The sequence below is a fragment of the Phalacrocorax aristotelis genome, chromosome 2 (genome assembly GCF_949628215.1).
Source record: "Phalacrocorax aristotelis chromosome 2, bGulAri2.1, whole genome shotgun sequence".
NCBI classification, from domain to species: Eukaryota; Metazoa; Chordata; class Aves; order Suliformes; family Phalacrocoracidae; genus Phalacrocorax; species Phalacrocorax aristotelis.
Genome location: NC_134277.1, coordinates 34,433,340 through 34,505,428, shown reverse-complemented (window position 1 = coordinate 34,505,428; position 72,089 = coordinate 34,433,340). Strand labels below are relative to the sequence as shown.

The 72,089-nt window shown below is 39.5% G+C and overlaps 1 protein-coding gene across 4 annotated transcripts; it reads left to right on the top strand.

The window, feature by feature from the left end:
* Positions 1–35,190: 35,190 nt before the first annotated feature.
* TMEM196 (transmembrane protein 196) lies at positions 35,191–54,190 on the top strand. 4 transcript variants are annotated; one of them, XM_075082984.1, is made up of 5 exons: positions 35,191–35,707; positions 46,908–46,964; positions 48,816–49,070; positions 50,939–51,012; positions 53,338–54,190. In XM_075082984.1, the coding sequence occupies exons 1-5, from the start codon at positions 35,561–35,563 to the stop codon at positions 53,342–53,344; spliced, it is 540 nt and encodes a 179-aa protein (XP_074939085.1). In that variant the 5' UTR covers positions 35,191–35,560; the 3' UTR covers positions 53,345–54,190. The 4 variants fall into 4 exon arrangements, with proteins under 4 accessions (XP_074939085.1, XP_074939084.1, XP_074939086.1 ...); XM_075082983.1 differs by having other exon boundaries at positions 35,191–35,725; XM_075082985.1 differs by lacking the exon at positions 50,939–51,012 and having other exon boundaries at positions 35,191–35,725.
* Positions 54,191–72,089: the final 17,899 nt, after the last annotated feature.

Sequence of the window (72,089 nt, the reverse complement as noted above, 5' to 3'; positions counted from 1 at the left end):
AGCTCTGCAGCTCTCACTCTCTGACTGGGACTGCTACTCCTCCTGTCTGCTTAATGGGGAACACGATTACTTCAGATCTGAAAGGGTACTTGTGCAAATAGGCACAAGCCCAAATAGTGATCCACAAAGCACAGACTAGCTTTTCAAGGGACGAGAGGAGTATCTCAATCATGAAGAGAGTGAAAGGCATTTGTATAGGACTGGAAACAGAATAAGGATTTAATATAAAGCATTTATTTTTGGGTTCTGAAAGTAACATTTTTAGAGAAGAAAGATTCCTGGCTGGAGCCTATAGTGGAAAGGAGGGTTGGAAATATTAGAGTTAGGAGTTTGAACAGAGAGAGCCTCATGATCCATGCTTCATAATGATTTGAGAAAAGTTAGCTGACCTAAATTTATGGCAGGATTAGAAGGAACACACTGAGTTTTGGTCAGTGCTCTGCAGTTAAATATAAGATTGGGGCTGGGGTTAATATGAAGGTTAAGGTTTCAGTTTCAAAACAGGCTTGAGAACTAGAGTTAATAAAGGAGCTAACTTTAAGCAGGTTTACCAGTCTAGAGTCAGAGCTAATTCCTTAGAGAACTAGGGGAAAATGCGGAATTTTAGCCAGCAATGCCATATTCTTTAAGGTGCAAGTTAGGGTTAGGTAGGTGCTTGGAAATAAAGGGAGTTAGGAGTTGTGGGCAATACTGAGATCAGGAGGGCTGTGGTAACCCGACTTTGTGTGTGGTTCTGCTGGGGCTTAAACAACCATATTGAACTTCGGTCCCTAGCAGAATGGTGCCTTAGAATTTCAACTTATGCTAAATTTAGGGTATATAAACTCAGGAAATTACAGACTCTCTGAGGAGGACCTTGGAAATATGTTACGTTATGTTACATTTTCTACTGGAGAAGTCTCCTGTTTTAGACTGCAAAGCTTCATGTACTCTCAAGATGCTATATGAACAATACATAACCCTAAAGAGGCAAACTTAGAGATTAGAATTAAGCTTTGGAAGTCAACAGAGGGCTCACCCACTGTATTTCCTGAGGTTCGACATCTTGTTTTTAGGACTGGTCCTGTTAGGAGCTAATAGAGCTGACAGTAGTGACAGTCTATTGCTGTCAAGCAGAATTTCAGAGAGGACAAATATGAAGTTAATTCTTAGTACGACTAGGTATTTCAACTTATTTTTAGCCTTGGCTCTGTTAGAGTCTATAAAAATATAGTGACTATCTACTTCTTGCAACCCAATGTTAAGTAAATTATTAGGATTATAGTTTGAAATAAGTTCCTACATACAGGGAAAGCTGAACAGTAGTCAGCTTGTGATTTGAAAAATATTGCTAACTTAGTTCTACTGCTGTTTGCATCAAATGCCTGATGAGTACATTGAGTTTTATCTTAACATCAAGCATAGGTCATAGCCTTAGAAAGTGCAAGGAAAAAAGTTCTGGTGTTCGACTAAAGTAACAGCTCAATTTTCAACTAGGGGAACAAACTGAGATTAAATTATTTATTTCATAGCTGTACCACATCCGTAGCCATACCCAAATCAATTCCTAAACCTAAATGAACCATGGGGTCTCTTGCTTCTGATGAATTATAATTTATGAGATTATTCCTTATGGATTAAGTCTCACATTAATCACTTATTAACTGGATCTCTATTGACTACAAAAAGAAGGTTAGGCATCTTGCTCACAAGCAGTAACATATACTTAAATGCCTAAATTCAGGTACTTTAATCTCAAACAGAGTCCCATCCCAAATAATTGATATGGACTATCCACTTACTCTTTCAAAAGCAGTGGTTCCAAGATGACAGGCAGGTAAAAAACCTGATGTTTTCACAGAATCCCAGAATCCCAGGTTGGAAGGGACCTCAGGGATCATCTAGTCCAACCTTTCTAGCAAGAGCACAGTCTAGACAAGATGGCCCAGCACCCTGTCCAGACGACTCTTGAAGGTGTCCAACGTGGCCGAGTCAACCACTTTCCTGGGGAGATTATTCCAATGGGTGACTGTTCTCAATGTGAAAAATTTCCCTCTCGTGTCCAATCGGAATCTCCCCGAGAGCAACTTGTGTCCATTCCCCCTTGTCCTCTCCATGTGACTCCGTGCAAAAAGGGAGTCTCCATCTTCTTTGTAACTACCCCTTAAGTACTGGCACATGGTGATGAGATCCCCTCTGAGCCTCCTTTTCTCAAGACTGAACAAACCCCGTTCTCCCAGCCTATCCTTGTATGGCAGCTTCCCAGTCCTCCTTTGATCATCTTGGTGGACCTTCTCTGCACCCCTTCCAGCCTGTCCACATCCTTTTTGTATAGCGGGGGCCAGAACTGTACACAGTACTCCAGGTGTGGCCTGACAAGCGCTGAGTAGAGTGGGATGATGACTTCATCTCTGCTGGCGATGCCCTTTTTGATGCAACCCAGCATCCTGTTGGCCACAGCAGCACACTGTTCGCTCATGTTGAGCTTCCTGTCCACCAGGACCCCCAGGTCCCTTTCCACAGAGCTGCTCTCCAGCCAGGTGGACCCCAATCTGTGCTGCGCTCCCAGATTTTAAAGAATTGGTTTCTTACTGCCACGTAAGGCAAAAATAATAAAAACCTAAGAATGATTTTGTAACAAACTCTACAGAATAATTTATTAGTACATTAATGACTCCGTCTTGACATTTAACACTATTAGTTGTTAAAGAATGAATGTTTCTGGATAGGTTTTCTAATTTCTCAGGAATAGATGGCTGGGCTATGGTATAATCTCACACTGAATCTTATAAAATTGTTCAGCAATTGTGGTCATAGGTTTGCAGCCCTGAACTCACTTTTTGAATGGTAGTAAATGTTCCATAAAATTTGCAAAATTCCCAGCCTTGTAATTATGAACCTTTCAGCACAGAAATAAAACAAAAGGTAGCATTTACAGATAACCTCACTTTATCACTGAAATGTGCAGGGAAAGTTCCAGTTCTAAAAGCTTTCATTTTATCTTTAAATTCAAATAATCCTTTAAATTATGTGTCCAGGAAAGGTAGTTTGCAAACTGTCAAAGACAGAATAACATCATCATAGATACAATAAAACATAATCAGGTACTGAGAGGATGCTGTTCCTGAAAATATTAATACTTTCTAAAGAAGAGCCTTTGCATAATTTCAAGCTTGGTAGAAGTAGTGTAAAACTAGTTTGCCCTCATATTGACCGGAGTGCAATCATGAAAGCTTTCTAGGTGTATCTTTGGTTCATCATTTGTCAGCGTAAAATAACATACCCTTCCCTGAGCTTTGTTTGGGTGGAAGATATTCCTGTGCTATGATATTGCTATCAATGTTACAACTAAGCACCAGGTGCAGTTTTAAGCACGCAGCTCTACCTTTAAACATGCAGTCAAGATTGAGACATGCTTTCATGGCTCAGTCTTTCCACCTGAATAGTTAGACTACTTAGATGAGCTTTCATACAAACTAAAAAATGAAATCCTTATTGCTACAAAAGGCTTCCCTAATACATAACACACTTCGATTTGAAATACTAGTTACAGAAGGGCTGATTCCACTCAAAACACAGATTACCAGCAGCCTAAATGAGATAAAGTGTGACAACCACATACAACGTCTTGGTTTGGTCCTGGGTCACTGCCCCAGATGCCTACCACACCTGATGTCAGTAAGACGCAAGCTAGGAACAACATAGTTCAAAATGAAGCTGAAGCAAGTGCTCTCTCTTTGTGGGTAGTAGCTACCGTGACCCCTATCTTCTCAACAGCTCTGTCCAGCACATGGACGTGGGCAGGTAACATATATATAGAATGTATAAACACTCATTTTCCCAGGAGTACAAAAATAGTTCCAGGAACACTGAAGCTAGCACCAAATGTCTGGCTTCCAATCTTCATACATCACACCATCATCTCTGCATAGAAAAGCTGCAATGTTGTGAAAATACAAACATGTGGTAATTTTTTACATGCACCAAGACTTCCAAAATCTATAGGGGCCAACTCTAAGGCAATACTTTGAACTATTTAGGGAGAGCGTGCTAGCCTGATGAGAAAACATCGTCAGAGATCTGACAAAACAAACCCTGAAAGATTAAGTCATTGTGGTTTATGAATTGCTCTAAATTGCATCAAACCGTGACAAAGGCACTGCAGTCACTTACTATGCAAACGGAAAATGAAAACAAGTTCAAGACAACACTGATAAAAAGGGCTGTGTAATTAATCAAACCTCCTAAACCCAGTTGTGCTTAATTCTATCAACCTGTAAACTGCAAAACTGCTGGCTTGCCATATTTGAAGAGAAATAACATAGCCTTTAATTTTCATTTTTCTTCCACTGTTAGCTCATGTATTAAATGAGGATTAGGACGAAAATTAATATGTTTCATAGCACTACTGGCTGTGTGCTCTTCTCTAGTTCATCTGTTCATGCCTGCATATAAAAGAGAGCAAAACAACAGACAAATAGGTATTAACAAGACTCTTCAAATGTTCGTAAAGAGAACTTACGTGCATGGTAACTTGATGACTATTGCTTCTAAAAAGCAAGTGAATTCTGTGTTTACAGAAGTGAAAGGCATTCTTTGAAATGCTGACTTTGAACTCAGATCCAGAGAAAGTAAGTAACCTGTGAGATTCTGTAGGCCTATTTGTCCTAAGACACCTGGTCTCTAATCTTTTATTTCTGACCTTACCTTGTGTAGAAGTCATGATCCATGCCAGGTTGTCTTCTTTTGTAAGTTGCATGCACAGGAACTGGAACACTACCAGCATCTTGCAAGTCTAAAATTTGAAATAAAGTTCACAGAAGAGAGTGCAAAACTGTACCCAAAGTTGTGACATGCAGATCACCACGCAGGTTCAGAGTTATTGACCATGAAGTTTTCTGATATTTTGGCATAAATGAGTGAATTTTTCTGAGGGATTTTGCTGTAAGTGCGTACATTTCTAGGACCAGAACCCCATTCCTGTTGCTCTCTGAAATCTGTATCACCTGCTTTCAGCCAATTTACTTACATTTCTCTCTTTTTCTGAGGCAGGTCAATAGGCTTCATGAATTGCATTGCCATTACAGAATACTAGCAAAAATTTGTAGGAGAGGTTTGTTTTGACATGTGGAAAGAGCTCTTCATTATGTATTCATCATTAATCATCATCTCTCCTTGTGTGAAATTTCTCACTAAGCTCAAAGGAAGTATACATTCAAAATACATCTGTTACACTGACTTAATTTTTCTACCTTGTGTAGTAAAGTTCAACTGCCCAGGATATGTAGTCTGCTTTCAAATTTTAACAAATGCTTTCTATATTTGCTTCTTTCTTTTTCTCCAGCTTTATGGACTTTTGTCACTTTTCTGCTACAACTGGAAAATTGAAGAAATCATGAAGTTCCTGGGTTTTTTTCAGAAATAAGTCAAACCACTCACGAAAGCTATGAGGCAAAAATACACTTAAATTTGCATCCTGGCTTCACAAGTGCAACTAGTAAAACTGATACAAACCCAAAACCACAGGTATTCAAAGACTTCATTGGAACTGAGTGTCTCATGCTTGTCTTCAATTTTTTTTTCTGGATCATTGTAGATGGAGTAATTCACAATGATAGAGTTTCTGTCAGAGCTGTAACCACTTTGCAAATGCTTATAGTTATGCTGGGCTCATTGCAATGAAATGTCAAACAAATCTCAGTGATAGTTCTCACAATGGAGAAATGCCTCTCACCCAAGCTTCTAGGCAAATATTCTTTCAGTCTTCCCTGAATCTTCATTGTTTAAAAGCCTGTGTCATTTTGAAGCTTGCTTTGCAATGTGTCAATTTGTTTTAAAGAGTTTATTCTTTGAGTTCTGCATTGAGTGAAAATTTGCTTGCATCTGTGGAAACGTAAAACCAAAGTAACCAACATTTTTTTCACAGATTTCACTGAACTTAATTGGAAAATGATGTCATTTGCTTAATTGGAAATGGTAATGTAAAATTTACAAAGGCAATCCAAAGGAATTAAGCACAAAATCACCACATTAAAATGCTAGCTTGTAGGTGTATCGTAAGCTGCCCTACTACCATGGAAATGAATGTAGAAGTCCTAAATATAAAGATAGCTACCTTTCTACCTTATGCAATTCAGTATTTAAATAAATTCTGTTAGCCAAAATAAATTATTGCGTAAGCCATTTTAGATTAAAACGGAGGGAAAATTTGAATTGAACAGCACACATTTAGCAGGTCAACATTTAGCTCTGTGTAGGTCCATAAATATCACGCCACAAACAGCTTGTTTAATATTTATAATATCTTCCATTGTCTTCTCTTCTTTTATCCTTTCATATCCTCTCCATCACTTAGCACAGTGATATATGTTCGACAGAAATTCTTTTCCATCACATGCTTCTCACGTGACTCTTTTTCCAGATTTAAATTTGCAAATTGCTTCACCACCCCTCAATTCCCTTCAATTTGCTTGAATCAAGCATTTATGAGAAAAAATGAAATACAGAAGGGAAAAGGACTTTCAAAATTTTCAATGTCTGATGCCAGCTTGTGCTGCTTCAGGAGAAGTGTTTCTTTTGAATGGCTAACAGGGATTCTGGTGGAACTGCAGATTAACTTTTGATGCATGACATCGTTTTTATATTTTATATTTCTTGTTTTTCTCTTCTACTCTCATACATTTTTTATGAAAAGGTTGATAGAACACCTTGAAAGCTAGTTCTTTTTCCACTTCTCTGAAATCCCAGCCATATGCCTCAGTAACTTGTAGTATTTAAATCACAACACCAGGCTAATATTAAACCCCATACTGCATAATTCATAATGTCCTGGGTACATGAAGCAAAGGGTTTTATGGCAATAATAGAGGTGTTAATAGAAAGGTTTTGTCTGCCATCCTTTTATGCATCTAGAGAACGAAATTCCACTGGAGTTCATTAGTGAACCGTTAATGTAAATGCTTACACAGAGTAACAGAAGAAAAATCTGCTTCTCATCGAACAGAAAGACTAACAGCATCCTAGATAGGAAAGCCAAGTATGCAATTATTTACCACCCCAATATGTACACTTGTGAAGAAAATAACAATATAGAATTGCTCTTTTTGTGCTATGCTGAAGACCTGGATTACTCACAAATCCTTGCCTAGCAGAACATCCTTCTCTAGAGGCCCATATCTGCTGGCTGCAGACAGCAAGCTGGCTGCTCCAAAATTCTGGTAGTCTCAAATAAAAGCATTTCAGGAAACTGTACACTTTAGTGTTAACTAAGTAGAGCCAGGCAGATATCTCAGGATGAAGGTATTAGGTGAAGAAAAATGGGCACATATACATGGCATTGCATACCAAACAACAGAAGCTTTTGGCAATTGTCTAACTACAATGCTAGCCAGACCCAAAAGCACAGTAGCAAGAGGATATTAGCTCTAGACTATAATTTAATGCAGAAGCTCAGTAATTTTTCACGAATTAGAAGCTAGATTAGATATTTGTTTACATCATTACAGGAGAATTGCATTTATTTCAAGGATACTTTTTTTGGTGTAAGGAAGAATGAAGTCTGGCCAAAGCTGAAGACTACTTTCCTTTTATGGTGCAAAGCACTGTGAAATCAAATATTTCCATGGTAGTCTGAAAACTAAAGTTCCCCATAAGTCCAAAATAATTAATGAGAGGATACTGTAGTTAGACAATGAGGAGCCTGGAGTAGGGAAACCAGATTACTGTAATCCACATGGCTGATTCTAATGTAGGTCTAAAAGATGTATTGATATTTAAGATATTTAAGAAGAAATATAATGAATTATTCTCCCTAAAGCTCTGGTTATCCATAAATCCTCCTCTCTATGGCTATTTGTCCCATGAAGAGGGATTGTCAGATGGAACTTGTGATGACAGAGGACAGCAGATGTTAATTTAATAACATTTTATATTTACTGTGCATAGGAAACACACTTACTGGCAATTCAGTGCAGTTGTTCTTAAGATTTCTGTCCAAAAATCAGGACATCGTGATGGCAATTGTTCTTGTTTTCTGCAGGATTTTATTTCTGACTCCCTAGTAAATGCTGGGGACTGGGTTTTCATTCTGCTTTAGGAGTGGACAAGAAAGTAGGATTTAACTTTTGTCTTAAAATTATTCCCTGCTTTCCTGAGTAGAAGCCAAAATGATCAGGCTTTTTTGAACTGCTTGCCATATTGATTCAATTATTACTTCCTGGGCCATGCTGTGGACTGAACAATGGAGCTACACAGCTTTGATTTTCACCAGCTAAGCTGGCTGAATATTTTGGGTGATTTTAGCACTGTGATGAACAAGCCCCCAAGTAAATTGAAGTGTTGTTCTAAGTTTCCTAGGAATGTTCTTCTGCCCAGAACTATTGCAGTAAGTTGTGCAAAAGCTTTGTCTTTTCTTATGCCATCTGGGGATTCCCAAATGCTGACTAAACTGGCAGCTGCCTACATACAGCAGGTGTAAAATCTTTCTATACCACTCTAGAAGGAAAAGGGAATTTAACTGGAACCAAGAATTTTATGGCTTTTATTTGTTTGTTCTTGCAAATATTGACTGGATGGTTCAGCTCAGGTCACGCTTTGGAAAAACAAACCAAACTTCCTGGGTTGTATTCAGGCCACATTTGTACTTCAGATATTTTGAATCAGTGTTCTTCTCTCCCTTGGGCCAGATTATCTGACCACTTTCCAACAAAACAGCCAATCTGGGCTGGCCCTGTTGATATAAAGATTAGACCAGAAAAGTTGTTTGTTTTATTTCCTTTGGATGGGTACAACTGGCTAAACTATATTTATACCTGATAAAGATGGGAAGAAGAAGGGAGTTCTAATACACCGTGTTAGGGTATTAAGAAAACATTCTATAGTTGAGCAGCCCTAGGCTGTCCTAGGTTATGTTCAGGCCAACTTTAAGCATCAAACTAAGCTACGTGCAAAATAGCACATACACACTTCACCTTCAATGATCGTTCATTTCTTTTGCAACAAGTGAATTTAGGCTGAGGAGAGAATCTGGCTCAGTGTACTGTACATTATAGGAGTCAACCATGGGATGAATTCTGCCCAGCAGTAGCTGCAGCACTTCAAGCCCTTTATCTTTCATGTCTTCAATGTCTGACTTTTATACTGAATTGCTGCAGTGTCGGTGGGTTGAATTTCCTCACTCTGATAGAACTGATTTTGCAGTCAAATGCTTTGCCCTCATTTCATTACTTTTAAATATGAGACACTCTATTGCTCTTAATTTGTGGGCAGTAATCAGCTTCTAAACAGCCCTACCACACTATAAAAATCTGCTGAGGAATTGGCATCTGGGTCAAGTGTTAATGAAGATGTAGAATGAGCAGATGAGGATTCTGGCAGTAACCATGCTGACCTGTCCCTGACCAGCTTGTTCCTCTTATCCTTCCCTATCTTTTTATATACTTAGTAAACTCATTATTCCACTTTTGCCATATTTTAACTCTCTTTTTCTCTCCCCTTCACCCCTCCTATTTTATTTTATAGTTGGAACATCTGTTTTCATGTTTTCTGTCTTTTCAGATTGTCTTCTGTGGCTTCAGTGTAATGGCAAACAGGTTCCGGGTAAGAGGAAAACCCCTAAACCTGGAACTTACGCAGCTGTGCACTGCATTTAGGAAAGAGTGACTTTGACATTGGTAGTTCAGGCGAACTGAAGCTTTATAAGTAGTATGTGAATCTTTATAACTGTAGCCTTAAAGTTACACTTTGAAATATTCATTGCAATGGATTACTCTCCTCCATATGAAATTCTCTGGAGTAGCCCTTCACATTTTCAAGTTGTACTTAAATTATACTACTTTGAAATTAGTAATACTTTTATTTCCCCATGGTAAGAGTTTCCAGATATTCAATAACCTTAAGAGGAAATGAATATAGGAAAATTACATAAGCATATGCCCTTAAGAGCTTAAAATAACTGGGATGATTAGAATGTAAATAAAGGCTACATAAGAAACCTGAAAAGAATAGCATTTATTGATAAGGGTTTTCTACGTAATTTAATTTAATTTAATCTTATCCAGAGATTTCTTTAACAGTTAACAGAATTAAAAGACTAAGCCATTCATCATGAGCTTTGTGTTTACTTTTCTTCTGGTGCGATATATGTGTGTGATATATCCCATCTATATACATATATGTATACACCATATATATATGCATGGTAATAAGGTAAATAAAAGCCTGATACTATATTGTCTTCATAGTTCCCTCCTAGTCTGTACCATGACTTTCTGAGCTAGAAAAGCAATGAGCTTTGACTCTCCTGCCATGTGTACACGTTAGCAGTCACTGAACAACAGCTAAACTAAAACCTCTGAAATCAGAAAATTGGGCCTCTTAAATGTGAATATTCTGAGGAACTTCAAGAAACCTTCCAACTACAATGTTTACATTTGTGTCACTTTTTTGCGAATGTTCTGATAAATGAATCCAGTTTCAGGAAAATTTACCAGAACAGTGACTTCTAAGAGAGAATTACAAAATATTTTTAAAAAGGGAAGTTTATCCTTCATAACTGTAAATATTAATGCCTGACTAAGATGAATATACTCATCCAGGAATGGGGCAGAATCATACTGTGTGATCTATGTGCTGAATGATCTCAGATTTGACTATTCCATGGTGAATATTTGTATACTTATATAAAATACTGACTTGGGTCTCTCTAAAATTCTAAGCAAATCATTTCTAATGCAGTTTGAGGAACTCATGCAGTATGCTTGAGTTTGCCAGTTTTATTACTAAGGTTTGCTTCCTGCATGGCAGAACTTGCCTTAAGAAAAAACACATCAGGACAGACGTGGGAACTTTGTGCTGATAGGCGAGAATCTGGAATAAGAAATATTTACTTACTGATATTCTCATGAATACATAGTGAAAGCTGTCCTAGAATCATAGGGCAATACAAGTAAGAAGAGATTTCAGAAGTTTTCTTGCCCATCCTCCTGCTCAGACCTGGGCCAGCTCAGAAATCAGATCATGTTGTTCCAGGTATTGAAAACTTACAGGAGTATAAACAGCACGATCTCTCTTGGCACTCTGTTCCACTGCTCAACTGTCTTCATGACCAATCTTTTTTTTGTATGTGTTATATCCAGTCTGAATAGCTCTCTGAAGTCTCTCATCTTATGCCCATTGCCTCTCAGCCTCCCACTATGAACAACTGTACATACAACTGTGAAGAACCTAACTCTGTCTTCTCAATAACTTCCCCATAGGTCCTGTCAGACTGCTGCTAGGCCCCCTGGAGCCATCTCTTTTCCAAGTTGTACAACCCCAGTTCTGTCAGCCTTTCCTCACAGGGCAAATTCTGCAGCCTGCAAGCATCTTGGTGGCCCTCCACTGAGCTCACTCCAATTTATTGACATCTTCCTTGTAGTGAGGATCCCAACAGCGCATGCAATATCTAGATGTGGTCTAATGAGTGCCAGGTAAAGGGGAATAATCACTTCCCTCCATCCCTGACTCTGCTCCTGTTACAGCCCCAGGTGCTGCTGACCTCCTTTGCTGCCAAGGGAACACTTCTGGCTCACGTTCACTGTCTACTAATATCCCTAGAGTTGCTTTGCAGCCTGGCAGTCCACAGCCAGGGGTTGATCCAACCCGGTGCAGGACTTTGGCTTTTGTCCTTATTGAATTTCATTATATTCATGTCAGTCCATTCCTCCAGCCCCTCTAGAGGATGGTAGTCCTGCCCTCCAGCATGCCAACTGGGTCTCATCTGCAAACTTGATGAGCAAGCAGCACTTCGTCACCTTCTCCAGGCCACTAATAAGGACGTTAAACAGGACTAGTTCCAGTACAGATGGCTGCAATACTTCACTTGTTACCAGCCCCCAGGTAGTGTATGGCTCATTAACCACTGGTCTTTGAGCCCAGCTGTCCAACCAGTTTTTCACCCACTGAGTTTTCACTCATCTGTACTGAAGTGTCCCAACTTGGATACAAGAATATTGTATCCAAGAGACAATATACTTTTACTGAGAGACAGTAAAAGCTGAGGTAAGAGACATCCACTGCTCTTCCTTCATTCGCAAATCCAGTCATATCTACTCAAAGAATTACATTTTACTTCAGTCTGTAACGTGCCTTATTAAAGACCAGAGCAGAATCAACCTTATACACCTAAATTAGAAATAAATCTGTTGAAATGTTGTTGGGCATCAGTGACAAATAAAAATGCAGGTCCTTATTTGGTGTAAATTGGTACTTGTGCCAGCTGAAGCATGAGTCGAAATATTTAGCATTCCATTTTTAGCTATAGACATTAATAGGATATTGGTTGCATCTTCCTCTCTTTATCTATTAGTCTGTTTCAATTAGATTCATACAGGTTTAACATATCTGCACATTTAGTTCTTAAGCTCTCAGTGAATTAGACATTATGTTATATTAATCTCTGTTGTAACTGAATGGAGATAAATATCACAAAGTGGTATGATTTCACAGACAATAGTAGAGTTGTACTAACTGTGAATTTGATTCATGTTTCTCCCTCCCTTCATTTTACTATGTCAGATATAATTCCCTGTCAGTATTTTTGTGTGCTACACATAAAAGACTTACTCTGCACAAATATATGTATGTGTACATACAGAGGAAGGACACCTCTCCAGAGTCAAGCTATATTATAAAACTCCACCTGGAGTTCAGCCTTGTCTCAGATGAAGCTACTACATATACAAGACTGCACAAAAATGTACATTATAGCTTTGGGTTGTGACCTTTGGAGAGGTGATAGCAGCAATGCTTTCTGAAGTGTGCTTTTCTCTAGTTCAGTCTTGCTGCATTTAAATATTATTTTATTAGATAGTATTTTACTGGGAGACTTGCTCTCCTGTTCAGGGTTTTGCATTCATCAGTAAATTTTGCTACCAGGAATTCTCCGGTTAGAGACTGCAACCTCCTTTTCTCCCACTCTCTTAAAATAAGGAGCCTTCCATTGTTTTATTTTTCTTCCCCAAAGTGTAAAGTCCTGTGTTGTGTAGTTTTGTTGACAGATTTACTGAGCTGGAGGATATCCTTGGTAATCAAAGTAATGCTGCAAGTTTTTCACTTTAACAATTATTTTGTAGTTTTGGAAAACAGCACAGCTCATACTGTACACCCAGTATCCCTCACCCAGGTTATCTATTGATTCTTTTGGGGTACCAGACAAAATAAAAATGAAGATTATGTTGACTGCTGTAGGCTGAACATTTATTTTCCTTTATTCATCTGGAAATGGAGAAATTTCCTAAGTTTTTTTCTTCTTAAATATATTCCTCCTTCTCTTTGGGAGATTATGCTACTAACAAATATTTTCTTCCCACTTTTTAAACATGATTAGGATTTCTCAAGACAAGGACTTTAAAAACTGAGGTTGGTATGTAGCACAGCATGGTCAGTAAGGCCTTGTCCACACCATACACAGAATATTCTTGGCCAGGATGTGTGTGAGAGATTGGAGTTGAGGGAATTCCCATCAGTCAGCATTTTATTCTCTTTTCATCAGCAACAAAATGTGTTGACTTTAAAAGATCATTCAAAATCCATCTTTTTGCAAGTCTGTTGTAGTGGGTGGAATTGCTCATCTGGATTTATGTGGCAGGATGCTAGGAAAGCAAGTTCAAATATTTTCTTAAGGATTGGATTTTAAGAGGAATTTAATATTAATTTCTGGGAGCTGATATAACTGTCAGAGTTATTCATTCTGTATAGACAGTGATTAATTTGCCGTGCTACTTGGGCTTACAATAGATGACCATTATTTTGGCCTCCAATTTATTATGACCTCAGTGAGGATTTGTGGCAGACCTCACAGTAGATTCTCATTGTATTTTGCTTAAGCCATGCCTCTGCTTTACATAATCACTCTCAGGATGATAATAAATACCCTGGTGACCCACAGAGAGAGAAGGAGCTAGTGGGTAGGTTCTAATGAAGTAGCTTTATTTCTCCACCATTCAAGGGAGCTATCTGCTTCAGAATAATCAAAGGCTTACAGAATACATTTTGTTAGCTTGCTGTGAACCACCACAGAGAAATGATTGTTTCTCAGGCCAGCCTACAATAACCAAACCCTTTGGCTTGTCTCCAGTACAATCTAGAAAGATTTCTTCCTCAGGCAAGAAGACTTCCCAATGTGATTTACAGCCCAATCTGGCTATCCAGACAGATATTTGCTCTCCTGAAAAAGTTCTTTGTTCTTCTCCTTTGTTCAACCAAACCTCTTTTTTGCAGGGGGAACTTTTGTAGGAGTACTGTTAGACTCAGTCTAAAACTCTTTTTGGCTTCCTCAGCCAGGGATGCCAAATCAGTGAGCATTGATCAAACAGCCCTCCTGCCAAGGCCAACGGAATCACAGTGAGCCTCTGAAAGAAGAGCTCCTGAAAAATCACATATCCCGATAGCCATCTGAGTGCTCTGGACAATAGCAGCAGGTACTGTAGACAGCTATCAATGTTTATTATTTGCATTCTGATGGCATCCAAAATGCACCCTGCTGTGTCCATACCCCCATAAAGTCTGGGTTGAAGGACTTCTTTCCCATTTTGGCATTGTCTTATTTCCATCAGAATTTCACACCGAGTCCCTGACTCAGAGCATTTATTTATGCTGCAATAGTAGAAGATTTGCTTGTGCTCAGTATGTATAAATAGCCTATCCTGGGTTCTTGGTTTGTATTGTGAATTTCACTTGTCTAATTTTTTTTTTAATAATTATTTTATACTCTGACAATGTTTTTAAAGTTGTATTGTTTGAGTTTGTAATGAATGAAGAACTGTAAGCCTGGCAACAAACCTCCATCATCATTAGGATGTAGAGAAACCATCTACCCCCACAACCACATAGGACTAATACTGTGAATGTTTTCCTTCTTGCATTAAAGTAAACAGAAGAAAATTCTACAAAATTATGTTGCAAGACAACCAAAGAGATGATTTACTGTGTTTGTTCATGCTGATTTCATTATTTTTTAATGTGCATTTTGTAGAAAATACTCCATGAACAATTCCAGACTGGAAACCCACTGTACAAGAAGGATGCTAATAAATGTAATTAGTTAAGTGGGCTTGTATTTAAATTAAAAATTGACCATGAGAAAATACCGTTTCCTTCTTGTTCTGTCACCTGGTAGAAAAATGAATTGCACCATTGATATAGTTCCCTAAGCTAGAAAAATAAACAGATAATGGGAGGTTGGTGTTTAGCAATTTCACCAAAATAAACAGTGAGAAAGTAGTCAAGGTGATCTGCAAGGCCGAGCAAATTTCCGGAGAATAGCGGACAAGCTTTACTGAAGAGGAGAGCATGAAAGTGCTCATATCTCAGCATAGCACCAAGCAATCACTTTATTATTTGACCAGATCAAGGCTGAACATGTTGCACCCTATCTGAATCAAAAGCAAACAATCCAGCGTCTCTTCCTGTGCACACTTTGGATGCTTTGAGCTGAACCAGCCTGCTGTAAGACACTGAGGAGAAAAATGTTACTGGAGTACTCATTCTCGGTGTCCTTAGGAGTGTCTTTAACCTTAGGGAGTGTATGTAACTTCTAATTTACTTGGAGTTTATTTAAAGTTTTCCAAAAATAACATTGTGAAATACCAGTGCAGGATGTTTCATTATACATATAGCAAACCACTTTCTCATCATCATTATCATAAGGTGCCTGAAGCCCATGTGTATTGAGACAGATTTAATTATGGAAAAGAAGAGCTAGTTAGTGACAGAAACAAATAAAAAAATTTAAACTCTTCATATATTTTATCTTTTTAACAAAGTAAGGCAAAGTCTGTTCTTACTGTCTCTAAACCCCTCCTTTTGTCATGTACTTTGTAATTTTGCAATCCTTTTTGGGAGAGATTTTTATAGTGGGATGCCTCTTCCCACTTTCTTTAGCTTTTTCACCCACCAGCTCATCTGTATGGGTTCTTGCTGATGTGGAACATTCTCTGAAATACATGTAGGGCTTTATTTTTAAAGATACTTCTCTGAACTTCAAAGCATCTGCACAGCAATCTCTCCAGTTTGACAATTGCTCATGGAAGACTCAAATTCTAGAGCTCACTCTTGAAAAAAAAATTGAAACTGAAAATTGAATACTGAAGTGAGTCTTCTCAAGCAAATTGTATAGCACATGATTTTCACAAAGTCTAATAGTAAGTTCCATTATTTTTACTCAACGCTGCTCTGGTCAGCCTTTATTTTTAGCAAGGTCAGTAACCATTATACTTGTATTTAGGAAAATGTTGTATTTAATTAAAAATATTGCCATTATTACCTTCAGAGCACCTCTCCTTAAATAATAAAGATACCATGAAAAAGGAACCCTCAAAATAAGCAAGGTGCAATTAAAGAGTGAAATAACTAAAACATAAGGATAAATAGAGGCAGAAGACACACTAGAGAGAAAAGAAAAAACATTTCTAATTATTTTTTCTAATTATATTTGAAATCGGACAAAGAGGTAGAGAAATATAAAAAGTTATTCTGGATGATTGAACAGATGAGCTGCAGCAGTTTGTCTATACTGAGTTTTGTCTGAGCTGAAATAGAAAGAGGCTACCTGCTGCATATACCTGGGCATGTGCAGTGTTCAGATAAAAAATGAGCAAGATCTCACAACTTGTGGTTGGAGGAATTCAACTGTTATTTTTGCATTGAGAGGAGGAAGGGCTGGACACATTTTGACATGGACTGAAACATGAATATTTGACGCTGATGCTGATAGCTGTCTTTCTGCATGTTTGCATTTCTAGTAATGTAGTCCTCTTCAAAGAATTAATTTCTGTACACTTAGAAAAATCTAACCCCAATAGGCAACTTTGAACTGAAATGAAAATTATATGTAACCTGTAAAACCTTAAATATATTAAAACAGGCGAAGAAACATATGAACATTACTATTAGGGAAATAATACTTGTGCTTCTGTCAGTAAGCCTTATCCATATGAATGCATCGCTAAGTGGTTAAATTTTCTCTCAGAGTTTCAGGACCCCAAATAGGTGTTCATACCTGTCATGATGCCTGTCACTAAAGTCCACCCATACACCTGATGGTATTCAGAGCTAACAAAATATTTTCCCTCTCCCTGTTTCCATCATGAATTGCTGTCTAGTCTACTTTCTTGTATTTTAAAAGGAGATAAAATAGATATGAAGTACAAGAAATATTTAGGGAAAAAAATAGTCCTTAGAAAAGATGAGCATTACATGGTGGGTTGGCCCTGACTAGCAGCCAAGAACCCAAGCAGCCACTCACTCACTCCCCACCTTCCAGCGGAACGGGAGAAAATAGGAAGAACAAAAGAAAACTCATGGGTCAAAATAAAGACAAGGAAATCACTCAGCAGCCACTGTCATGGGCAAAACAGACTTGACTTGAGGAATTTAACTTAATTTACAACATTTAATTACTGATTCATGTATTGGGAAACAAAGATGACAAACATTTAAATACTATGCAGCTGCAGTCCCTGTCTGGGAGCATCTGCTCTGGTGTGGGCTTATCCATGGGCTGCAGTTCCTTTGGGGGTGTCCCTGCTCCAGTATGGAGAACCTGCTGCTCCTCTGGCCTTGTTCCTTTTCTCTAATTTCTAAGATATATTTTCACCAAGTCACCACAAACTCCTCTGACTGGTTCAGAGGCAACACCAACCCACTGTTGGGATCATCTGTGGCCTGCAGTGGGTCCACTGTGGAGGTGGCTGGAACGGGCTGTGTTGGCCACGGGGCAGTCCCTGACCTCCCCCCACAGAGGTTGGTCATTAGGGTCCCCCACCCAACCTTGCCATTTATACCCACATATTAGCAACATTATTGCAGAACATGAGTTCAGTTGCTATGAAGTTGTGATTTTGGAAACCTATGTACCTGCTTGTGAAAGGTGCATGGCAGGGATTGCTTGACTGATGTTCTCCTCATGAATAAAGTTCAACCTACAGGGCACAACCTGCCAGAACATGAGTCCTGGGTGACTGGTGTCTAACAAGGCATTATGCACAGTACTAATCTTCAGCATTGGCCTTGTAGTCCATGAGGGCCTGAATGTGAGCAGAGGACTTGAGATAAATGAAACTGGAGACACAAGGTGCTCTGCAGAGCTCAAGAGCTGGCTTGACTGCCAGACAGACCTGGTTAGCCAGACTGGCACCAGCAGTATATGGCTTCTGTTCCCCTCTAATATTAAGACAACCTACAGCAATGCTGTATCTGCCACTGATCTGAAGGTTGCAAAGTTCAATGCCTAAGCTGTTGGTGGAGCTTGAAGAGTGTTACTGACAGGAGAAACTGGTATAACCAGTCTTGGTAGGGTGAGTATATGCATACGTATACAAATGAACTGCAGTTTTGTAACAGTTATGCTATCAAAACTGCTCTGATACCACCTCACGCACAGGTACTCATTAATGCTCTGCAGACACAGAGCACGTCCCGTTGGCTAAGATGAGCTGCAGTGCAAAAATGGAGTACAAGACCAGTATGTGTTTTTCCAAGAAGCTGAGAGACTAGGTCTCCACAAGAATAATTAGCAGCTGCAATAATTAGCAGTGTTAGCTCTTTTAGACAGTAACCAAATATTCACTGAAGCCTCAAGTATCCACTGAGTCAGCGCAGCTAAGGCAGAGTAGACTGTGTAATGAGCAGCGCATGGGGAAGTGGATCAGCCGCTTCTTACTCCTGGGCTCAAAAGGATCAGGTAGAGCAATAGTGGGCAGCCTTTTGGTATGGGTTCAGACTAGTGTGTGCCATTGACAGACACCTTTGCTGCTCTGTCCCACCAGTTAATGCAGAAAAGACTAAGAAGAAGCTCCTTGGAAAATTAGCTTCAGAGTAGTTAAATTTAGGGAAATTAGTTTCATGAAGTGATGAGAAGGAAACAAATTGCTTCCGTTTTGTTTTTCTTTTTTCTTTTTTTAGAACTTGGGTTTCTTTCTTGAGTCCCAGCCACTCAATTCATTGGAGAAGATGAGGTCTCACCCTAACAGCCAGTGCATCTAAGAGCATCTAAGTGTTGCTGAACTCAGAGGCTTCCAACAGCCAAGGGAGACTGGAGCAACCTGTCTGCATCGCTGTGATGGACAGCAGAACTGACCTCTGCACTTCCTCTCCTTTTCCAAAAGATGCTTTATATTCTAAGAGATAAAAAGGAAACTGCAGCCAGCAAGAGAACTTCCAGTATCAAGTAGTCCTGTGGTGGCACTAAAAAAAATTAAAAAGGTGAATGTGGAATTAAAGGAACATTGTTTGTGAAAGATTCTTCCTTCCCAAGGTTATTAAAAATAAGGACTGAAAGGTTGAATTCCATCAAAATACATTTTAATACTTGACTGAAGTTTTTCTTAATAAACACGTTTCTATAGAATGGAAACCTTTAGATGAAAATTAACCAGGAAGGCAATGGAATAAAAATTAACAGTGTTGGTCTAAATCATTTATGACAGTGAGGTTAAATCTGGCTTAAGATTCTGAGGACCAAATACACCTTTACCTTGCCATTGAAAAGAATAAACAGAAAATCAGAATAGCAATACTATGTATCAGAAAGCAGAATTTGGCCCACAGCTCCCCTGCCTGTTAGCTTGTTTTGTCCATGACACATATTCTTGAGGTGAGATGACTTTATTCCAATCTTGTGACATTTTAGAGTCACTTCATACTTTCTCCAAGCACAAGCTTGGTAGGTGTGAAGCAGAAAAGAATGAGCTCAAAGACCTCTTCTTTGCTGCCAGGCATGAGACTTTACAAGAGACACCAGAGTTGGGAACGTCAGATGCCTGTCTAAATAATTGACAACTACAACAAAGCGAGGGCAAAAGTCATTCCCTACCAGACTATATTTAAAACTGCTAACCTGAGCAGGCTTCGTGTTAGGTTTCTGGGAAACGTGTCGGAGAGTCATCTTTAAAACCCTGCTGTGTGTTTCCAAGTCCAGCCATCAGCTTCAGTACATTTTTAAATGAGAGATTTACTGAGCCAGTTACTGTACAAAACTAGCTATAGGGGAAGTTCATTGTACTGATGAAAACAAAATATCTTATGTTACATTATAGCATAGCTAACTTAGAAACCATCTGCTGTCACAAAATTTTGGGGGGGGGCATATGCATTGAAAAGAATTAGTTTAATTTATGACCTGAGGTTGTGCTTTGCTCAGAGACCTATCAAGAGCTAGATTAACTGTGGATGTAATGTTAAATTCCAGTCAATGCATAGGCAGAAGGAACAAGACCACTATCCAAAGGGTCTAGTGGTCGTGTGCCAAACCACTGAGTGGGCACCAAGGTCAGGAGACAAATTCTTCACTGCATGAGTATGCCCTGCTCCTGCCAAAGTCAGTGGGAGCAACATGCCTACGTTGCAAGGCAGAGGGTTTGACAAAGGAACAAAGATACATTTCTGCAGAGAAATCTTTTTTGTGTTCTTTATGAGTATTGTTTGGTTTGGGTTTTGGTTGGGGTTTTTTTTTTTCTTTTTATAAGCTTGCAAAGCTGCAGGATATTGAGAAAATATATATTGGATGAAACCCCGGTTCCGCTGAAGTCATTGGGAAAATTCCTGTTGACTTCCCCAGGGTCAGCTTCCATTCACAGTACAGTCCCTTGTGTATTCTTTCTTAGTGACACCCAAATAAAATGTGCTTTGCTTACAAATCAAAACATGGGGGTTTTTTTAAGCTGCTAGCTCTTTCAGCTCAGCATGGTAGCTGAAATACAAGCTGTGCTTTTCTCTGCGTCTCCTATTATTACCTGTCATAAAGAATCCACAATTAGGGTTTAGCTGGCAATTTCATTGCTGATACACGAGGCAGATGAAAATCCAGATTGTTCTTCCAAAACTGTTTTAGCCATATGTTGCCAATATAATAGCTTTTTGTAGTGGTACTGGAATAGTATGCAGATATGTACCTCCACCCACACTGACAGATCAGAAGCCCAATGAAATTGGTGCAATGGACTCCCACCCAGGAGAAAATTAATATACTCTACAATGCTGCTATAATTTAATTTTTACAATCCTGTAGTTGGGCTTACCACAGCAGCTATTCCAGTGTATGTGATCGCTGCAGGAGGTTTTTGAATTACTTCAGTGACAGCAGGACCAAGCCCATAATACTTGACACCAGTACCTGCAGACACACAGGAAGAAGCTGAGAATTTAAAATATCTTTTTCAAATTAATATGACTTTCAAGAACTCAGAGTAGAAGAGAAACATTCATAGATATGAGCAAATCTACAATACCGCAGTAATCTGTTGAGAGACTTCTGTTTTATCTATTGAGGAGTGAGAAATGGGAGACGAGAGAGGATGAGCAGAGAACAACATAGGGTGTTTGAAGTATGAAGAGGGACTATTTTTCTTTTGCACACTGACTAGCGGAGTCTTGTACCCAACTTAGGAGTTTAAGTCAGGCAATGTCTTTTACATGGAAAACATTAGTTTTCAAGTAGCATGCAGGGCAGACAAACTAGCTGGCCTACACCTTAATCTCTATAGCTGTTGAAGACGACTAGTATAACAACTTGTGGAGGGTGTCAGAAACTTTAAACTTCTTTCTGTGAGAAATGTTCTATCTTAGTTTTTGTCCTGTTGGAACATAGTCAAGTTAAAATGTTTATTTTTGCCACAGAATGTCAACATTAAATTAATAATTCTTATTATATTTAGAATAAATTCACATCAACCCACAAAAAATGGAAAATAAAATGACTAAGAGGAAATAAAGCAAATCTTTCGCATTTTTTAATTAAAAACATTATTGAAATCAAGTCATTCCCATGTAATTTATATTTTCTTGAAAGAACTGTTCTCTTAAAATTGTTTGACCCTATCTATTTATAGATATTGTTTGCACTGCTCTTCTTATTTGTTTCTTTTTGCATTACTGCTCAAATAATTTCAAATTGTGATTTCTGCTTAAATGGCAACACGAAGGATTGAAGCCAGCGACATCTATTAAAATAGCCTGTGTCAGAGATTATGCTGTATTTACCTCATCCTGAGGCATTTTCCTGTGATCTCTCAGAATTAATTTAATTTGAAAAATGTTGTTCTGGCATTAAAGAATACTGAATAATAGTCAGTTGTTTTGGAAACTGAATAACAAGAAATAACTTCAGCTCTTTTTGTCCAGCTACTAATTGTTTTGTTTATTTAAATTAAGAAAACTGTATGCCTACGGACATGTTATGAATTCTCAAGATTATACAGCATTCTTTCTGCCCAGCAGCAAAGATTCAAACAAAAAATCTTTAATTAATGTTTCTTTTCACATACTTTTTTAAATGGAGAGAAAAAGATTTAAACCAAAAGGCACATATTTATTTCCAAAAAAAGAAAGGCTGGTTTAGTAGCTCTTCAGTTAATTGGAGGCCTTTATCCTGCTTGAAACAAGAGTGCAAGTCAGGGACATAGCCTGTCCTCAAGAGCTGGGGTGGTTATCATAAACTATCTCACAAGGAAACCTTAAAGGGTTGGGGACCTTCCTTTTAATGGGGATACTCTCTTGCTGACAGGCTCTGGGCCGAAGCGTCATCACGACTGTCCAAAACCACAGAATGTTGTGCCTTGAGCTGGCATCACAGCTCAAGAGTGGCATCACAGACCTGGAGTGGCAACACGTACTTCTTTCTTCAATGTGGACAAACGGCACTGGAGTAGGCACCGTGCTGACATGTAATAGGAACCAGCCTCTGAAAAGGGCATGCTCTAAATCAAATCAGACAAAAACGAAAGCGCAAAGATTATTTCTATCTTATGAATGGGAAATACAGTACAAAAATAAGATCCTGTGAGAGGGCTCACATGGTCTCCTTGTGCATAAACACCTGAAGGGAGGGTGCAAAGAGGATGGAGCCAGGCTCGTTTCAGTGCTGCCCAGTGGCAAGACAAGAGACAATGGGCACAAACTGAAACACAGGAGGCTGTCTGAACATCAGGAGACACCTTTTCATGGTGACTGAGCACTGGCACTGGTTGCCCAGGGAGGTTGTGGGCCCTCCATCTTTGGAGCTATTCAAAAGATGTCTGGACATGGTCCTGGGCACCCTGCTTTAGGAGGCCCTACTTGAGGAGGGGGGTTAGACCAGATGACCTCTGGAGGTACCTTCCAACCTCAACTACCCTATCGTTTTCTGATTCTGTCTCATCAGCAAATCTGGAAAACAACATTGCAACTGCTCATCCCCAATCCAGTGGTGCAGGAAGCCCCTTACTTTGTGCCTCTGAGCTTAAATTATTTGTGGAATAGTTTATTCATTCATTTTTATGTTATTTTCAGGGAACAACAGGTCCTTATTTAATAGACTCATTGACTTAATAGGAAGCAAATATTCTGATTCTTATATATACTTAGATCTCTTTATGCTGCCCTGGAAATGCAGGGGTTATACATGTGCATGTGGCATGGAAACGACTTACCTTGTCACAGAAGTGTTTCCTCTCATTTTTACATCGGCTGATGGCACACCCATTTCAGTCACATATTCCTGATTTATAGTGATATAAGGGAATACAAAGTATATCTGGATGGGTTTTTCTTAAATTAAATTTTAAATGTGACTATGAATTTGGCTTAGTAAATTTGTGATGTATTTCACTAGCCTTGAAGATTTTACTCTGGTGAATGTTTTCTGGGTTTTTTTTTTTCATGTAGATAGGGCCATATACAAATAGCTTATGTCTTTGCATATTAGGATGATTTCAGAAAAGGCTTTGTTTAGAACCTAAAGTAAGAACATGTTTTGGTTGACATATTTAAATTATTTGAGTGCTTAACTGGGGCAATCACATTCTTCTCTGAAAGTGCAAGTCTTCCTTCTAAGTCAGTAGCAAGAAGGAAGAACATTAAATAATTTGAAACAATGCCAAAACAGATATAATATAAAAAGATAGTCTCCTGTAAAAACACATGGGCTTTTTTTTCTATATTCTTCAAATTCCATATCTTGTTTTCTAATATATACCTACAGTGATGGGAACCATAAACGAATTATGAACAAGACAGTCTTCTAGGGATTATGGTTTTTCCTAAGGTACTACAGCTCTGAGAAATAGCTGACAAATAAAAAGGTGTATGTGATGTGGTAGGAGTAGGCAAAGATAAAACCCATAATTATTCTGTAGTTAAATATGGCTTTTATTCATATCTATTCCCACAGGTTAGATTCTTGGGTGATAATTCATTGGTTCAGCTCCACAAGATTTAAAATAGATTAATGCACTCAATGCTTAATCCTAAATCTAAGTCTGTAAGTGACAGAAATTTATTTATTTGATCTATGTTGAGTTGCATTTGACCACATTAGCTAGGAACCAATTAAAATATGCTTATTTCAATGATGTTTTATCTTTTCCTTCCAATTCCCAGATATCATTGTAGAGTAAGCAGAAATCAATGCCAATATTTTTAGAGTGTTATTGAAGGGAGATGAGGTACCATGGCCAGAGGAAAATATATTTTCTGTTTATTATATTTGAGAGACCTCTCTTTTTTCTCTCCAAAATATCTTTTTCATAAAAGCATCTGAACTGTCACCATTTTTTCATGTAGGCATCTTGCATGCATGATACAATTTACACTGTATTTTAATTTCGTTTTAATAATAACTTCTAAATTTTTTTTTTAAATTATGTGTACATTTACCATTTCATTTTCAAAGGGAAAATACTGTTTTGGGGACATTTAATTTAGATTAAAAGTTAAGTTTTGAGAAAAGTATGCAGCTCAACTTCATTAAAGATTATTCCTAATACACTTGGGAGAAAAGGCTCTTACTGAATGTACTAAAAGGGAAACATCCTGAAATGGCTGGCAGTGATAAAAATAGTTTCCACATTTTTTTTTCATGGTAGTGTTAAAGCAGTCAAAAGATGCAAAGTGTAATCAGTGACCTCTGTCGGTATGGTTTAAACTGAGATAGCTTGGAACAATGGTGAGGGAAATCATGCTTTCGTAAGAGATGGTCTGTTCAGGCCCAGTGAAACAAGAAATGTAGAAAAGTAAAAGGGAATAGAGTCTCATAGAGATGGGGCTGAGATGGCCTAAGGCAGTGCTCTTCCTCCACTACCAAAGGTCTGATGAAGGCTCTTTCTCTTTCTCTGTCAGAGTAGCACAGTCCTATCTCTGAAAGAAAATGTCAGTCCCATGAAGATAACGTACTACGTTCCATCAGAGGCTGTGGTGCTCGCAGACACAGTTTAAGGAAGCCATGAGAGAGTCTGTGAGGCTTTAAAAATACACATTCCTTAGACTATTACTGTTTTATTTTAACATGCTTTGAGTTTCTCTCTACACACACAAAAAAAAAACCCACCAACCCTCAAAAATAATTATGCAGTAATAAGCAGTTTTTAAAGTAGTTTGGTGTAATTATCATATGGAGATATAACACACAATGTCAAAAAATGTATCAGGAACACATGTTGGGAAATGAGCTTTGAGTCAGAAACCAAAACACAGCTCTGTGAGCACCTTTTCAAGACAGAAAGCACTAAGCAGAAGTGAAAATACTATTGCAATTATGACTGTTAGAAATTATTTCAAAATCAGCCTTTGCTATTAGCTAGTAGTCACTGTTCTGCTAGTTGGGAAGGTATGGGATTTTTTTTGATTGCTCAACTACAGTAATTGCTGCCAGATGGATGCAATTTTAAGATCATTATTTGTAATCCTTCCTGTGCCCTCAGTATTTTATCTTGAAACAATTGCAATTAAGATTTCCTCAGAGTTTTTGCTGAGACACATTCTTTTCTTGCTCACCCAGGTTAAAACGCTACTAAATTAATCATTGTACAATTTAGCTAAGGAATGTAGCTTTTATGATATGCTGTTATTTTTAACATTTGATTAAAAAGAGTCGGAGAGCTGATTAGCAGTACAGTATGACAGCACAGATCATTAAGACTCAGATGCAAACCTAAGTGCGCCATCTTGTTCCACCATGTGCAGGTGGCAATTACCTGTGTAAGCAGAACTCTCCTGGCACAAAGCGTGGCAGTACCTCAGAGAGGGGAGATTTTGATGATTGGACCTGGTTTCTTTGTCAGATAAGTGTGAACTGATCTGACTGAAACTCATGGGAATCATATGCACCAAGGACAACGAGCAGTCCAGAGGGCTCAAGGTGTGTCTCTAGGGATGGTTGTTTCGGATACACTTGCTCTTCAGAGTTGTAAGGCAGAATTCTTACTTATAATATTATATCTATAGCATAGATTCATATAAAGCCCAGATGTGATTTTATTAGCTGAAAAAAGAGCCAGACTGCCTTTGGCCTCCTCCTGCTGTTAACACTGGCCATTTTTGCATACCCTCCCTAATCCCATGACAGTGATGAGACTGGACGACTTTACCAGTCAGACAGCAGATCTAGCTGCTGCTGCTAAACTGCTATCAATATACAGAAATTATTGATGAGAAATGGCCTCAGTTTTATAGATGGATGTAGTAGGATTTTAGTCTAGCAATACATGCTGTGTTGTTTTATCTGTAAAAACTATTTGTAAACGTTGACCGACGAATAGCCATTACACAGTTATACCCAATTCAACTTGCATTTCATTCACAGAAAGTTTTCTACCAACTAGACGAAGAATTGAATCAGGCTATAGATCTTTAATAAAATCATGTGTTACAGAAACCAACAATTTGCTGGGTGTAGTCAAAGATAACCCATGATTTCCAGGCATATTGACAAATCACTCTTTCAACTCTATGCCCTTTGAGTGTACCATTTTGGACTACTTTTTCACTTTCCTTACACAGTGCTTACCAAACACACATTCTTACAAAAATTATTATTACAATTTGGCAGAGAAAAGGGGTTCATGAAAGCATGTACAGTTGAAGGAAAATGTTTTTGTTAACCATTAATTCTTATTTTTTACTAATGTTCAAAATATGTTTAGTCCCCAAATACTTTCATTTTTATTTTGAATTTTTCATTATTTTTTGATGTACTCTACCTTGGGCACAAAAGTTTAACAATCATTTTGCAAAAGTATAATGCAATGAAAGAAAAAACCCAGTTCCAAATCTCCTAAAGTAACAGCCCAGAGGCCCACACTGAAGGACTTTGCTAGACACAATACATCTCATCAACAGAAAAAATAATGCAGTGGGAGATAGATTCTGATCTAATTAAAATGGCTGGCAAAGGGGAAATAACCATGGTCCTTATTCATCTGCAAAACTATCCTAATAGGCTTCAGGTTAGGGCTTTTAACAAGGTTTGTCCCAGCTGTTACGTCTTTCATGACTCATCCAAAGAATATGAGCAGGCAACAGCTGGAGCCTGGACTCTGCCTTTTTCTACAAGGTATCAGATGCCAAAAATGGGAGCAGACACTGGTCCTGAGGTTCTTGAGTGCTACTTTCTGGGTTGGCACTGTTCCTAGTTACTGTAGCAGCTTAAATCCCTATCATGCATGACTTTGTCAGGCCACTTAACATGTGCAGGTTTGTTCTAGCCCCGGTTCAGGCCATGCTCCCATTTAGGCAAATGTGAGCTTTGTGAATCTACATGATGGAGGCTGTAATGACTCTGATTCAGCAAAGCCCTTTAGTGCATATTTAGCTTACATGTGTTAGGTTCATCCTCATCCAGGAGAGCATTATTCATAAGGTGAATTTTGAACACACACTTGAGTGCTGTACTGTACAAGGGCTGATGTTACTAGGACACCTTCTAACCTTTATTACTTGAATGTGCTGCAGGATTCTAAAAAATGATGGCAGATCTATAATGTACTGAGGTTCTAGTTAGACACTAATTTCATGGCATTTTAGGTTTCAGAATGCTTTATTACTGTCTGTACTGTAAGAAAATATTTTAACTGCATTCAGATTGGAAGGGTTTAATTGAATCTCGATTTAATGGACTTCTGCGGAATATGAAACTTACCCAACAAAGTGAAGGCCAGAGACTGAAAGATGGCAAAATGTCAGACAGGTTATGTAAGTCATGCAATTCAAAGAGCACTTTAATTTACTATTCTGCAGAGACTGTTTATACATTCTGTTTATATAGCAAGACAGTAATGATGTTATCTCACTTTCGCTTTGTTTTGAACATCCAAGGTTAATGTATTAAAACAAAAAAAGGTGACTAAGTCAGGATTTTTCCTGGGCATTACATTGAATTAATTATTTGGAATAAAGATTTGTGTTCCTTTTTTTATTTTGGATCAGTATGCTTAGTGTTCATCCCAACCAGCAGAGTAAATTGGTAGAGGCTTCTTGCAAGCAGCGACAACATAAATGCCATTTGAAAACTGCTGGCTTTATTGCAGAGGACAAGATGAAAATGACATGTTCAGAAGATGTCAGTGAGATCCTTGTGGCATAACTCGTGGTAAGAACTGTATCCGGTAACTTCTGGATGCTCACAACTAGTATGGTAGTGCATTATTTAAAGTGCAATACCTTAAGACTGTAGGCAGGTTTCAGAAATGGTCTGAACAAAATGCTCACTGTCTCAGTAGATTTAATGATTACTCAGTAGAATATAAGAAAGCACTGCATAGCAATGGCTTTTTTAATTTGTAGAAATGCTGTAAGCACGCTATATATCTCTGTAACATCTCTCCATAGCTTCACAGCTTCAGGAGTGGAGCTATGAGATGTACTATAGAGCTATGGAATAACTTTTCTAGTGGTTCAAGGTGAGAGTGGGAAATTCAAAGTGCCTCTAATTAGTGTATTACTGCAGATCACCTTCTTGACAATCATCTGGGCAAAGGTCCTAGATAGAACCTTTCTTTCTAACTTAGATATAACTTAGGTGGTGTGAAAATCCTCCTCCCATGCCCTGATTTTTTCAGAGCTCTCTTACTAAGAAACCTTAAGAGATGCTAAGGTGTGGATTGTAAGACATACATCAGACAGAGAGAAGCTGGAGAGTTCAACAAGGACTCACTCCTTCAGGATAAGACCCCACTCCTACCTCAGTTTCTCATAAAGAACTCACATAATAGCTTAAGTTATCAGGTTGCTGGGGGGAACAGATTAGTTGGTCATATATAAATCAGATGAAACAGGGACTTAATGGATCAACATGGATCTCTGTTCCTGCTGACGCGCACGTTAGAGTGTTCAAGGCAGTCTTTGCCCCAACACTTTTTAACTCACAGTCCCTTGGCATCAAAACGAAAAGTTCTCAGCAAGGTGTTTCTGAACTTTCTACCCCACACTATCTCTTCTTTTCTCTTCTGTGGAAAGAATTGCATTGGGTGACCCTTCTCTTCCCCTCACATATTCAAAATATTCATGTGCTAGAGCTTGGGTTTGTAGCAAGTCCATGCATACTTGCAAGGATAAGCAAGACATGAAAAGATCTCGCGTTACTTTCCAAACACTCTCATTTGCCATTCCCTTCTTGCCCTACTGAACTGTCCCATCTTCTCTCTCTCAGCCCCAGCCCAGCAAAATAACCACTGATTCTTCCTAAACTCCTTTACCCCCATGAGCACTGCTGACACTTCCCTGCCCTGTCAGTTCCCAACAATCCTTCTCTGGTCTCCTCCTCACTCTTTTCCAACCAGCTATGCTGTCATCATCACAAAATTGCATTTGCTATTCCCAGAATAAGGACAAAAGTGGGTAGAAAAATGTAACACTTGCCTGTATTAAGAAGACTAGTATTGGTTTTGTTTTCCTTCCTCATGGAAACTCAACAGGTTCCATTGAAATGTTCTTCCCCTCTGGCTTTCAGCACAAAACAACAGCCCAGCTCAGAATGATAAGCTCCTGGGCTCCAGTCTTCCCAGTCCCCAGCCCTCTTTGCTTCTGCCCCCCAAAAGCAGATAGCTCCAAGCCTTCTTCTCCACTGTAGGGGGAACTTTTTCTTCATTCTTTAATCCTGAATCCCATGGAAATTCCATGTCAAGATCATTTTCCTTACATCTAGATCTTACTCATCAGGGTACAATCCTGGACAGATACCATCTCCAGAAAACCCTCCTTTAACAGCTTAAATTTCTTCCTCCTACTAAGCAGGGAGGGATCCTTCTCAAAGGAAACTGTGCTGACAGGTCAAGACTGGCCCAAACCACTTTAGAGAGCGTGTGCAGTGGAACTCTCCTATGTCCGTAGTAAAGACTATGTCCATCCTGTGAAAGAAGGTAAACGTTTTAACAGTCATCTGATAAATATCTCATTACTTCATACACACAGTGTTTGACCATACAGTTCAAAACAGTTCCTAGAGCAACCAGTTTTCCATTCTGCCCTAGATTCCCCAGTGGGTGACATCTCCTTTCAGTGAATCAGAGGTGATGGGTCTACAAAATTCATCCTCTAAGTTACCGAATGTCATTTAATCTGCTTTATATTCTCCAGATCTCCGTAACAGCCTGTTCAGCATGGTGCTACTGCACCAAGAAATGCACAGGAACTGTTTTACAGGTATTAAATTAATGCTAGTAAAAGAGGAGTACTTGTTTTAATTAGGCATTTCAGTGCTGTGCATTATACACATGAGCAGAGCTGCTGGGCAACCATGGGTCTGCAGATGCATCCAAGGGTCTTCACTGGCAGGGAATGATCTGATCTGCTGCAGAGCCAGGGAATCACAGTTCCTAGGAAAAATTAGCCTTTTCTGATGATCATCCTTTCTTGCAGTTTCCACAGAAACCATATTAATGTAGAAAGGGTGTTTATTTAACAGGACATTGATGTTGGATGAAAGAGACCTTCTTGGTTCAGATACAGACTTTATGTACAATGCTAAGCAAGTCACTTTAGAGATCTTGTGACTCTCATTCTTGTATGCAACATGGGGGTAAGCAATTTCACACGCACTTTTAATGTTTTGATGAGTAGTGGAAGACTTAGAATTTGTGCGCAGATTTCTGATCTCTTCTACCAAAGAAGAATCCTCCCATCTAATCAAGCTAGTAAAAGGTGTCTGGAGGGGAATAGACTTTCTTACAGTTGTAGACAGAGCAGGTAGTTAAGAATAAATCCAAGAAAAAGTAATTTATACCCACTTTTAACTTGGGCTATATAGAGTCAATCCAGCTTTCATTACCCAACTGAAACCTGAAAACCTGTGAAATTTTCCACCCAATATCAATGACTATCACAAATCCTCTAAATTCTCCTGAATGAAAACATCTGTCAAGTAGTTTTACAATATGTCATCAGGTTTTTTCCTGTGTTATAAACCAATACCTTAATGACTTGATCGAAGAAAAACAATGGTGACCTAACAACCTTAACAGCCACAGAAGTGCCACAGATCCTAGCTTTGCTGGGGCTGAGCTACCCATTCAGCAGAACGTTTGTCTGAGTATTGAATTTTAAACAGACAAAATCAATCACAGACCCTTATCGTCTCCCGTACAAGACTCTGATGGGGTTTGCTTCCCATTTTAGAACATCAGTGCTTGCTAATTTAGAGTATGACCAAACTAAGGAGTAAAAGGTACTAAGAGTTGATTTTGTACAAAAAAAGAGAGAATGTTCTAAAGGTTGTTTTGTACACATTTCTATAGATAGGATGCAATTGATACAGCTAGTTTTAAAGTGAAATCAATGGACATCTCTTTGTAGAACCCAAGGCACTGTATCACCCCAAACACTTAAAAGCCATTGTTAGATTGCTGCTCTCAATTGTTTTTGCTTCAGCAAACTTAATTGAAGGGATCCAGGTGATGAATCAGTGTGAAGAGATGGAATCCACAAAGTAAGGTGAAAGCAGAAGATGCCTGTGAAAAGAAGAGGATTTGCGAGCTGCCCTTGAGGCTGAATTTTTCCATTTCTTAAAGAATGCCCTCATAGAAGTCATTTACTCTATGCCATTTATTCCAAGATAGTTCAACTGATATTTCTTGGGACTGACCAGAAAATGAATCCATAAGGTAAAAGAGTAATCCGTCTTCCAATACCGTTCAAATTTCTGTTTATTTGGCCAAGACTGCTACTTGCATATTAGTAACACCAACATTTAGGGAGCCAGTACCTCCCCTCTTGGAATAGCACCGACTTATTTCACATCTTCTAAGCAGCCATAGGATGGCTGTACAGTTTCAATTTTATTCACAATTTACCTAGACTGAATTGGATTCAGTGTCCTGAATTCTGATTTAATGCTATAAGATTAGTTCTTATTCACAATAAAGCTCTTCAAAGTATTGTTTTAGAGACACATGGAATTAAGGAATAAATAAATTCAACCACTTTAACAGGATATGTTCAGCTATGAATACATACTCAAGCGTTACATAAAACTGGTCATTTCCAATGGAGAGGCTATAACCTTCTTAGTGTCTCTCCTTTTGGCCATCCGAGCTGCATAAAGGGGACTTAGTATAAACGAATCTTTGTACTCTGATTTCTATTTATTCATTGCTAGTAGTATGTCATTCAATTACCCTTCATCCCACTGTGTGACTAGAATTTTTTTGTCATGAACCATTTTTAAAGTCTCCAATGATAAAAAAGAGATTTTTTTTTTCCTTCAAACAAGTCAGGAAGAATAAGATTGATGACTTCTGTTCATGAATCTAACAGTCTAAATTAAAAAATCCAAAGCACTCATGACTCTAGTTAACTGTACTTTGGAGATGGGATTTCAGTATTTCACTTTCTGCAGCTGTAATGAAAACTTGCCTGCACACTGAATGATTTTTTTTTTCCTAGCATTTCATCATAATCTTTTTGTTATGGGAATCAGAGAAGCAGGTACCATTTCAAAACCAGCCAGTTGAGACAGTAAGCAGTTAAATAACTCTTTTCCAGAGTGTCTTAATGCTGCAAAGATGTAAGCATGTGCTGAACTGTATGCATGAATAGTCCCATGTGTAAAGTTAATTGCCTAGATCAGCACATAATGATGATGCAGCACCATAGTACAAATAAACTAAAGTGATTACATGGACAAAGACTGTATCTTTTCATTTTAAAAAGATAATGATTAGAATATTACATTTCCTTCCTGTCTTTATTTGAAAGGGTGCAAAACAGAGATAACTCACACAGCTCCTCCTGGGCAGTCTTATTAACTCTGAATGAGGTCTTGCTTAGCTCTTCACCTCTCTGCAGCCCGCAGATCAGAAAGCAAGCACCCAGAGCACTTCCTGTCCTGCCCAATGGCAGGACAAACTCTAGTTTTGTACCCCTGTTTTAATAACTGTCACATGAAGTGATCTCCATCTAGGACACTCTTTTCACAAGGTCCCCCCCCCACCCGCCCCCCCTCCCCCCCATCTTTCTGACAGCTTATTATGACTGAAGTGGAAATGTTACATAAAACAAGCTGTTTATGGAAATCTTATTTCTGTCAGATGAGTTCTATCCTGATACGACAGGCACCCTATCTGGCTGCAAGTATTAAATATATTAATTATATTTGTCATTATGCAATTTCCCTCTTATCACCACTGGTTTTTATAGTCCTGGTAAAATACACTCTGAGCAGTAAAATCATTGCATCTTAGCACACTTTAACGTTTATAACAATCTGACATAATAAGGATACTGTCATTGCAGAAACACCTTCCTACACCCATGTGGGTACTTGAAAATCTGTGCTTTTTCCATCCTCCTACATAAATATAGTAGCTTAGGAACTTTTATGCTGTGCCTTGATTTTTAATGATAAGAGATGTCAGGTACCATTTAAAACATAAGAGATGAAAAGGGGACAATTCAGCTTTAACTATAACGCAGCTTTCCTTCAGATGCACTCACCTGTTCTGCTTCTGAGAACTAGGAAAAGTGTGAGAAAATATGAAACAGCTGAAGTTTTAAACTAGAAAGCATTAAGACCCTATCCAAGGACCCCCTTCTCTCACTCTTAGATACATAAAAAACATGAACAGTGACAAATCTTGATGCCAGTCTAGCTTCACTCACAGCAATTAAGTGTGCAAGATTTCTACAAATGAGATATAAACTCTGGGCTGTAATGGTGGTTCTAATCTTCTCAAGTGTATGTAATACCTGTGTATAGCTCGTTCTTTTGCACTCTAGCATCCTGTCTCCCTCCATGACAGTGGTTCAGTGGCTGTCTTCTCAAAACACAACACAGAGCTTTAGGAGCCCCCAAAATAAGTTCAGTTAGGATTTTGCTAATCTTATGCCCTTGCCTCCAAATTGTACTGTCAAAATAATGGATAAGTCTAGACAGCCCTTCTGGATTCTGATGCCTGACTGTAGGATTTCTACATAGGTTAAGAATTCTAGATCTTTGCATACAAGGAAAAATTCCGTATACGTTACGTTTAGAATAATGAAAGAAATAGTATCTATATACAGAAAACTAGCTAAATCCTGCAGGACACTGATGTTTTGGATCATGATCTAGATTTTGGGGATATAATTGTTGAAGGAGCGCTTTTGCCCTGTTGTTAAGGTAACTGTTTGTAGCTTGGTTGTCCATATTTAGGAGAGCTGAGGTGCCACATTGAATGTTTGTGTGTTGCCATGTTGTGCAGCACATCTGGATTGTAAAACTGCAGAGTGGCAAAGCATTCCCTGTATCCGAGCCACAGCAATAAAGACTGGTACCAGGCAATCCAGTGTGGCTCAAGTAGCAGCTCTGGATCTCTTGTTATATTTTGCTTTGTTGCTCGTTTGCCTTAGGACCGACATAGTTCCGGCCGTTGTCAGAGTGACAAGAACGGCTACAGCAGTTGCCTATTTCGGCAATAGTGTTTTGGAAGAGACCAGAGAGTTTTGCAGTGGCGAGACATGACAGACTCGAGCTCTTATACCAATGCAAGAGGAAGACGGACTTCCTCCTGATTTTTGACAGCAACACCTGGGAGGAGGGAGGCCTGCGCACACCCCACCAAGGGGACTCACCTATTTTAAGGAAGGGTTGTGCGGCGGAAGCCTGCAGCTGCATCGCCGCGGCTCCCGGCGTCCTGCCGCCAGCCCGGCCGGGCGCGGGACGGAGGAGGTGTGCGAGCCGGGCTGCCGGCGGGGGAGGACGGCAGGAAGGTGCCGTGCCTTGTGGCCCTGGGGCGGGGCTGCCGTAGCGCCTCGCCTGTGCATTGGGTCTAGATTCATACATAAATATAGCCGGGGTGGGCTCGCCGCACTCCGCTCCCCCCACCCCCAACCGGGGAAGAGAGGGGGGAGAGAGAAATAAGAGAGGGGGGAAAAAAAAACCAAAACCCAACCACCACCCCAGTGAGGTCATTTCAATGAGAGCGCAGGAGGCGATGAGACAAGGTCGACTTTTCCGGAGGAGGCGCAGCCCCTGAGGAGCGTGGTGCTGCATACCGACGGCCGCGCTCCCGGCCGGCCGGCCGCGGCGCCCCGTCCCCGCCGCCGCGCCGGCACCTTGGAGAGCTCCGCCGCGCCGGGGCCGCGCTCGAGGCCGGCCTTGCGCGGCGCTGCGCGGCGCTGCGCGGAGCTGCGCGGGGCCCGGCGGCGCCGGGGCCGCCCCTCGGCAGCGCCCGCCGGCCGCGGATGCGCCGCTCCGCCCCGGCTGCCGGCGAAGGAAGAAAAGTTTGGGGGCGACTTAGGGCCGCGGGAGCGCCGGAGGAGGAGGAGGAGGATGCGCGGTTTCCCCGGCTGATCGGGAAGGAAGGATGACCGAGGGAGGATGTGCACCAGCAGCCAGATCATCGGGAGCCTCCTGGTGCTCTCCGTGTTGGAGATAGGGTTAGGGGTGTCCAGCGTGGCCGTGGGGGCGGTCAGTTTCAGCCTGGTCCTCACAGAGCATAAACCTCAGCTGGGAGACTCTTCTCCGGTATGGAGCGGGGTGTGTGTACGTTAGCCATTTCACTCTCTCTTTAACTCTTTATGGTGATGATCAGACCGTGCGAAGGCATCCCCCTCCCTTCCCTTTCCTTCCCTTCCGCGTGTGCATGCTGCGCCGAGAGCCTCGCCGGGTCCATTTCTAATGTGCATGGGGTACAGTCTGCATACTCGTGGGGCAAGGGGCGGGGGCACGGGGGGGGAGAGATGTTTGTGTGTGTTGGGGGGGGAGACCCCTTCTTTCTCGCTCCTTTTCATTTTTCAATTTTGCTGTGAACAACTGAACTTTCCGTGAACCCATTCTCACACCTGGGAAAGCCTGATGCCTCGAGTGGAACATGGGCCATAGCTTACAGTCTTTAAATTGACCATGAGTTTTGCTTTTAAAAAAAAGAACAGCCCTGTTCCTTATGACAAGACTGTCAAAAGGTGTTTTAAAATAATCTCAAGGGTATGTCAGCTGAGTTCTGAGCTTTTGGAGGAAAAAATGAAGAGGAAATGGGAAGGAAAAGGAAAGATATGTTCTCATGATCTGGGAACCCTAAGCTTCTTGTAAAATAACAAAAAAATCAAATACCAATGATGGGTTAATAGAAGCAGCATGTTCATATCACAGAGCATTTCTCACTTCTCAGAAACCTTTCCTATTTTTTAGTTTGAGATGTGCATGTTTCTAGGAAGAATTTTCCTCCAAATGGTTATTTATATTTATGAAACTAAGAATAGGAAATATTGAATATTCAGCCTAAACATGAGTGGGCATTTTTGAACCCCAAGCTGGTTTTGGCCGGCTTGGATTGTACAGCAGTATTTCTGAAAGGATTGCTTGTTTTGCTTGAGATGAGATGATAAATGCAAAACACTCTTGGTTATTCATCAGCGTAACCTCCTGTAATTTATAGATTCATTCTGTCTGAGCGCTTCATGTAATATTCTCACTGTCAATATTTATTAATTATTGACAGCAGTCATAAATATTTTTTGGCAGTATATAAACACACACATAATTCTGCACTGCAGAAGAGGTAGGTGAGAAATGAGAATGAAGACCAGATAAGACAAGACAGTGGCCAACAGGTAATGATATGATCAAAATCACTTCAAGGAGGGAGGTTTCTGATCATTGCTGATGAAGAAAGATGACTCAAAACCATGTGTCCATCTGAAGATTTAATGACAGAGGGCAATATCCTGGGTCTCACTGAAGTCAAAGAGTTTTGACCAGTCAGTGAGATCAGTATTTTATGCAGTGATTGCATTTTGTGACAACGCTATCATAGCTGATACCATTTCATGACGATGCACATTTCCTGCACAACTGCCTCGTTCATTTTTATGGTTTCTGTTACTCCAGAGTTTGTACCAGCCATAGATTAAAATCCTATTACATTAGACGTTGGCCCCAAGGTCCTTACAATTAAAGCAAGAGACAGATGTAGGATAAAAGCATGTAAGGCAGTACAAAGAAACAACAAACCAAAATTGATTGGTATAACAGGTGGTTGCATTAACACACCAGCAGCCTGGCTGATTTCAAGCTGTTCATAGGTAGAGTTTGAGAGAGGAATAAGACAGAGGACAATGAAATGATTTTGCAGATGTTTATAGGAAAATATCCCCACATGTGAGCATAGAGGCATGGAAGGGAACCCAAAGACACTTGTGGGTAAAGGATGCCCACAAGCAGAGCCAGCAGAGGTAGGCATCAACTGCTAGGAACTGAGCAAACAACTGCAGGTTCGGGTAGGAGAGAGAGGCCAAAAGAAACTGTAAAGTGGAAGCAAGCAGTTTATGTTCCATGTAGTAGAGGAAACGAAAAATCACAGTGGTGTGCAGAGTGGGGTGACATGGTTATGAAGGCTTAGTTACTTTGCTTTGAACTGAAGATCTTTGGTCTAAAATGTCACCATCATGACAGCCTCTTTCTACCACCCCAGCAGTTCAAATTATCCGTTCGGTTGTGTTCTTCTGACTAGACGACTAGCAGGTGAGACAGGACAAGAAAGGTGCCAGAGACCTACTGTTCTCCAGGAGTGCTTAGGTCCATGGGTAACTAGGTCCAAATCAAAACAACTGGAGAAAGGTTTGTTTGCACAGTCCTTGGAACTGTCCTGCTGCAGAAATGGCATAAACTGCCTTTCTGCTCACTGGATCTTACACTCAGCTCATGTTGCCTGTATTAAAGAATGTGTCTTGCATAAAATGTTATTTTTTTCCAATTCACATTCTTGACTCAGGGTTTTCCTTTGAGAAATGAACAATAAGGGAAAGAAAGGGATGTGAAAGGAAAAACTAATACTTTAACATGTTAGGATGCAAAACACTTAAGTTGAACTGTGTCATGTCTTCTGTTGTAATTTCCCTGGAAATACACAGAAAACTTTTGACCCTGTTCTATCCTTTACTTATGTGGGTGGAACTCAGCAGAGGCCCAAGTTCATAAGGAAGTAGATGAAGATAGCATCACCATGGAAACCTTAACCTGAATTCCTAAAATTTGGGCATCTTAAAATCATGCACATTCTATCTCCTACACTTGCCTCCCTATGATGCTTTGCATTTGACGCCCATTAGCTTTCTTATTAGAAGAATTGTTCTTATTGTTCACTGGCTCCTTTGAGCCAGATAATGTACTAATGGACCTAACTTTAAGCATGTGAATCCCACCTATAGGATTAGAGATACAGGGGAAGTTAAGCATGGGCATTGCATGCCCAGCATTATGTATAAGCAAGCCAGGGAAAGTGGAGTAGACAAAAATTAAGAAATTGAAAGCCTAGACAATGTCTACATCAAAAATGCATGGAAATGGGAAAACTGTTTCTAAATTTGTTGTTCTCATTGGAGTTAGCTGGATTAAAACAGTAAGAGTTGTTTAAAAAGTAGCCAAAAGAAACCAACTGAAGGTGTGACTGACTTCTCAATTTTTCTGGAGCATGTGGAGAACACTGTCCAATTTATTTTACATCATACCCAAGCTGTTCTTTTTAAAATAAGCCACAGCTGCTGAATTGAAACCAAATCAAACCAAACCAAGCCAAGCCAAACCAAGCCAAACCAAACCAAAAAACCAGTCCCATATGACCTCAGGTGAATGTGTTGTTGATTTCTGGATTTTCACTCTGTTTGTTATGATTGTGTTGGTATAATCTACTCCACAGGCTGTACGCAGTGTCTCCCAGATTTCTTTTTTTGCAGAAATTGAGGTGTATTTCTGAAATCCACCATTCCAAGTCAGTTATATGATGTACTATAGAAATGATCAAACGAACGGGCATGCTGAACCACTAACTATAGCGCAGCAAGAATGACAGCATCGATAGCGAAAGCTTTTGCACAAACAAGAAAAACCCAAACATAATCTTTCAAAAAGTATTCACAGGTAGTTTTTAAATGGTCACATACTTTCCCATCTATATTTAGAATGTATTGGTTGCATCACTATCGCTATGATGAGCGACTATATATCCGCACCTGCACATATCTATATGGCTCTAATTCTTATTTATTCTGCAATGATGAATAAAGTCTTGCTATAAATGAGATTTTCTCACAGAGAAAGAATGAGATACAAAAGCCACATCTTCAATCAATATGCCATCTATCTTCATTCGCAGGAGAGATACCTGATGATTCACTTATGGCTATGCCCTTCAAGAGTAATAGGTTCTTCCCTTATAAAGACTAATATCTAAATGTATTTGAGAGATATGCATTCTCTGGATGTTGGTGGGTTGGTCTGTCTGTAGGGGCAGTGTTATTGTTCCCATGATTTGTGATTTTAGCACAGTGGAAGTCTGCCTGCCCATTACAAATCTGCATTTATAATTTGGCTACAGAAATTTGCTCCAAATTGGCACTTGAAAAATTTTATTTCAATGACTTATTTTTTTTATACATGTTTTGAAGGAAAACAAAAAGGTTTGGTCAGTATGGAACTCTCCCAGAGCAAGAACATCATTTTAGACTGTTAAATCAATGTTGGTGGCCTAAAATTTTAAAACATCAAATTTTGCATCTAGTTTTTTCTGCTGCCAAGTTTCCTTTGGAAAGAACAGTCAAACTATTTTTTTTTTGCCAAAGAACACTAAGAAATTCACATTATTGTTTAGCATGCAGACAAAATGCAGATGTGATCCTACTTTATTTAAACATGTGCATTGCATTTTCATCAAACTGACCATATTTCTGGCTGGCTCCTGCTCCTGATGAAATGAATCACAGCACTGTCAGTGAGCTTAGTGGAAGCTGGAAAGAGTTTTGTACCTATAGATGAGGGAGGATGTACCAACAGTGGGAGCTTCTTGCCTTGCCTGGAACCAGGACAATTCTCTCCAGCTGAGAAGTCTTTCAGCTGGTTTTCTTTATCATTCAGACACTCCAGAAGCACAAACCAACCTGGAAAACAGTCTGTCCAAGGGGACTTGTAGTTCCTGGGTTGTATTTAAGAGGACCTGTTGAATGTAGACTGACTTAAGCATATGCTTAAATGTTTTGCTGAGGTAAGACTTCCGTTTATCTGCAGGGAATAATCTTTAATGTATTACTTTTTAAGATGCAAGCAGTCATACTCTAAGGTAAATATTTGACACAAAAACAATAAAAAGCATTATTTACTATTTTTTATTCTAAGAGGCCCTAAACAAGTAAATAAGTAGTATCATTTAGTGCTCAGAATTTGGTTTTTTTTCCAGATGATCAGAGGTTTTTTGAATCTCTGATGGCAAGTAGCCTTTCCGGTTCAGAGACCCACTTCTAAATTCCCTTGAGTGTTTCTAAAAACCGTTTCCCATTTTTAAAGCATCTCTGCAGGCCTAGAACCAGATGAACAGAAGCACTATCACAGGGCCTGGGATGGAATTTAAACTTCTTGAATATGGCTTGAGTCAGTGGGAACTGTAGCACCACCTGAGCTGATATGACCTAATAGCACACTGCCAAGTCAAGGTATGAGCTCAGATTAGACATGTTTTAACACTATACCTCACCTCACATAGCAGAGCTCCCCTCTCAGTATGACAGACTTGGTGGGACACAGGGTTGGGTTGTGGCAATGCTGTTACTTCTGGTTCTGGATCTGGATGGTTTGCAGCCAGCTAAACATCCCTGTCCGCATGACCCTTTGCACGGGACAACAATGCCATTGGAAGTTTCCACCCCCCTTTGCAAAGATGATTGTGTTTCTCTATGGAGGTAACAGACAAACCTACTACCTAGGCTTCCTCTTTTTGCCCGTTGTCATTTTCCTCTAGTTTGATGCTTTTGTTTTCACTGGTGGATTCTGTGCCCTTTATGCCTGCACTAAGAAAAATTAATCGTTGTTCTGAAATACTGCTTCAAAGAAGATTTACAATTAGAGGTACCTTCTCTGCTCAGTTCATCCATTAGGGATTTCAGCTTTTTTCTCAACTGGATGGAGTAAAAGCAACAAGATTATTAAATAGAATGGTCCTTTCTAGACATTACTGATTTCAAATTCCTGGATACTCTCATAGCAGTCACATGTTTATACAGTTTTAGTGTAAAACGCAGATTTTTTTGTTTACCCCCTGACAAGAGTAGATAGAAGTGAAGCTGTTGATTCTGTCTTGATGGTCTGTTCTTCCAAGTGGGAGGTTATTTGAGTAGGTATGATATGCCTGAATTTCCACTGTGTTATCTTCAAATTTGGAATAATTTCCCTTCCTCTAGTTCATCAGGTACATATGGACGACCCAGAACACTGGAGGGCTTTCCACACAGTGTATACAGTTTGGGCTTCTTCTTTGTCATGAACGTTAACCAGCGATCAAGCAGTCCTTATATTCAACAGGTTTTCTCTACTATTTTCTTCAGTGTCTCTGCAGAAAGATTTTCCATAGACAGTTTTCATTTTCTCAAGGGTATTAGATTCACCACTGCTTTTGCTGCCTCAAAACAGAATAAAGAAAGGTTTCTTAGATTCAATATACAAAATAAAAATAGTTCATTTTCTTCTGCATGATGGAAACCAACAAATCTTTGGCTCTCTGCAGATATAACTAAAAATGAATCTTTCTTTTTCAGACTACCAGTAAGAAAAGCCCTTTTTCCAGGAGAAAGTGAATGAGGCCAAGTCTTTTGTTCCAGAAAATATGAAATAGGAATGGATCCAAACCACAGAACTTGAATCTAAATTGAGATTTCAGGCTTCTTACTGAAACTTCTGGGTGTTTGGATCTGAGGTTTTATTTCAAGCCCATATTTAATATAAAGTAAATTAAAGTAGGCTCAAAATAAACATTCTCTTTTTTCTGGGAGGTCCTTAGTTCTTTATTCTGAAGTTCAACAGAACAAAAGAGAGATTTTCAGATATGCATATTGAATATAAGAAGGCACAGCTGCAGTGTGAATGGCAAAAGCCAGACAATTAGACACCCCTGCATCACCTTGCAATCACACTGGTGCTATCAAAGGGACTCTGACTCTGCTAGGTCCCTGGCAAATCTTCACTGAAAGGGGGACTGAGGCACTCACAGCCTACTGAGGCTCTAAGTTCCTTTTGTGCTTTGTGGTGTCTTTCTTTGGATTTTTTTACCCATCACCCAAGAGTGGTTCTGCCCCTATCTATTATTTTATGACACATTCAAGCCCTGCCTCCTCTGCTAGTCCTGACAAAAAATACCACGTATCATCAGAGATATGAATAAGACTGCAACAAAAAGCAACCCCAGAAATAATGGGAATTGGTTGCAAATAGTGGTTTATGGAGGATTTAAAGTCAGGTTTTGGATCTTTTAGCCTTTTGTGATTTTTCTGATGAATATTAATTAAAATGAAAGTCCAACAGTGAAACATCTGCTTCAAGACCAGCTGAAGGTCCCTCTCTGGCTCCCAAAGCATTTTGGAGGGCTTATTAATTTAGTTCATCTTTCACGAAATATTTTAGCCTTATTCTCAGCATGAGTTGTGAACACTTCAACAAAACTGATCATTATTTATAAGGAGCTTATCTTCAGTGATACATTTATTTTTCACTCCTGATTTACTTATTTTCAATGTGTGTTTGCCTCAACTTACTTCAGGTTTGACATGGTTAGAAGATGCAACTACATTTAAAGAGCCCAAGAGGTTGCTAAAAATTGACTGAGGATAATCAATGATCCTGTAGAAAGGAGCAAGTCCTCACCAAGACAGTGTCAGTTAGCCATGGGTAAACTGTAGTCCAGAGCAGGTCAACAGTTACAAGTCAAGTTTAAATGGTATGACATATTGACATGAAGTCCTTCAGGATAGCCAAGAACAGAGAGTGGCAAGACAGCAGAGCCTCTGGTGGCTGTATTTCAGTTGGCAGTATTATAAAATAGAAGGCTCAAAATTAAAAGATAAACAGGAACAAACGTAAGAAATTCCTTTTGAGTCTCATTCATACTCTCATTCTTTTCCTGGTACAAAGAACTAGTGCAGTTTCTCCCACCTACTTTTAACTACTGCTGACCACAACTCTGCAACATGAAAAAATCTACAGGAAATTACTATAGAACCAACAAAAGAATTCCTGAATTCCTAGCTGATCTATCAAAAAGCAATGATTACAGTCAACCACATAATGTCCTACTGACTTCCTAACCTTTCTAGAGGTCTTTACATTCAGAATCCTGGCTAAGGCAACTCTGCATGAGCAGTGTTCCTGTGCCCCAGGTATCTCTAATATTCTCTGTAAAGCAGGTTTCTACCACTTCTAGTGAAACAGACTCCTCTGCAGCCTCAGAAGAGAGGGATACACTTGGCTAAACATTTTCAAAGCTTTGTGTGAGGTTTAATTGCTTGACACTGTGGCTCAAATTCATCCATTGATTTTAATAGCAAAATACCTGCTGTCATAAATTAATAACCATACTGGTTTTTTGGGCAAGGCTTTTCTCTGTGAATATAACACACCATCATCTAAAAAACCCTAAATCATATTAATCCTTTGCTAGTGCCCAAGTGCTTTTCTTCCAAGGTTTTTAATAAGTTCAAGCACACTACTGCATCCAGTTTCACAACTTGTTTGTCTTGTGGTCATACGGATTATAAAACTTTGGCATGACATTCCCAAGCTCACACAGAAAAATCTGGAAGAACCAGGAATACCCAACTCCTCTGAGTTCACTGTTGAGTTCTTTAACTACATGACACCTTATTCCTTGTTTATATATACAAATATTGTAGACGTACACAAAGAGAAAATACATACAGAGTATACATATAGACCCTGACACAATAAAATATTATCATAAAATCATAGAATGTCTCAAGTTGGAAGGGACCCATAAGGATCATCAAGTCCAACTCGCTGCTCCTTGCAGGCTACCTAACACTAAACCATATGTTGAAGAGCATCGTCCAGACGCTCCTTGAACTCTGACAGGCTTGGTGCCATCACCACTTCCCTGGGGAGTCTGTTCCAGTGACCAATCAACCTCTCAATGAAGAACTTTCTCCTAACGTCCAGTCTGAACTCCTCCTGGCGCAGCTTCATTCCATTTCCATGTGTCCTATCACTGGTCACCAGAGAGAGATCAGCACCTCTGCCGCCTACCTTGAGGAAGTTGTGCACTGCAATGGGGGCACCCCTCAGCCTTCTCTTCTCCAAGCTGAACAAGCCAAGTGACCCCAGGACATGGTTGGCCTTTTTGGCTGCCAGGGCACACTGTTGACTCATATTCAACTTGCCGTCAAGTCAGACCCCAGATCTCTTTCCATGGGGCTCCTCTCCAGCCTCTCATCCCCCAGTTTCTATGTATACCCAAGTAGTCCCTCAGATACTTTAACAACTATGGAATACAGTAGTTATCCCTTGTTTTTGAGAAGCCAGTACGTTAGGGGTCGCAGATTAGCTCATTCACTATGCTTTGGATTTCAACTGGGAAATATCTTAGGTAATATATGTGTATATGGCACTACATAAAGGTGGTTTGCAAAGGTGTGTGCCCTGTCCCTGGAAAACAGTAAAGAATAGCAGAACTGCCCAAATTGGTGCATTCTAATGTGGGATGAATCTGTAATTTGCTTGTTGCTACTTTGGTCATATGCAAGGCTAATATAACTTGTTCATTACATTTCCTTATGGCTAGCAAAGACTGTACAATGGAACTAGAAAGTCTTTGACTGAAATCAATGGTAAAAAATCCATTGACTCTAACAGGAGCAAAATGGGTGACCTATTCTTTTGGCTTTGAAGGTAAATTATCAAAACGCCAGCTTTTTAAACTAGTTAACGTATGCTTGTTACAAGCTGAAACTATCTTTGATGGTATCTTCCAGATCCTTTCTGTAAGCTTCCCAGAACTCATAAATTTTTATTTATACAATTTTTTCCTATTCAATCACTACAGAAAGAAATTATATTATTAATATGCTTTATCAAGCCTGACTCAATAGAACTTAATTACAGTGATGTCTTCAACAAAATTTTTTTTGTGGTTTCTGCATTAATGTTGAGAAATACAAAATACTACATATGAAAATCTGAAGCATGCCTTCAGTTGAAGGCAATCTGCAATGACAGGATTGGGAGTGAAACTCAAAAGCTTCACAGAAAGCCTGAGTGAAAACTTAAAAGGCAGACGTCATAGCTCTGACCTGAAATCTCCTCTGCCTGTGGGAAAAGGACAGAGGGAGCCCTACCTGTTAGTTTTTTGATTTTTATTCCAATGGATTAGCTCTAGTAGCAATTACAAGTTGTGTGTCCTCGTATCTCCTGAGCCATTCAGCGCCATGGTCTACATGACCCAGCCCTCTCCATAATCAGACTGGTATTAAGTCCACATCCCATGCTTAGTGTAGAGGTAAATAATATACAAAATTTAGCCATATTCATTGTGGGGAACTGATTCAATAGGCTTAACTCAGAGTAAAAATACATCTCAATGCTTATGCTTAGCTATATGCATGAACTACTTTAGCTGGAGGGAGATAAAGGTATTAAAGCACCTCTTCAACTGAAACACTGAAACTGCAAAATTTTGGAGGGTAAATGAGATGTACATACAATATATTAAATAGAACCTGAATTCCGTATAGGAACTGCTTGATTTTTTTTTTCACTTTTTATGTCACAGCTAGGTCTGTTCTCTGATTTAATCCTAAATCAAGGTCAAGCAGAGCCTTTTACTAGAAATACCATCTCAGTGCAAAAAGGATGTGGAAAAATCCAGTTTTAAACTATAAAAGTACTTCCCAATAGGGGTGTAGGGTTAGCGTTACCAAAAATAAGTAGCACAGATTTCTTAATTAAAGGGTTTATGAGGTATCAAAGAAATCTTTTGACAGTATTACAAACACCTGGAGAAGGCCTTATTGCTTTCATACAACCACTGTAGTTCTTACCATGACTGCTCTCTCAGGGACTGTTCGCTGTTTCCCTCATTAAACTTTTTTGTAGGAGGAAAAAGTGACATCAGATAATGTCATTGGTCTTTGATGTAGGTCACTAAAAAGCATTAACACCTATTCACATCAGCTAGTAGGGGATGTTTCTGTTTTTGTTAATCAGTTTTTGCCTACTGCTTGATGTAAGAATTAGCAGATCAGTTTGTGAAAGGGAACTACATGAAAAAAAGGTACAGATATCTTCATGCTATCTCTTGTGAAGCAGGCTATCCAGAATCTAAAAGACATTTGCCTGCGTGCTCAGTGTAGACACACCAAAAGATGTACTCATATTTACACCTTCATCCACAGAGGGGACTGAATTGCATTCTTGCCCAGAGTTCCACTGTCCTGAGGCCAACAATCCATGTATGATTCCTCAGCTGTGCACACGGTAGGAAAAGGGCACTAAGTACCTCAGCTATGCTTGAAAGTAGATGATTTGGATCACTGACTACTACTTTGCTAAACCTCTCTGAGAAAAAAAGAGTAAAATGCACCTTCTGCTTGTAATATTGGCTTTTTTTTTCACGTTTGTTTACCCAAGCAGCTTAAAAGTAGGAATTTTTTTTTTCTTTTTTTTTTTTTTTCTAAGAGTAATCATTCTCCATCTGACTTCTCATTCCAGTTTCTTCTTCTCAGATAAGTGTGTTTATGGTTGAGTTATAACTTCCTGAAACATAAGGTTTGTGATTAAAATGTTGACAACTGTAACCATTGCCTAACCTACTGTTGTGGTCACTGCTACAGCAACGCAGCAGGATTTAAACTTGAGACCTTAAATGATTAAATAATTGTGGTTTTTTTTTTCTTTGCAGTTTCTGCTTTGTGGCATATGTGGAATATTGTGCGCCAAAAAAAAATCTGGACTTGTTGTAAGTTTTTCCACTGCATATATAACACATAAGTATTTGAAAGGCATACTTATCTAACTTGAACTCCTTACTGGGGGCTTTCTGTGTCCAAGTGTTTCTGATAAAAAGCCAGTAAAAATTGCAAGTCAGCAGTCAAAAAAAGCAATCAGCACTTTGGGTTAATCAAGCAAAACAAGGCAGTTCTGAAATGGCCTATTTAGGTCATGCCTATTTAAGCCACACATGCCTATTTACCTCTATCTAGATAAATATGGATGGAAAACCTGTTGACACAAACTTACACCAAGACAATAAAAAGTTCCCCAATAACTTCACTGTATTCTAACTACTCTCTTTCAAAAACCCATTTCTGTGGATTGTGGCATGACTGGGCTGCCACCTCAGTGAGGCTGCTGACCAAGTTTGATTCTATATACTGTAGCTGTTCACTGTTTTAATAAGTTCTTTTTGCAACCAATATCATGAATAAACCAGTTTTAAAGCGATGGCGGATGTTTCCTGCCTTTTCTAAGAACCAGAAGTACAGTAATTTTTCTGACTGCAGCGAAATAGAGTTATTACTACACAAGTCACAGCTGAACTTTATGTTAAAGACATGATCCTATCGTGAGTTATAATGTCTGGCTTAATTTTCTGTCAGCTTGATTAGCCCGCCATATACAGGTGCAACTCACGTAAAACCAGTATAAGCACGAAGGGAATCAGGATCTCTCTCAGATTATTTTTAAATATCTATGAGTTATCCTAAACCTTGTTACAATGACAGTCTCATTTCTTAAAGCATGTGGACCATAACCAGTTTCTAAAAGCTGTCTGTTCGGGTAGTCTTATGGAGTAGTCATTTCACAGTGGACTGCAGCATACAGCCTGAATGCCACATTCCTAACAAAATTCTCAACCCACTTGTATACAGAAGTGGTCTGTAACAATCCATAAATTGTTCCTACCACAGTACATATAAAAAGCCATATTGAGTAACATCAAAGACCCATCTAGATCAACATCTGACAGGCCAGAAGTATCACGGGAAGTGAATAAGGCAATAATTTAGCAGTGTCTCCAAAATAAGGTCTTTTGCCCTTGAGTTATTTGTGGCTCAAGGGCATCCTGAACCAGGGTGGCATCTTTGTGATTGAAGTGATAGAAAGTCTTTAAACATCCCTCATTAATTGCAGCCTGTTTCACATCCTTCTAAAGTTCCCAGAAACATTTTAACCAAGTTAAAAACAAACAAAAAACCCAACCAAACAAACACATAGTCGCCACACTCACCTTCTGTAGACCTGCAGCATATATTTCTTTGTTGGTTCTCTTGCTTCTTTGTCCAGCACATTCACCTTGAACACTTTTGAAGTCCCCACAAAAGCTGTGGAAAACCTCCAAACTGCTGTCTGACTGAACAAATTAGAATTGAACAGAGTCAAATGGCACGCAAAGCAAGAGAGTTTCACTGCAAATACATGAGGTGTTCACTCCTGAGGAGTGGTGAGGAACTGCACAACAGAAAATTAAGACACATTCTGTCATGTTACTGTTTTGAATGAAACACTGGAAATCAGAAGGTTTGTGTCCTAGTAGTCCTTCCATTGACTAGCTTTTAACATGAGCAACTCAGTCTACCCAACTTCATTTTATATGCAACACCAGTCTTAACTCCTGTGCACCAGAAGGTTTTGTATTCTCTTGGACCTCTGTGGGAGATGAGGGAGTTAAAAATTAGTGTCTGTGCAGTGTTTTGCAGTCTATGATGCTATCAAAACATTGAATTATGGTTAGTCTCATTTTTATGTATGAATGAACCTGTCTCTGAAATGTTTACTGTGACATAACCTCTCTTGTCTTTCCTAACAGATGATACTTTTTTCTGCCTGTTGCATCTGTGGACTGATTGGAGGAATCTTAAATTTTCAATTTCTTCGTGCTCTGACAAAGAAGTCATCTGCGCTCTATTCTTTGCATCTTGCCTCCATGTCTCTTGCATGCATTGGAATTGGTGGTTGCACCCTTTCTTCATGGCTCACTTGTCGGCTAGCCAGCTATGAACAAAGGCGAATGTTCTCAGAAAGAGAACATTCATTGCATCACTCCCATGAAATGGCAGAAAAAGTGAGTTGTGTGTCCTCCCTTATTTGTTCTGCTTCTCCTACAATGCTGTTGTATCTGTTAACGTTTACAATTGACAAGAGATGTATTCAGTTTTCAGTTTTATATGAGAATGAGCTTCTGGGAAATGAAACGCTGCCATTCTGTGTAAGCTTTATTATGTTGCATTCTATGGAGCTATTTTTAGATACTGTATATCTGCACTACATCCATTTCAATGAAGTACATCCATTTTCAACATAATTCCATTGTATAGCTATTCAAGGGCTTAGCTGCTAAATATAGCACTTCATAAATAATTGGAAGACTTATTAATATGGATTATCATGTATTGTACTGTGAAAAAGCACAGAATGCTTTCTGTAACCACATCATTGCATGCTTCCAGGATTTAATCAATTTCTTCCTCTCCCAAGTACTCAGCTTATAAAGTAGGTTACTTAAACACAAAAGCCACAGTTCACAAACCTTGGCGACTGAACCTATGCACCCAAGGACATATTTAGACACCTAAATGAAACTGGTCAGATTTGCAGCAGCAAATTTATTGCCTTGCTTTGTTAAAAGGAAGCTTACCAAGGTGCCTAGGTCTCTGTTTAGGTACTGAAACATAAGCTCCCAAACTTGAGCATGTAGGGCCAAAAGAATTAATTCAATAGAATTCTTGAACTCAGCTCCTTGAATTTACAGATCCGATTAATATTTGAGGAGTAGAATGTTCACTGACACCCTGTGCTTTACATTTGGACATTGTATCCAATGCCTTTCATTTGAGAAATTAGTAGAGAAAGGAACAAAAGTCAAGTGGACTGCCCATTTAAATCTCCATGTGCAAGCTGGCATTATAGTTAAGTTCAACAGTCTGTATCATATCTACTGAGACCTCTGAACATCAGAACGAGGATTAATTCATTCAGACTGTAGAATGTTTTCAGATTCCCTGACAAAACACGATACAGCAGTTAATTGTCCATTAAGTAAAAATGACTTGTCAATATTCTTTGGTTTCTTGACTCCAAGTAGAAATATAGACCGAATTCACCTTAGATGTTTGCAACATGCTTTTAAAAGTTAAATAGTATAGTTTACAACAGCAACATAAAACAGTGATAAAATCAAACAAAGAGATAAAATTCTCCTAATTTTAAAATGAAGCAGAATTCCGATGAGCTGCGTAGGCAAGTATGACCATGGTCTTGCATATAGTAGGCTAGATCCTGCCTTTCAAAGAGGCTCTTGCCTCATCAAGGACAAAGATGAAGCCCGTTTGAGAGAAAAAGAAAGAGGGGGAAAAAAGAAAAAAAGAAAGAAATGGCCTGGGAAGAAAAACTTTCAAAATACAAACACTTACCAACCCTATCAATTTGGGCCAATGATGACCGTGTATAGCAGTAGTTCACCGCTTTTCTTCCTGACACGTTCACCTACCGAGCTTTTAGACACTTAACAATGAGAACTGCCAGGTGCCCACTTATCTTGGGTGAAAAGCCATGACGCATGCGCAGAGCAACCCTATTGCACATGCTCAGCGAGGTAGGATGTGCCCCTCTGATGGTGGACTCCCTGCATGTGTGTTGTAGAATCAAGTATGCATGTGTAGATGGTCTGATCTGGGACTTCTTAGACCTATAGCCTGTGGATGGCCTGCTGCTGGCAGGTTTGAGTACATTAGTTGGAGCCATGCCCCTAAAAAATAATGAAGGTTACCTAAGAACTTATATTAAATTAGGCCCTGATTTAGAAAATAGCTTTAAAGTGTTTTATGTGTAAGACTATATTGTATATTATACTGATATACAGTAATATAGACATGTACTGCATGTGCATTTGTTTGTACTATATTTATTGTATAATTGTTATATTTATATTAGAGATTGAGGGGTATTGAAATAACCGACCTGCCCAGCTGCCCGGTGGTTCCCCCGACACCAGAGTTACCTCCAAGGTACGCTGAACACTAGGGAGCTACCATGTTGTTATGTCACTTCAGGAAGGGCCACCTCTAAGAGGAAGTCATAGTTTCAGCTAATCAAAGTTGGCTGATGCTGTGATGTCACTCTGAGTCAGGAATGGTGCTTCCAGGTGGTGACATAATTCTACATGGTGAACGCTGCAATCTGGAAGTAAGTTGAGTATTTAAAATATTCACCCTAGTTATAGACATCCGAATGCTCCTATTTGGATGTTGCCACCATTGACTCACCCTGCTTCTTATCTGTGTGCTCCTTCATTTCTTTAATTCAGCAACATTTTAAAATTTATTAATAGTTTTATTTTCGAAAATAGAAATATTGGGGAAAATAAATTATTTTCAATATTTTCTGAAATTATTATATTCTAATAGCTGATGTCTGCAGAGGATTCAAGTGATAAAGCTGACAAGAGGAAATTTACATTTGCTCATGAGTAGTCTTCTGACAGATTACTGTCAAATTGTGCCTGACTGATAGTAAACATTAAATGGCTTTGGTATTCTTGGTACCTTTCCCAGCTGACCAGTATCTTCAGCGTAGATCCAACAAAGGGTTTAGACACCTACAAATAGGCAGCCATGGTGCCTTGTTTCAGAGCAGGCAGCCCCCAGGCCAGGATCCTGAGTTCAGTGTTAGGCACCCATGTCTCTCTTCAGCATATGTAGAGAATAAGGCATCACACAAAAACATCCAGCACCATCACCTGCCAAATGGAGAGCTGGGTGGTAGAAAATGCTCAAAATTCTGTAAGTTTACATAGCTTCTTTTCTCTGAAACTTACACTGATTCAGGAGTATTAATTGTCAAATATAGTTGGCTTAATGGCCCCAAGTTTACCTAGCAGAGAGGAATGGCACATCCCTTCTTTCAAAAACTGTGCAGGCAACAATTAAGTCTTGCAATTAAGCTTCAAAATGTAGCTGCTGACACCTGAGAGAGGAGGCACAAGAGCTTCTACTTTATGTGCAACTGTGATTTCTGGTCTCTGCCTTCCAAACTATTTATAAATTAAATACTGTGGATTAAAAGAAGATAGAGAAAGAGTCAGACTAGGAATAAAGACCAGGTCCCAGAATTCTCTTTACCACGAATCTTAGCTACTATGCTATAGAGTCAGGCTCGCTCGCTCCCTCCACCTGCACCCCCCATCCCCCGCCCCATGAATCCTGCTTTACTTTTTCATAGAAACTTCTATAAGAAGGGGGACAAACAAATCCTTTTTCTTCCACCTTTTCGCCATCTGGACCTAGGAGGTGGAAGAGGTAAATTTAATCTTCCCATGCAGAGAAGAGCTTCTGGTTCATATGCAAATATTTTAGAACTAGCCCAACAGTGGCACCTCTACCTCATCTACCTGAATTTTAAAAAGAATAGCCCAAACAGCATGTTTATGTATGTCCATTCCTCTGGGCATAGTTGGATGTTCTCTTGGATCTGTGATTGGACATAAGCAGCAGACCACTTCATGTCTGCATCCTGATTCAATTTGGTACGAAATAGGCCTAGGACTTCTCAGAATAAGGCAGTTCTGAGCATAAACACCACATGGCTTGTGGTCCTCATGGCCTCAAAGGTCAGAGAAGTGCTTAATGAATGTAGCCATATCCAGGCTTAGACAGCTGCTAAGTATTTATTGTTTGGATTGCAATTTGAGAATTAGAAGATCTAACTCCAAATAAATTTTGGTTTAGGTGCCTTAGGATTCTGACTCATGATCAGGTCAGCTTACTCCAGGATGACTCATCTGCCACTTTAGTAGCAACAGCTGAACTGCTAAAAATTGTAGCCTGGCATATTAAGGGAAAACCAAAACCATTCCCATCCAAAGACAAGAAGTCAAAACACTTAGATCCTGTTTGGATCTAGACCTACTTCCCAAATGTCTATCCCAGCTAGCATCGAATGGCATCTGTTTGTAGCATGTCAGCACAGAAAAAGGTTTGAATGGAAATGAAGACTTAATTACCATCTTGTTCCTTTGTAGATTACCACACAAGCTTGAATTGATGCACTTTCAAAGAACATTATCACAAAACTTGCACGGATGCCATCAATGCTGTACATGTGGTCTGAGAGTAATGTCTGACTCAATCAGTGTCAATGGGTCTATCAGCTTTCAAATGTACTTAATTTATGTAGGAAGAAATGTGATTTCTTTTACAGTGAGATTTATCGAGCCAAATAAAAATGTAAAGTTTTTCTGAATGTTTGAAATTCAGTTTGTTAAATTTTTATTACAACCTTAGCTAACTAAAAGTCAAAGACCATAAAATTAGTGTTTTCTCTTCTTGTTGCAGGAAATGACAGACAACCTAAGCAATGGTGGCCCACATCTGATTTATAATGGAAGTGTATATTAAGAGATTTTTAAAAATTCCATGGAAAGAAGTGGGTTTAGAATTTTCTCCAGGAAAAAAATAGACTCCGAGGAACTGAGAAAATGGAACTATCTTAGCTTTTATGGCTCAAATGTGACAACTGCAGAACAGCACAGTTGCATTTCCCTTTTAGAAACATGTCAAAATTTGTCTCCTAAACATTTTACGGATATACAATATTTATTCACTTCCTGGCTACTCTGTTTTGGTTTTTTTTTGTCTGAATAACTTTTCAGAAATGTGATAGTATTTGAAACAGACTTCTCAAGACTATTCTTCTCATGAAGACTCAAAAACCAGAAAAAAAAAAGTTAAACTGGACCACATTTAGCCCAGTCACAGAATTCCTAAAGAGACGAGAAGAGGGCAGAGGAAGGATGGCTCAGGGGAATCTTTTTCTCCTCCCCACTTAGCAGCATCTGGTGTAATACGATGGCTTCAGACCATGTGGCATGGTACCAGCAACGCATCTGCACAGTCCCCCTCCCCACATTGCAAATGCATCCAGCCTCAGTTTTCCCAGTAGATTGTATCAAAAGAAAGTGCAAACTACTCTTCCAAAAGGCTCCCATTTCACATTCAGAGTGTAAATGAACAGTGTGCTGAAAACAACACCAATGTCTTTGTTTTGAAAGACAGAATGCTCTAAGAATGCCATAAATCAAAACCTCAACAATGCCTTGTTGTAAAGAAATTGTAAATATTTCCAATTTGTGAATGAAGTATATTTCGTAATTTGTTCATAAAAGATGACAAATAAAATGAAATCTAAACCAGAGAACTTAGATCTTTTGGGTTTTTTTCTTGCTAGAAATATCTTGCAAAGCTGAACCATCATGCTTGCAGTTTTGCACAACACATTGAAAGGGGTGAAGCAAGCTCAGAAAGGAGAAAAACAAAGGCTGAACAGAAGCACGGTTGAGGTCAGAACACACTGGCAGTTCTGCACACCCACAACAGAGTTTGGGGTCTGTTCAAGCAGTGTGTATGTTAAGCCAGCAGCTTTAACTGTAGGGCCTACTGGCTTATGTAGTCATGAAAAATGGAAGATGTAATCTGTAACAGAACATATACAGCAAAATATTAATGTAAAATCACTCATGTTACATTGTGAGTCTACGACTGTGCTGTAAAGCCCATCTCAACATGAGTTTGAGATGTGAGCACTATTGATGACTGCCAACATTTGGTGATTTATACCCATGTTCCCAGACAAGTGGGAATAGAATCTTATTATTATTCAATCTATGCCATAAAAACCTCTAGAAATTATATTACATTGTTTTGTGAATCTATATGGTATAAAATAATATTTAATTTCATTATCTTAGGATTTTCTAAGTCTGTAAAGGAGTTTCCCATCTATTTACAACATAGGAAACATCTTCACTGTGATTTAAAGCTTTCACTTAAATTTCATTAAAATTAGTTGGAAGGCCAAGCTTGAGAGTCAAAAACTGGTCCACCTTATACGGCTTCTCTTCACTTATCTACTGTCTCAAAGGGCTTTAAATATCCTCTAAGTCCCTGATATACTAATATGTATTATATACATTAGTAACTGCTAATGAGACTGTTTCAAGTTCACAAAGAATAGATATTGTCATAGCAAAAGAATTAGATGTTAAGGCATCTCCGCTCAAGGAAAGTGCTCCCCTTCCCAGGTCCCACCTGCCTTTAGACTGTCTTCCCTACTACTTTGCAGCTTGTTTGGTCTCTTCATAGGTGCCATTGCCTCTGCAGCTTGATATTAATCATTTCCTCTGCATCAGGAAATGAGATATATCTGTTCCCAGTATGTTCCCCTTCTAGGAGCACTTTTGCTGCAGCTCTGGACACACCCTGTCAATGCAGGACTAGTGTCTAAGTTGCCTGCAGAGTTTCACACAGGCTGAAGAAATCCACACTGGACATAGAACCAGAGGAGGTGGTTCTGTAAGATTCCCTTCCTCATTCCATCAGTACAAAGAGTGTAAAGGGGCCTTATCAAAGAAAAGCAAGAGTAAAATAAAAAATTGCTCAAAAATCTGCCTCAGAACTACCTGGCTGAGGTTCAGCACTAGCTCTGGAGGACAACTGTAAAATCACGGTTCGTACAGAGATCTCTTGCGACACCTCAGGACTAGGAATTGTAGCTTCAGATCCTAGAGAGTGGTTTGGAATTGCAGTTCAGAATCTGCTCAGGAATGACATGAAAGAACATGCCATAACACTACCCATTTAGTTATTGCAAACACTTCATTTCCCACCATGGTAGTAGGAGTATGGGATGGTGCAGGAAAATAGGTGATTATTCTCTATCCAACATACTAGTCCAGTGCAACAGCCACTTTCTCATGCTTTGGAAAGGAAAGGAAGATACATTTTCCAAGTTCACAATGCTTGAAGCTTTACTGTAACTTGTGAAATACAACCACACCACTTCTGCTTCTTTTCAAGGGGTGCTGGAAGGAGAGAGGAGAAATCTGGGCCCCAGAGAACAAAAGATTCAATTCTTTGTGGTTTTTTTTTCTCTTCTTTTGCTGCCAAGCCTGTAGAATGCAGAAAAACTGGCTGGTCCCTGCATTAATAAAAGCCTTGAAAATGCAAATCTGGAATCAAGACTTACAAACAAATGTGATGAAGACAACTGCTTCTACCTGAGATATACAAAAAGGATCAGAATGGTTAGATTCAAAGTAAATTACCATAATATATGGATGTGGAGGGGAATTCTAGGAAATGTGTGACTTTGTTTAATGAAATTTTGTTTCATAACTGCATACAGAGTCCAACTGTAATGGAAATATTTTCTGTATGTTTTCATTACTGGTACAATTGAAAGGACGCTTATTCCACTAACCAGCTGTATAAAAACCAACATTTTCAATTTTCAGAATGTGACCAGCCAACATACCTACACCAATAGCTTGAAGGCTGGGCACCAAAATCCATTTTAATCTAAATAAGATGAAGCATGTACTGTCCTTGACACAGTTATTTCTGATTCATGCTGCTGTAAAAGCAGATGCTGGCTCAGATACTGTAAGAGATACTCAGCTGCTATTTACTAGGTCAAACAACACTCTTCCTTATTGAACATTGTGCATAGGACTTAGCTGGTAAGTCCATAATGTGTGTTTTAATATTTTAGGCTATATTTTAGGCTCAGTTTGGCACTTCATAGAACCTCAGCCAATGAGAAACACACACGTTTTGAATTTGTAACAACCAACAGTTCTTACTGCAAACTGTGCAGAAAAGTGCATATAATACATTTTAAATATTTGCTTGCACAATCTTCAATATATATTTTTTGCATTAGGACATATGAATTTCCCTTCAGATGGTCTGGGGAGGTGTGAAGGACAGTGTGGCAGGTCAGATTCTACAGGCAATTTATATGCAGTAAGCCATAATCACAAATAGTTATATTGATAACAAAATTTTCCTTGAGTGTGCGATATTGAAGATAGAGGGTAGAGAGACTATAATGGTTTAAGCCATTTTTAATCCTTTCAGATCCCAGTCCCAGGCAGGTTAAGGAGTTAAAAGGAGCCTTTTATAATTAAAAGCTTAGAAATATCTAAAAGCAGACTGATATTAGACTACCATATCATTGTAGATATTACTGCATCTGTCTGCCTAAAATGGCTCTAGCTAGTCTTACCTTTCTGTATCAAAGTGACATCTTTAGCTCCACTATAAACCTCCAACAAGTTCCACAAAGCTGCTGTACATATCGCTGGAGACAGATTTTGAAGAATATTTTTAGAACTGTACAAGGGCTAGCCAGAGAGACTCACAGTCTACAGGGGAGGTGGAAAAAAAGAAAGAAAAAAAAAAGAAAAAGTAGAATGCTTTTGGTAAAACATAATTTGATTGGAGTGAAGATGCTAAACCCACCCTAGTCTAATATCATTAGCCTGAGGAACTCTACGTGAACTTGGGAAGCTTGCTCAGGAAGGCTTTTTTCCCCCCTAATTATGAAGTTATGAAAATGAGATTCAGTGTTCTGAAGGAAAAGAGGGAACTGGGTGAGATTAATCAGTAGCTGGAATTTCAGCAGAAAGTTGTGTGCCTGGAGAGACTTGTGTGGCTGTGGAAGTGTTGTTCTGGTTCAGAAGGAAGCAGCTTTGATTGGGAACAAGAAGTCCAGAGGGTTGCACCAAGGACTTTTTCGTCATCTCTCTACAAAGTAGTCAAAGAAACATCGAAGACACAAGATAGACACATCTACTTCTGCCAGGGAACTAACAATAAGCTGTGTAGAGCAGCCTCACAGTTGCTCTGTGGTTCCCTCAAATGAGCCCTAAGCATATATAGAATTGGCAGTTTGTTAGGTTTTTTCCCCTTGCATTACCTCTGATTTGCTGTAAAGTATCTTTTATGTCCTTTAACTACTGAGTCACAGCAGGTTCCTTTAATGATTTCTACATCAGTATAATTTTGCTTTGTAATCAGTAGAAGGTTTTTTCCCCCAGAGATCCTTGCTGAAATCCAGTTTTAATTCTGCCATAAACTGCAAAATGTGTCCTTCTAAAAATATATGCAGTTATGGCATGTTGAACAGGTTGACCATGTACATTAATTAAAAGCAACTCTGCATCCAGGAAAATAGCTGTTTTGATGAATTGGTATAATGTGCAATAGCAACATGCTAGGAAGGCAAGCAGGCAGAGGGGTCACAAGCACAACCGAAAAGCCTTGAACTCCAAAGTGTCACTACAATGCTGCATATAATTTCACTGATATAAAACAGGTGTATGAGTCAACACAACTTCTCTTTGTACCCCTAAGAAAGCAGACATAGATTTAAAAGGAGCTAAGAGCCTTTAGGATTTGCTGCCCTCTTTCTCACATCCCATTACTATTAGCTAGTGTGAGACAAATCAAATAATGTAAGTAGGACCACAGACTTGTGCAGCTCCTCTCCCACATCATTAGAGCTCTTTTTTCTTTCCCTCCCACTTCATGTCAATTCAAGGTAGGAGGTCATGTCTTATATTTTCCCTTATCTCTTCTCTTCTGTTAAAATACAGCTGTATCCTTTAAAGTGTTTAGTATTGAATAAATTCTTACCTTCCCTGCTCAGGGAAAGCAAACACAGATCATTGCCTTCATTTTACAGAGAAATTGCAAACGAGGCAAATCTAAATCTAAACCATGAAGTCCAAACACCCAGACTAACAGTATTAAATTCCTATGGTTTGCTACACTTACTGATATCCCCTCCCCCCTAAATCCAGGCATGAACTCCAGGAATGCTGACAGCTAATATTTTTCTGAGGCCTATTTATTAACTGTGTAGCACCCTGGAAAAGTACGTGTGTCAGAGCTCCTTTGGTAACCACTACACGTAAAGGACAGTAGGTTAATATTGATACCCACACTGTGGTGGCAGCAGGAGAGATCTTGAAATGGCCCAAGTTCTGGATCTAAATGCCACAAAAGGCATGGGATTCTGTATCATCATATTTATGCAAGGGATTGCTTTGTTTCTATTTCATACTTGCTAAATATTGTACAAAACCATCAATAACACTGATAAATTTGTAAATTAAGACCTTCAGACATGAAGAAATACCTGAATGGATTTTAAGACTAGAGAGCACCTTATGATCAAATACTCTTCTGTATAGCAGAAGACACGATACTTCATCTGACAATTCCTGTATTAATCACATAACATCTGGGTAAGCAACATGTATTTTTAGAATGAAACCTGGTCTTTATTTAAAGACTTCAAAAGATGTAATCTATCACCTCCCTTATTCCAATGAGCAGAAACTTTCCCACTTTAAAGTGATTTGTTTCTATGCAGAATTTTTTGGCTTTATTTCCCAAGCACTGGCTCTTACTACGCTATTGTCTGCTAAAGCAAGAAGCCTTGGAGAAACTGGGATCAAGTCATGTCTTAACCTTCTCTTGGGTGAGCTTCTTGAATTGCCTCACTATGAGGCAGATTTCCAGACATCAAATAAAAATGTAAACTTATTCTTTCTTTCCTGCGTGCAGGAATTATGACATTATCTTTAACTATTTACCCCATTCATCCCTGCCTTACCACTGTTACATTGGTCCAATCGTCAGCAGGCTAAGATTTCTCATCTCTTTCCCTGATTGCTTTGAACTAATCTTTATTTTATTTATTTAAGGATTTTAAAATTGAATAAAATTTCATATTCTTTCAGCCTTCTTTCCCCAGTTTCTTCTCACACAAATGGCCTATTTTACCCCTAGGAGTAATAACGAAAATAAGGGATTCCTTATGGTTTAGAATCAGTCTCCTTCCCCAGTTTCCGTCAATGGACAGACAGATCTGTTGTGTGAGTTTGTTTCAGGCTGGTAAGTTTACTTTAGCACTGACACCTATATACCTAAGATCTTAAAATGTTTACACCATATACCAATAAGGAATTCTGCACAACCCCGATAATCCTCAAATGCAGGGCCAGTTACGATGCAGTTGTATTAATGAGGCACTCCTAGCCTGAGCTAATTAGCTAAGCTGAGGACGACAAACCTGCACTCAGAACCACACGCATATGAATATATTGCTTCTGCACATTACAGATCTTGTACAGTAATTCACTGTGTGACACAGGCACACCTATGCTGCTTCAAACTCATGCCTAGTTCTGCACAGAGAGAGCTCTGCTCTCTAGCTTTCAAGGCCAACTGTCAAACAAAGCTGAAAGACTACATGGAAACTACATTTCCATCCACATTGTGTTAAATGGCTTGCTCAAGAGGCAATGACCTTTCTTTCCCTCTCTTATATGTTAACTTTTTCAGGGTCCATGCTATGGACTTGGGCCATGACAGCCTCTTGGCAAGTAAAGCACCCAGAATGAGCATTCAACAAAACAGCTTCAAGGATATAAATACTCATTTGTTGCAATTTGCCATTCAAGCAAGTGTTGCAATATTATTAACTTTGTGGTAACTCTATGGCTGCAGTGAAGAGCTTGTGTAGGCACAAAGGAGCCAATTGCATCCCTGTTGCAAAACTGGAAAAGTTAAACCTGGACAACTACCTCAAACAAGGATTCTTCTGTGAAGGACAGCCTAACATTGAGATGAGTCCAATGACCAGTAACTACTCTTGGTTTGCAGCGGTGTCAGTATGCATCGCCCTGGACTTTGCAAAAATAGCAATTGGATATGCACACTGAACACACAGAAGTGATCAATCAGAAGGAATGAATTTTATAAGCACAGATTTACAGGAAGGAAACAAAAGGAAAGGGGCAAACAAAGGGGTTTCTGCTTCCTTCTCCCCACCTTTCCATTAGCATCCAATAATGAAAATGCCCATTTTTATCAGTCAATGCAATCACAGTTGCCTTGCCTGCACAGTTCCCTGAGGCAGACTGTGCCATCCTTCACCCCTCACAGCACCTATGTTTATAGTCTGCAATACCTGCAAGTCTTTAAGATTACTCTTTTTAATGGTTCCTCCAAATGCACTGCGCTTAACCCCAAAAAAGTCTCATGCTTAAACTCTGAAGATTTGTTTGGAAGGCTTTTCTTTTGGTTTCAAATAAATGTACATTCTGGGGACTTCCAGAATATTCATTGAGTCAAGGAATGGAAACATAACAGATGCCCACCAGCTTACTGGCAAAGAGAAGAGGTTCTGTCAAAACAGCATATTTATTTGGAATTAAGAATCTAAATTTAAATCTTCTTCTTTGGCGACACTCATATCTTTGGCATTTACATTTCCAATGTTTATACTACTGTCTTAAGGACACTTAAGTAGAACCTTTATTTCCAAATAAAGTTTCATAACTTGGCAGGCTCATGCTCACTTTATAAATACAAGAACTTTAAATCCTTTTCCATATAAACATGTGTAATATTTCCTACCAAAAGTGTGTGACAGCCAAGAAGTTCAATTATTCTCAGTCTATAAATCTGTGCAAGACAGTTCATCCAAAATAAAGTATTAGCCCAGGCATAATTACAAATATACATGTCCAGTAAAGGTATATAAATAAATGCCCTAAGTATGAAATAGCAGTAATTTGCAGGGAAAATTTTACTGTATGTTAGAATAACTTAGAGGTTCATTGGAATACAGTTGCAGTGAAAAATAGCAGAAGACCTTTTCCTCCTAAGAATCATAGAATGGTTTGTGTTGGAGTTTAGAGGTCATCTAGTCCAACCCCCCTGCAGTGAGCAGGAACGTCTTTAACTACATCAGGTTGCTCAGAGCCCCGTCCAACATGACCTTGACTGTTTCTAGGGATGGGGCCTCCACTACCTCTCTGGGCAACCTGTGCCAGTGTTTCACCACCCTCATTGTAAAAAATTTTTTCCTTATATCCAGTCTAAATCTACCCTCCTTTAGTTTAAAACCGTTACCCCGTGTCCTGTCACAACAGGCCTTGGTAAAAAGATTTCCCCCATCCTTCCTACAGTCCCCCTTTAAGTACTGGAAGGCCGCAATAAGATTTCCCCGCAGCCTTCTCTTCTCCAGGCAGAACAACCCTGACCCAGGTACAGGACCTTGCACTTGGCCTTGTTGAACCTGATGAGGTTCTCACAGGCCCACCTCTCCAGCTTGTCCAGGTCTCTTTGGATGACATCCCATCCACTCCACCTAAGAGTGTCCACAGTTCTCTTCTGAGTTTGAAATTAGCAAAAAATGAGAAAGACACCCCAAGTTGTCCTCTTCTCTGGTATGCCGACAGCCCAACAGTGAGGAGGCTGCCAGCAGACCTGTTCAGTTCCTCCTGCCAGCAAGCATCTGTGGAGATGGTCCAAAGATGTGCAACACTGATGTAGGCACCTTGCCTTCTGCTCTGAGACACAGAATGAGAACAGAAAGAAAAAAAAAATTTTTCCAACTGATGGCCTCAATACACAGTGACACATGCACAGTCCCACTGACTGCACAGGGGGCGATCACAGAAGTGGATGCTACTCACTGAGAATGAGTGTGGTGGTATTTCAGCCCGGATTACTTAACTTTTTTAATAGGTCAGCAGCAAGAGATTAGGAGCAGGCTCAAGCATGGGTTTAAGTGTGCTGAACCCTGTGGCCTTCACTGTTCATAGCTCCCACCGGCTGCCAGACTGGCTGCTGCAGCCACACTGCTTTGGAAGAACTGACCCTTGGCTGCCTGTGAGTGAACCGGGCTCCACACGCACACCACTGCTGACTCATCTGGCCATGAAGAAGTTGGGAGCATACTAAAGCACGCAATGTCCTCACACCACTCTTTGAGTTTGACTTGAGCCTGGTTGTGCTGGTAAACCTGAGTTTGACAACAGGTCTGGATTTTCTTAGAAAGACTCCAGTAGACATAGTGCAACATGGACTAAAACTGAGGCCAAGCATAATTTAAGAACATGTAAAGTTAAATCCCACCGATGAGTCTAGTACAGTGTTAAAAGGCATTAGATTCTGGTAAATGCTTTGGGTAGCTGCAAACTAGGCCTTGCAAGCCTAATATCTTGTGTGCCTTGCTCTCGAAGTGGAATATCCAAAGTTTCTTTAGATATTTTGATAGCCAGGGAGAAAGGGGTAAGCTTTGCCCCTCCAGAGGAAATATTTCCTGCTCTCAGGATCCAGAGCTCTGAATCTTTACCTTAAATTGGGCATCTGTGAAGGAACCAGGCACTTGAAAACTCAGGCTGCCTTGAAAGGACTTCATGGATCTACCTCTTGAATCACACCTCAACAGCAAAAGCCCGTTTTGCTCAGCCTGAATGCATTCAAGCTCCTATCCCCATTTCTCAGGAGTGTTCACCAAATGTCTTGCTAAAGGTTAAGCTGGGAGGCCCTCTTCTGTCGAAGTGAAGCATGCATAATTTACTGCACAGAAGAGCACACAAAGCAGCACAGCTCTGGGAACTACTGATTAGGAGAGTGAGCTACAAGGCCTGAATTTTGCTGTCAGCTTGTTGCAGCATTACTTTCAGGGTTGGGTGTCAGGGGTGGTGACTGAAGTGGTTCTTTTCCCCATGACTCCCTAAGCAAACCTGAAAGCAAAAGCAGACTACTGAAATAAGCAGCATTACCCAACACCACCTCCTCTCCAGCAGCTGCAGGACAGCTCAGTTTTAACCCTACTCTTTTTCCTGTCCTCTCTCAGCCACACAGCTGGGTTGTTAAAGCACTCCCTTATACTGCAGGTTTGCATCTCCTCCAGCTGGGAAGGGAATCAAAGCCACTTCCCGGCTCACTCTTCTAGCCACTGCATAAAATAAAGGCTTGTCATCACTTCCATTTGAAAAAAAAAGACTACAAGTGTGTGTGTGTGTAGGCGTGCATGTGTGTGTGTGTAGGCGGGTGGGAGCAGACAGCTGATACTATTCATGTATTTTACAAGTATTCTCATCACATCACAGATTAGGGCCCTCAGGACATGGTCTGCTTAGAGGTTGGCTCCCAACAAGGTTTAGGATGGAGCTGGAGAAGGAGCCTCTTGAAGGGGACAGGTTAGCCCTGTGTACCATGCTGAGCTTCAGGCAGCACAGAACAACACATACTGAGCTTTGTCCCAGGATTAAAATGGAATTTCTGAACTGGCACTTGAAATCTCTCTCAGCCCTGCTTTAACTGTTTAAGCCTTTCATAGGATCTGATTCTTTTTGTACAACAGTTCAGACCTTTATCCCATCACCACAATGCAGCCTAACAACAGTTCCTGCACTGGTATATCCAGGCATGAACCTGTAGAACATCACGGATTCTTTGTCCTTGCCATAAGCAATGCAGTAAAAAAAAAGAGGGGAAAACCCCACATTAGCTGAAAATTCTATTTCAGACTTAATAAGCAAACATTTTTTTTTCACTCTGAGTTGTAAAGAATTAAACCAAAACTCTCAACAGCTAAAACACCATTATCTCCTCTTTCTTACTCTGGCTGAAAATCAGTATTACCTCCATTTAAGTCAGTAAGGTTAAGAGCAGACACGGGAGAAGAATCAGTTCTGACTGGTCAACGCCAAGACCCTTTCAAAATCATCCAAACATATAGTGCATGCATAAAATTAACTAGTGAGGTGTACAAGCTGCAACTGAAAGCATAAATAACTTGTGCAAGTCAATGTTTTTGAGGTTGTCCCTTCCTATTATTTCCTAAAGCAACTGTGTCCAATACTTCTGTATTCCTTTCTTCATTACAGTATTGCCCAAAGGAATGATGATAGCCCACTACTGAGATTAGATCACCTGAAAGACTTTTACTCTGCAAACCATCTTTCACTGGAATTATTTTAAAGATGACAAATATCTGCTTCTTCTACCTGTGATAAAAAATAAAATAATTTTAAAATACTTTACATGAAAGAAAAGACTTTGAATTTTGATAATTTATTCCAGTAAATCTGAGGTAGTTACACCATTACTAACCCAAAGCTTTTGTACAAAGCTGTTGTTCATGGAAAGCAGCTCAGGGTTCAAAGGCTTCATTGATTACCTTTTTTTAATCCTTCCTAGCTGAAAAGGGACCGGATAGATTTTCTTTTCCCCATTGTTGTAGTGACAAGCTAGTTTTCCCCAAAATTTAGTGTCCTATTGTTGCTATGGCACTTTCTGATTCTTTGTATGCTGACAACAGTATGAATCCTCACATTGACTTTAGTCAGCAGTTTTTCAGGTCTGAGGTTCTCCTTAGCTATAAGTAATTTTGTCCCATGGCTTGGAATACCATTGTGTAGACTTAAAAGCAGTACAACTACTGTGACATGGCAAAGTATGACTATTTTGGTTACTTCTGTGGTCTTGTCATAGTGAGATAAACTACCTTTCTTAATAATAACAATACAGCTGTAGTTCAGTCTCTCTTACCAATGAGTATAGATGTAATCACCTGCAAATGCTGCAAAGGGACCCATGACTACACAAAATCATTGCTTTTATAGGAGGAACACTGAAAGGCAGGGTTCAAATTCTGTTTAAAGAATCAAATATATGTGCCATATTACTGGCTCAGTGGCTGAAATAACACCATGTAAAAATAATAATACATGCAAATAAGCAAAAAAGCATATTTTATCTAGTAATGTCAAAGCATTTAATGAGCATGAGTTAAAGCTTACATCTGTGTGAGGTTGATGCTATTGTATCAAACTGATATGTAATATGAAGTCAAGATAAATACAGCCAAGCTGATGGGCCCAAAGTCTCAAACTCAATCGCTGCCAGGGCCCTGAGCATACTCGCTCCCTCCTGGAAGTTTGGCTGCTTGGGCTAAGACCCAACCTCATCAAGCTGCTGTCAGGCCTTGAAACAGTTATGAAGAAAGAACTGTCTTAGAAAAAGCTGGGAGAAGCCTCAGTAGAAACTCTCCCCTTTTCTTGGGAGATGCATTTAAGCAGAGGCTCACCCTTGATCCCTTTTTCAGGAGCACATGTGCTTGGTCTTGAATCCTCCAATTTGGAACCTCACCCTGACCTGGCAACTTGATTTTTAGGCTTTTAGGCTTGACCTAAGACTTGCCTCCTCTCTACAGATCTGTTTGGCTTGTAGTGGACCCCAGCTGACCCTGGTTACCACCACAGACATGCTCTGCTCTTCTAGGTCAGGTCTTCTGGGACAGTGCCCTACACCCTGGCAATCACTAGCAGGACCATATGGATAAACCAAACATCTAATTTTAACTTTAACTATTAGGCAACATGCCTTACAGACACATGTACACGCAAGTCAACATAAACACAAGGTTAGGCTTACAAAAATAGTATAGGAAACCACCAATTACATGACCATAATTTTAAAAGAAAAATTTGTTGTATTTCCAGAATGTTAAGTGTCTGAGAAACTCTTTTAGGGCAAGAGCAGAAAGAACTGTTTTAACAGAAGTAATATATGGCTTATCACCACCAGTAAGAAACTTCAGCATGCTTTGCCTCACCATTTCAACAGGGCTATTATACTCTTTAGCTACTTATTAACCTAATCAGTAGTGACCAAAAAAATAAAAAGGAAATCACATACCATGAGCCTCTTACTAATCACAAATAATGCCATAATAATAGTAGCTAGTCCCAAGAGGAAGGCTTTTTAGTTGATTTTGCAGATAGAATACTCAAACAGCTAAGCTGCATGTTTAACTGATGTAATTCAGGAAATCAGATCATTTTCTTTCGGCATATTTGAGCTCTTTTATTGACGGGAGCACTTGCAAGTATCACGAATAGCTGGAGGTTTTTACAAGAAATTAATTTAATTAGGGAAAATAAAAGCAAATATTTTTAAAACCATGCAAAACATGCTAATATAGATGTTTACAAAGTATAAATCATGGATAAAGTCTGTGTGGTAAGTGCAAATTATTCTAATTGCACAATTCAATCAAGCTGTCTGTAGATTCAAATTCCTCCTTAAAACATACAAGTATTCTTTAAATTCTTTCACTATTAGCTCATTAAACTCAAAATATAAACTTATATAAATAAACACACTTAGCATTTCAGCTTCCCACTCATGTCCCTCTTCCTTCACATATATCTAATATGTACAGTCCTTATCCTTACAAAAATGCATGCAGTGAAGAAATACCCTGTGGGAAGTTACACTGATTTCAACAGAAGTTCTCATTTATATGTCTTAGCAAACTTATAAGAATATATAAGAGTAATACAGGGTCTGGGTACAGACTTTATGCAAGGTAGGAATTAAACACAAGTAGTTAAAATGGCTGCTCTGTGCCCTGCTATCCTGGTCTAGCCTCCTCTCCTCCCCACATGCTCCACAGCAACGGTGCTGTGGAGAGACTGCAGGGTGTTGGATGAGCCCAGGAGACTGGTTCACTGGTCAGAGAATAATTTAAACTCCTAATTCAAAATCCTGTTGGATTGCCTTCTTTGTCAGAGGCCAGCCTCGCCTAGGCAGCTACATTGCCTGTGGAAATACCTGAGAGTCCAGTCCTTGCCAACCCTTTGACATGTTCTTTTCTGTTAGCATGAGCAGTTTCACTGAAGCCCATTTTCAGAGCAAAGCAATCTGTGCGCCTACGTGTTGAAGAGTTGAGATTTAAAACGCTGTGCAATTGGAGGCTGGCAATGTGACATTGCCGAATTTCCTTCAGCACCTTATCATTAGCAAATATCAGCAATATCACAACACTGAGCAGCACTGAGAGTTGCAAGTGGAGGGTTACATTATTTCTGGAGCCCAGAGTGCTTTGAAAACGCCTGTTTCAATTTGCAAAGTACGCTGATGCAATACACTGCTGTTGTGCTGAGTAAACATGTTAGTAACGCTTTGCCTCATCCACCATATACTACACAATCTGAAATATCTGCTGAGCAGCAGTACAACAAACATCACTAAAATGTCAGTGAACCAACAGTAACCACATAGTGGCATCTAGGACAATTATTTCACAATTCAGGTTGAGAGGACTACTGCAGAACTCAGCAATCACAGTGCTGTAATTTTCAGTGAAAGATGGTTGCTATTTTATGGATAACAAACATGGTGGCATTGCTGTTTAACATCTGTTTAACTGAACAGTGGCATCCTGTTTAACATCTTCATTAATGAGGTGGGTGATGGGACACAGCATAACCTCAGCATGTTTGCAGATAACAAAAGAGGAGGAAGAGTGGTTGATGTGCCAGAGGGTTGTGCTGCCATCCAGAGGGACCTTGACAACATGGAGAAATAGGATGACAGGAACCTCATGAAGTTCAACAAGAAGTGCAAAATCCTGCATCTGTGGAGAAACAATGCCATGCACCAGTATATGATGGGGGCCACCCAGGTGGAAAGCAGCTTGGCATAAAATTACCTGGTGGTCCTGGTGGACACCAAGTTGAACATGAGTCAACAATGTGCCCTCTGCTGCAAAGAAGGCAAATGGTATCCTCAGCTGCATTAGATAACATATTGCCAGCAGGTTGAGGGAGCTGATCCTTCCCCTCTACTCACCATTGATGAGGCCATACCTGGAGTACAGCTAACAACCACCGGGGTCTCTGGAGAAGTCTGTCTATGACAAATTGCCACAATAGAGTCATGGCCTCTGTTCATCTCTGGAGCAGGAGGAATACAATCACATGTATCTCACACTATCTCACCTAGCAACTAGAGAGTATTTTCTAAGCATATCTGTTCTGCTTTCCTCAGCTCTTACTAGTATGAACTCTGATTTGAAAGACTGCCGTGGCCCTATTTGTGTCACTGCCAAGTATTTATTTTTCCGTAATGAAGCTGTCATTTAATCTAGAATCACAGAATAATTTAAGTCAGATGGGATCTTTGGAGGCCATCTGGTCCAAAGCATTTTTTTATTCTCTCCAAGAACAGGGATCCCACAGTTTCTCCAAGCAATCTGTTCTAGCATTTGATCACCCTAATTGTAAAGAATTATTTCCTTGTATCTATTAAGAATTTCCCCTGCTACAACTTGCACCCCTTGCCTCTCATTCTGTCACTGTGCAATGCCAGGAAGACTATGCATCCATCTTCTCCATAGCTAATTGTTAGGTGTTGAAGATAGCCAATTAATCCCCTTGTTGGCCTCCGCTTCTCCAGACCGAACAAGGCCAGCTCTCTCAGCCTCAGTCATTGTGCTATCGTTCCCCTGTGTCAAATACGGCACAGCAGTGTATGTCGTTTACTTATTGAAGAGATTAGCAGTATTTCATTAACCATACTTATTAATGATGCAAGCCTGGCTAAATGGGACTCAACTGTCTGTGTCTTTACTAGCCAGAGTGCTCAAGGATTGCTACCATGTTAATCCTGCATAGTAGAGGCAGAAACCAATTCTAAAGACCCAGTACAGAATGTACTGAAATCAAAGTAAAAACTCAGTCTTGGCTTTAAGTCAAGACACTCCAGTTTTCAAACCCATTACATCTCTTTTCACAATGAAACAGAAAAACGAGGAGTTCTCCCCACTCAGTCAGCTTGGTATTTTTCAATAGGTCCAACAAGCACTTGAAAAAAGTTCCATTGCATTATGCAGAAATGAGAATTAGAGACGAAGTAAGTTATTCCTCACATACAGAGCAGAAGTACTTTCACAATGTAATCTTAAGTCTTCAGATCCCTCTGTAGATTTCTAAGGCCCAAACAGAAGCAGATCCACTGGATACTATTTTGTTACTCTACATGATGCCAATAACTACACCCATTTTCCCAGCTGCCATTGTTTCATGAGATGGCACTCATATTTCTTGTCTTTTATGTGTTCTAAAACGACAGCAATAATTGCTGACTATGTGCATTAATATAGGTCAACTCATGGGGTTGACCTTTAGGGTAAATGGCAGCATGGCAGGCACGACACCCTCCCTCCATCACACACAAGGGACTTCCTCTCCAGCTACTTGGTGCATAAGTAACTGCCTATCCTGTGTGCAAGCCAGTGCTGGCAGAGCTGGCAGGATACACTCTGTTGGACTGGAGTGGAAACGCAGAGCACTGCATTGCCCAGATGGCAACCATGCGCTACACTTCTATCAAACAGACACCTTTGCCTTGGAGAATGGGTGTGATGTTGAGGACCACACTTGGGTACCTCTCTGATGGAGCAAGCATGCTGTGCTAGTCTTTACTCAGAAAAATTCCTTTAGCTTCAGCTGAAATTTGCTTGAGTGGATACTAACAAATACCTTGGGATTTGAGTATTGCATCTCATTTGCTTCCAGGAAAATGGTGATGGTAAAAATAACGATGAGAACCTTGTGATTAATGTCACATTTAAGTTTACATAAAGGACAACACTGCACTTCAGAAATTTCTCATGCTCTTAAGGGATTTGGGTAAGTGAAAAGAGAGTCTGAAATGAAAGCAGGATTTTGCCCACACTGCGTTTTTTTTACTACTTTCACCAGCCTAGGGAACATTAAAATTGTACTTTTGTCATGACCTCACAGAAGAGTCCCTAATTCTCATGTTATGTTTTGCTTTGGTTGTTGTGTGATTTGTCATTTTGGGTTGTTGCTGGTTTGGTTTGTTTTTTGTTTTTTGTTATTTTTTTTTTTACTATAACCATTACTTCTGTTATCTTGGGATTTTTGCATGTGGGTGGATGAATGTGATGCTAAGCAGTTGAATCAGTTCAATGAGAACCCTGTGAGCTGCCAAATTAAACCGTGAACTCAGCAGGACGTGTTAAGTGTTAAGTGTTAAGTGACGACAGAAAATTTTCTCTTTAAACTAGGACAACCTGGCAATTGCCTAAAAAATTATGCTATGTCTATTCTTATGCCCTAGCATTCAGAGATATCATTCAGGCATCAAGTGATACCTAGCACTGAATCACTCAGAGGTGAGTGACTCTGAAACACTTCTTAAGGTAAGAGCTACTACAGGCACAGTACATTGGAGATTACCTAAACTACTGCAGGTGCCTTTGCTTCAGCACCTAGAGCTGCAGTACTCAAATGCAGATGGTGACATCAAGCTCTTCAGTATCCGCCCAGAATAATGCCCTTTATTTGCCTGAAGGTACATAATGCTGCTAATGATAGTCAAAGGCTCAGTTCTTCTAAGGCAGTGGCATTAGAGAGTTTCTGAAGTTGTACAGACTGCCTGAGAAGGGCAGCAGAAAAATAATAAATCTGGAATTGTTTTAGACTGATGACATTTTTTTTATGCTCAGCTTCAAGCAGAGACTGAGGACGAATTCCTTCATCATTTAGGCACATCTTTATATATCATATACTGACTCAAAATAAGTAAAAGCTTATCTTTCATTTAACAAAGAATATGCCTGGAAATGGAATGCCAGTATTTTTGGAGATTTTGTTCAGAATAAGCAGCCAAACGTTATGATGTTTACTCAGCCTCTTTGGTTTACAGCATGAGAACACAATTCCCATCAGATTTGAGGCATTTTTTTCATTCCTGTAGGTTAGAAACACAACAACTTCTTTTTATGATATCCAAACAAGACCATATTTGATCCAAAACAAAACCATATAGTCAAAAGTCAAAACATTTTGTACCTCAAAAATTAATTGGCTCTCATTTCCGTTACATTTGGGGTAAAAGCTTCAGTTTCTCCAGCCTTCCAATAGAAAAACATATCTCTTTAACTGCATCAGAAAATACCGACAAAAGAAAACAGAATAATTTGTTACCATAAATACAGGTGATACCCAATCTACCTGTTAAAGTCTGTAGATGAAAAGAAAAAAATATCCACATAACTGAATACCTCATTCTCTTTTTTAATACTTCTCAAGTGTCAACCCTCCTGAAACTCACTTGCAAAAATCAGACTGTGGGACTGGAGCTTTAGTTTGAAAGGAGCTTAGCAGATACAATCAAATATCTCCCATTCAAACTGGTGGTTACTTTGGATCTCTCTTAAATGGCAAACCCCTCAGATTAGGGACCTGGTCTCCAGGCCAGAAGGGTTAACAGCTTTTCATTAAAAGTAATAAGAAGAAGGTAATAGATGCAAAATTGGGAACAGCACTAGAAATTAAAAATTCCTGTGTCCCACCAAAAACTATAACATTTCTAGAGTTTTGTCTCAGCAAGCATTTAGGTCAAAATGTCTGAATGTTCTTTATTTCATGATAAATATGTCTTCATAATTCTTTACTGATTTAACAGGATACAAACATTAGAAAGATAGAGAACTAGTAGAATCAGATTATTTTGTCTTCTGTAGTATCTTGAAGTACAGGAGTCATAAAGCAGGATGGCAAAAAGACATTTTTCTACTCTTAAAATTAATAGCAGCTGGCTTTTCTGGAGGCAATCCC

Excerpts from the sequence above, each read along its gene's own strand:
- TMEM196 (XM_075082983.1), top strand. The coding sequence starts at position 35,561 with ATGTGCACCAGCAGCCAGATCATCGGGAGCCTCCTGGTGCTCTCCGTG. Across the intron at positions 35,726-46,907 it reads CGGTATGGAGCGGGGTGTGT|TTTCTGCTTTGTGGCATATG; the intron begins GTACGTTAGCCA and ends TTTTCTTTGCAG. Across the intron at positions 46,965-48,815 it reads AAAAAAAATCTGGACTTGTT|ATGATACTTTTTTCTGCCTG; the intron begins GTAAGTTTTTCC and ends CTTTCCTAACAG.